The following is a 72,089-nucleotide window of genomic DNA, read 5'->3' on the forward strand; positions in this document are numbered from 1 at the left end:
GAGCAATGCTTAAAACATATGAATTCCTATGTTAATTCAAGTGCCCTAATCTGAAGAGACTTTGTAAGGGACGTAACATAGGCTTGGCTCTTGGGTTTGAGAAATGAAAGGATCGTTAGGCTCAAAGATGTGTGTAATGGGTAAGAGTTGGTGATCATCTTGACATTACCACCAGTTTTCTTCGCCACGGATTGTCTTCTTGACAAATTTCTTTATTGGCTCAAGAGTTTATCACTGATGCCAATGATTGTTCAACTGGAGATCTTTTCTCAAAATCATTTTCTTTGATGATAGGCATCGATCAGGCACACTGCTTTTTTATATGCCCCTCAATTCATCAGTCATTTCTTTTTTTTTTCTTTTCATGGGCATTGGCCTTGCTTTTACCAGGCACACTGCTATTTCATGCCCTTAGTTCTATTTTGATTTCAGTTTTTGCGCACAATGTGTGTGTCAAGTATACCTTAAATGACACTCGAACATTCAAGGGTCTTCATCTCTCTTGCCTTGCCCCGGTGTGGGGGATGATCACCAACCGGGTTTAAAAGAAACGAAATCACAGGCTCAAGTGGGCTATGCAAAGGATATAAGTGTGTAGGATAGTGAAAGAAACGCTCTTCGTCATCCTAAGGCACTTAAATTACCACATGAATTCAATGTAAAAGCATAACTTGAAGATTGATGCAAGTGAGAGCAAGAAAATTTCCATCCATTTCACTCTCCTTCAATGTCAACTTACCTCCATTTGCCCCGATGTGGGGTGGTTCTTGACAGGGGTAGTATGAAAGAAGTTCTTCAAGTGTTTAGGCTCAAAGAAGGATTAAACAAGGGTTCATTGTAGAGAAATGAACTGCCCCTCATCATTTTAGTTGTCGTACTTCATGCAAGAAAACTCTTCACCTTGAAATACAAAATGTTTCCATACTCACCTCACAATGTATAGACAAGGGACTGTGTATGAGATTAGGCTTGCCTTTCACACCTCATTTATCATCATTTAACATGTTCAAGTAACTCAACATCCTTCACTGAATTATCCATTTTGATAAATTTCAAGTGGAATTGGTGAATTGCTTAATATCATGTGAAAGCATTCTATAATGATAAAAAGGCCATGTATGCTCTATTCTAGCACATCAAATCATAAAGTCAAAGCTGTTAAATGTCTGTGTCTTGCCCCTCTTTGCAAGGGAGCTCATAGAGATTCCTTAAATATGCGCAGGGCTGCACCTGAAACATAAAGCAAATAATTAAATGAAACAAAGAGGGTAAATTAGATGCATGCTGGAAAATTATTTTATTTTGAAAAAATTTTCAAGGGAACATGAAGAAGCCCAATTTTGAGAATTAGCTCCTTGCCGTTTTCTTTTAGGTAGGATTTCATCACGGGGCTAGTTTGGTGTACTTCAACATGCCCTTAAAACATGAAAAATCTCCATGTATTTTATTGGATGAAAAGCAAATTACATTATTGAAATAAGGAAATCCTAGAATTGAAAATGCAAATATGCAAATATGGAAAGCAATAAAGACTCTGCGCAGAGAGGAGTGTGCAAATAATTAAAATTTTCCTACTCTCGAGCTTTGTCAATGGCAAACAATTCAGTCATTCCTTCGAATGCGTCATCGAGCTCTCAATCTTTGGAGGTGCGGGATCATCTATGCCACCCCATCCATCTAGGATGATATCCCGTGGGTTGAAATAGGAGCTGGGAGGAGCCGAATACTTTACATAGTAATCGAATTTGCCACTTGGTTGCCCCAGAGTGTCCATCACTTCTACTTCCTCATGCATCATCTGAAACATTGTGGGCTCAGCATCAAAACCGAAAATGGCATTCACAGCTTCTGGGTGGTCAGGGAGTGGGTTATTCTGGATGTTCGGCTGTGCATCGCGGAATGAGACCACGTTGGCATCCAAAAGATTTTGGATTTTATGTTGCAGCGTATAGCAATCGTCAACAGAATGCCCTACCTCTCCCATATGATAAGCACATGTCTTGGACGGATCATAGTTGGGGAATCGCTCGGGATTAGGTCGCTTAGGCTCTTTAGCGAGTAATCCTTTCTTCTGAAGGGTTGGCAAGATCTTGGACAATGGCTTAGGAAGAGGTGTAAATTGACGCTTGGAAGAGTTCTTCGCTGGCCAAAGAATGGTCGTGCTCCTCCCCGATGGGTGTTCCGGGTAGGGCGAGGTGGTTGCACATAAGCTGCATTAACCTCCGCTACAAGTTCCTTATCCTTCTTGATTGAGACTCTTCCATATGAGCTGGTTTGATCAGACGCCCATCCATCACGCAATGCTACTTCAATTCGCTCACCAACAGGGATTAGCTGATTGAATGACTCGGCAGTCGATCCCAGCATTCGATTTCGATACTCAGGCGGGAGTGTCTTCATGAACAAATCCATCAGCTCCTTTTCTGTTGGCTCTGGAGTTATCTGAGCGGCTACAGTCCTCCATCTCGTGACATATGCCTTGAAAGATTCCGTCCTCTTCTTCTCAGTGCGAAGTAAATCTTCTCGAGATGGAGTGACATCAATATTATACTTATATTGCTTGAAGAAGGCATCAGTCAAATCCTCCCAAGTCTCCAGCAGATTAATCTTTTTCATGATGTACCATTGTAGTGCCAGTCCTGTCAAGCTTGCTTGAAATTGTTGAATCATCAAGGGGATGTTATCAACATATTGGGTCATCCTGACCACATAAGTCTGTAGATGGATTTTTGGGCAAGAGGTGCCATCATACTTCTCAAAGTCTGGCATTTTGAACTTCTTTGGCATCTTGATCTTTGCATAATGGGACAGATCAGTTGGGTCTTGGCTAAATGAACCCTGCAGCTATTTGAGTTTCTCTTCGATTTTTGCCATGCGTTTTTCTTGTTCTGTCTTCGGTACAGCCGAGTGTATCACTTGTACCTCCTCATCAACAACAATTTGAGGCACGGCAGTAATTTTCTCCTTGGAAGCACCATCAGAGGTTGATGTCCCAATTGCGAACGTATTCTTGCCTTTATCTTTCGGATCGGTCCATGGGAGCATGTTGTGGTAACACCACTTCAACTTGCGGAGCTGGTGGGGCAGTGTTTGTCTGGAGAGAATCAATTTGCTTGGAGAGCTGCTCAAGAACATTCAAGACTTGCTTCATTTCTGTTTCGAGGGTGGCGATACGAGCTTGTTCGGCAACACGCACTTGTTCGGTGTTATCAGCCATTGTTGCTCTAGAACGAGTACGAATTGGCGATCTTGGGTGAGCCGTGTTGTCACCTATCAATGTAAAATAATACAGTAAGTATCATAACAAATGAGATTGGTCCATGACAACGGTCAATCGCTTATTTTATTAAGTGAAATCAAATTCCAAAGACATCAACTTAAAATGCTAACATAACTCCCTAGGAAATTAAATTCCTAAAACATCAATCTAAGAAATTGAAATAACATCATAAAGCTTGAATTAAACTCTTAAATCTAGCGACTCTTTTCTATATACAATTGGGAGATCACAGTCTTTCGAAGCTTCTTGTTCTGTCGAACCAACTCGAAATACGAGCTTCTTTCCTTTCCACCGTTTCTTCAAGATTTTCAATTTGTGCTTTACGAGTGGGCTTCATGGTCACTTCGGGTATCACGGGAAGTAGAGCTTGAGGGATCTCGTGATGATGGATATAATAATCCGAGGCATGAAAAATCTTCTCATTTCCTTTCAATCTTCTAGGCACCACTATCTTTTCCGGATGGCATTCCTTCCATGCATTTTCAAGATGCTCGATCTCATCGAGGTATTTGTGATCCTTGTGCACGAAACGGGCTTGAAACAGATCCACTCGGAGAGGAGGTGGGATATCTTGAAGCACTCGATACTGGCGGGCCACTCTATAAGGATAGTAAGATGTTGCACCAGTAATTCCCATCAGTGGAATTGGATTATCTGTCTTGTGAGAGAAACGAGCCACGCTAACATGGAACCATTTAGCATACCATAGGAAGCCCTTGAGATCTGGATTTTTAAGAAAAGTCACCCAATCGGAAAATGATTTTCCGGTATACTTTTTTTCTAAGATTGAAAATCTCTTTATTGGGTAACTAGAATCATCAATTTCACCTCGACGCATGAAATGACCAAACTCCTTCATGTGAGAAAGAAACCAAATCTGTAAAAGCTCAGAGAGGCATTCATGATTTTTTCTCCATTTTGTTTAAAACGGTTGAGGGACAAAAACGTCTCAGCCAAAATCATGTTTATAAAGTTCATGCCGGCGCATGCTTGTCGACCACCCATGCAATCGAAGGATTAATAGCATTTCTTCGATGAGGAAATATTATAAGTCCAAAGAATGCTAAGATGAATATCCTACCCTTTTGGTGCATTGAAGACTGATTTAAAAAATGATTAGCCAAAAAGGAGAAAGGGCATGCGTTACAATTAGCTTTCAAAACTTTCTTAACCTCATCGTTTTAATTCTTAAAAATTGAGATAAAATTGATGTGGGTTCCATACCAAGAGGTGGCCTAACAAGTTCAGTCTCAAGGGGCATTCCTATGATGACGCTATACTCTTCCAATGTTGGAGTTAGCTCATTCTTACCGAAAATAAATGTAGCCGTCTCGGGACACCAAAAGTGTGATATAGCTTGCAAAACACCACTATGGACTCCGATATCCAAAAGGGGATGAGCCGTCCCAAAGATCGACTCCACATATTCTTGACCTTCTTTATTTAAATTGTTCCACCACCCTCTCGAGCTCAATCTTGGGAGTTGGAACGAATTGAACATCGGATCTCCCCATTGCATATAAAATAAGACCGACGACGAAACCTAATGTCATGGACCAACGAAATTGCAAGTAAGTAAATTGCAATAGCGAGAATTTAAACAACTTACTTTTTCTTTGGGAAGAGATGACAATCACATAGACACACGCATGAAATGTGGGGCTCGATTTCTATCTAGATGGCTTAACAAAATGGAGCTAAAAGGATGATCGACCGTTGCAGTCTCGCATTTAACGTGTCGAGGTCCTCCTAACCCGGCTCGTCGAATGGAATGTCTAATATCACGCAATCTCGCGGATATGGACAAACACATTTGACACCATGAAGAACTTTCGGGAAGAGAAGGTCAACCTCTATATAGCAGTCTCGCTTTAGAGGAAGTATCCTTCCCAACACCATCCTAAAAATCCTATCGCAGCCAGTCCGGCAGCAGGTTGTGTGTGCAATAGTGTAGTGCTAAAAACAATAAAACATGCACAACAGTTTAATTGCAAACAACACTTCTATAGTTCAACCATTCATTCTTAACTCCAACCTGCAAAACAAGGGTTAGCAAAGACTACTCCCCTTATACTTCCCATCTGCAAAAACATTTAACACTTCATGTTAGGAGCGTACCTTGTTTCCATACTGCCAAACAAAATATTTTTTTAATAAAACAGGCCTATGTCCACTATGAGTTTTAACTCTGTCCCCAGCGGAGTCGCCAAGCTGTCGCGACCTAAATTTTCAGGGCAATCCTAAAAGTTTAGGTTAATGGATTACTAAGTCGAAAAAAACTTGGCGCGGACCCTCCCAAGTCCTACCAATCGCGACTTGATAGAAATTAATCTATTTAAACATGCAATTCTATTTGGAGCCACCACTAACCAATTAGGGCTGGTTAGAAACCCAAGTAAAGTAGGGGAGAATACTTTACTATTGCGAACCAAAGATTCAATAGGTCCGGGGACATGGTTACGCTAGATTAATCTAACGCCCTTTCGGTACCTTTTATTTTAAAAATATTTTGCAAGCAATGTTGATTAATTTAAACTTAAGCTACTAACATGCAAATGGTGGTCATGCGGGTGCACAATCAATAAAATAACATTCAATAAAAAAATGCTAATAAAAATGCATGCCCTAAACATGATTTCTAAATGTCATGACACCTAATTTTTCTTTTTTTTCTTTTTTAAAATGTTAATTATATGCAATCTTAATTTAAACTTAATATGCATGAATTTATTTTAATGACATGCGAGATGCAATTCATATGGTATGACTTAAACTTATCACTATATGTATGCAATCTAATTTTTATAATCCTAAATATGCATGTGCTACATGATATGGGATAAATAACATGGTATTTCTACATGCATGCTCTTTTTTTATTTTATTTTAATGATGATTCATTTTTAATGCATATATGCAACCTATGCTAAATAATGATGATATGAGATTAATTATGAATTAACCTATTAACTAACCAAGGAAATGATCTTTTATTTTTATTTTTTTTAATGACATAATGCTTTTTATTAAAAAGAAAACAACTTAATGGTGCAATGATTATCTTTTAGCATTTTCTTTTAAAACTATAACTCATATGGCATGCATAACATTTTTTTGTTCATCTTTTGTTCTATTAAATGAAAATTGACTTAATCTAAAAATATCTAAGTATGTTGCTTTAATATGAAATGTGCATGGACCTAAGTACCTAAGTTCTAGATATGACAATATTTTACTAATAAACAAATTCTAATTAAACCTATTATGCAAATTAACTAGCATGTACCTAATATTTTTTGGATTTGTTTTTTATATATATATATATTTTTTTTTTGTGTTTTGGTTTTATTAAAGGAAAATCATCCTAATTCTACATGAATCTTAAAAAAAACTAAAATGCGTTGCATTCAAATGTGATATGTGTATAGACCTAAATACCTAATATGATGCATAATATGTGATGAGCAAATAATAATAACATGCCAAAATAAACATCCATCCATATAAATCAATGGCATTTTAATATGAATTAATGGTGCAAAGTAATTCATGAATTTTGCCATAAAAAGTCGAAATAATCAAAAATCTAACCCGACGTCTCGCGGGTCAATATTTTTAATTATCATAACTTAATATGACAAATTTCCTAATGATAAAAATAAATCAAAACAAATCAAGTTAGAATATATAAAAAGTAAACAAATAAAAACTATGAAACCAAATACCTAAAAATTTACCTAGTCTAACTCACGGTGGACTTGAAGAAATGGCAAGGAAGCAAGAATGGCCGAACCGCGATGGTGGCTCGCCAAGGGTGATGGGTCCGGTGACCGGAGCTGGGGTGGTCGTCGGAGCTCCGGCGAGGTTCGAAAGTCACCAGACACGCAGCAAAACAGAGGAGGCAACAAATGGTCCCGGGTCGGGCGTGGAGCCGGCGTCGGTTGCTGCGAGAGGTGAGGATGTGAGCTGTGGTAGCGGCAGCGTCTTTGCCGCGAATGCACGAGCAAGCGAAGGTCGCGGTGAAGCAAGCCTCGGATACTAGTGCAGGCGGAGCGCGGGGCTTTGGTGCGGCGGTGGGACGGCGAGCTCGAGGCGGTGGCGTCGGGTGTCACCCGGGAGGGCAGCACGGCGAGAAGTCCGGCGGCGGGTCGGAGGGCGCACGGGCTGCCGGTGCGATCGTCGGGCGGGCGCGGGCGAGCTGCAGATCGCAAGTCACGGGAGAGGGTTCAGGTTCGGGCGGGGCAGTTTGGATTGCGGCGTCGCGGCTGGTCTTCGGCTCCGAAGGTGTGTCGCGCGGCGTCGATGACCGGCGAACAGCAGAGTCGCTGCCGGTGCGGAGGGTAGGCGGGGCCGGCGGTGCGAGTGACGCCGGTCGGCGGGACGTCGGGTTGCGCGGCGGTCACGGCTAGCTTCGGGCGGCGAGCGACGCGAGTCGGCAGGGGAGTCGGGCGGCAAGCGACGCAGTCGGCAGGAAGTCGGGCGGCGCGGCGGTCGCGGGACGCCGAGACGTGCGGCGGCGGAGGTCCCGATGACCGGTTGAGCGGATGCGAACATGGGGCTCCAGAGAAGATGAACAGTAATTTTTTGTTTTTTTCTCTTTTTTTTTCACCTTTTCTTTCTCTCCTGTCACTCTCACGTCTTCTCCTCCTGCTCTCTTTTCCCTCGGACCTCTTTTTTCCTTCGCCACAAATCAGCAAAAGGGAACAAGAAAACTTCCCTTTTTCTGACTTCCCATTTCCAAAGAAACGAACCCTTTCTCTCCTCTCTTTTCACTTTTTTTTGACTTTTTCTCTTCTTCTTCAGTTTTTCCTTTTTTCTTCGACCCCTAAACCGAAGCCTCGGCTTCTCTTTTATAGAAGAAAAACTTAAAATCATTGAAGATCCGGCGATATTCACTCAACCTCTTCAACAAAGAAATGGCTCCAAAATCCGGCCGTTGAATTATTTTGAATTCAAAATTTTTTTCAGAATTTCCCTCTACAACCAAATGCTATATTATTATTTTCTAAAAATAAATTAAATTTTAAAATAGGTGTCAATAGCTGCCCCTCTTTGAAGGGAAGCTCGTAGAGGTTTCCTTGAAAGATAAATGACACCTAAATTTTAACCATGCAAAATGGATATGCAATATGCAAATGTCAATGACCCATTTTTCAAATAAATTTAATTCTTTTGAAATGCAAGGTCATGCAATAATGCAATGTAAATGCAATGATTTGGTCAAGAGTGTAGATCTCAATGTGTCTATGCTCAATGAAATGCAAATGCAAAATGAATATGAAATGCATATGCAAATGTTAATGACCTCTTTTTCAAATAAATTTAATTCTTTTTGAAATGCAAGGTCATGCAATAATGCAATGTAAATGCAATGATTTGGTTAAGAACGTAGATCTCAATGTGTCTATGCTAAATGAAATGCAAATGCAAAGAAGAACACGTACTGTCATACTTATCCGGAGAAAAGTATTATTAGGTGTGAAATGATTCCTATGAGACCCGACCAACGTCTGAAAATCTCAAAGTCTTTAGAGATCGGAACTCTCATCAAATCCCAAACACCTGGAAATCACATCAGATGTTTGAAAGGACAAATACTTGGAAGTCACATCAAGCATTTAAAGATTCAAATATCTGGAATTCATGCTGGACATTTGAAAACATTTACTAAACATCTGGAAATCACATCAGACGTTTTAGAAGGACAAACACTTGGTATCACATCAAGCGTTTAAGGGTTCAAATATCTTGAGTTTTTACTAAACATCTGGAAGTCACATCAGACGTTTGGAAAGACAAACACTTGGTATCACATCAAGCGTTTAAGGGTTCAAATATCTGGGGTTTTTACTAAACATCTAGAAGTCACATCAGACGCTTGGAAAGACAAACACTTGGTATCACATCAAGCGTTTAAGGGTTCAAATATCTGGGGTTTTTACTAAACATCTGGAAGTCACATCAGACGTTTGGAAAGACAAACACTTGGTATCACATCAAGTATTTAAGGGTTCAAATATCTGGGGTTCACACTAGACATTTGAAAATACTAAACATCCGGAAGTCACATCGACGTTTGGAAAAACAAACACTTGGTATCACATCAAGCGTTTAAGGGTTCAAATATCCGGAGTTCACACTAGACATTTGAAAATATTTTACAAATTGGTATTTGGAATTCTCATCAAGCACCAAGATGACTGAACAAACTCAAGGTTTCAAAGACAATTTTTTTGGTCTTTGAGGAAAAATTCAATGATGGCTTTATCAAGCTTTCTACTGGAAAAATTATCACAAGGACAATTTTCAGTTATAGTGTGAATCTCTTGAACATGCTAAATGAGACGCTTTTGGTGTGAAAAGGCATTTTCACTCGCTCTCATTTAGGAGGGGTTATTTGTCCCGACCATTGATGTGGGAATATATCACTCAATCTTATCATCATCTTGTCGACAAGAGTTCGAATTTTCTTGCAATCGCACGACCTTACCAATCTGAGAAGTCTTTGACAAGGACGTAATGTGGGCTTGGTCAATGGCTTAGCAAAAGAGACTCTTTGAATCAAGGCTATTGAAAGAACAATTCTGTAATCATCTCCGGGTTTACAAGTCAAGAACCCTGCAAAATGAGAAAGAAATAATCTTGCTCGCACTTCTTCGAGCAATGCTTAAAACATATGAATTCCTATGTTAATTCAAGTGCCCTAATCTGAAGAGACTTTGTAAGGGACGTAACATAGGCTTGGCTCTTGGGTTTGAGAAATGAAAGGATCGTTAGGCTCAAAGATGTGTGTAATGGGTAAGAGTTGGTGATCATCTTGACATTACCACCAGTTTTCTTCGCCACGGATTGTCTTCTTGACAAATTTCTTTATTGGCTCAAGAGTTTATCACTGATGCCAATGATTGTTCAACTGGAGATCTTTTCTCAAAATCATTTTCTTTGATGATAGGCATCGATCGGCACACACCGCTTTTTTATATGCCCCTCAATTCATCAGTCATTTTTTTTTTTTCTTTTCATGGGCATTGGCCTTGCTTTTACCAGGCACACTTTGCTATTTCATGCCCTTAGTTCTATTTTGATTTCAGTTTTTGCGCACAATGTGTGTGTCAAGTATACCTTAAATGACACTCGAACATTCAAGGGTCTTCATCTGTCTCTTGCCTTGCCCTAGTGTGGGGGATGATCACCAACTGGGTTTAAAAGAAACGAAATCACAGGCTCAAGTGGGCTATGCAAAGGATATAAGTGTGTAGGATAGTGAAAGAAACGCTCTTCGTCATCCTAAGGCACTTAAATTACCACATGAATTCAATGTAAAAGCATAACTTGAAGATTGATGCAAGTGAGAGCAAGAAAATTTCCATCCATTTCACTCTCCTTCAATGTCAACTTACCTCCATTTGCCCCGATGTGGGGTGGTTCTTGACAGGGGTAGTATGAAAGAAGTTCTTCAAGTGTTTAGGCTCAAAGAAGGATTAAACAAGGGTTCATCGTAGAGAAATGAACTGCCCCTCATCATTTTAGTTGTCGTACTTCATGCAAGAAAACTCTTCACCTTGAAATACAAAATGTTTCCATACTCACCTCACAATGTATAGACAAGGGACTGTGTATGAAATTAGGCTTGCCTTTCACACCTCATTTATCATCATTTAACATGTTCAAGTAACTCAACATCCTTCACTGAATTATCCATTTTGATAAATTTCAAGTGGAATTGGTGAATTGCTTAATATCATGTGAAAGCATTCTATAATGATAAAAAGGCCATGTATGCTCTATTCTAGCACATCAAATCATAAAGTCAAAGCTGTTAAATGTCTCGTGTCTTGCCCCTCTTTGCAAGGGAGCTCATAGAGATTCCTTAAATATGCGCAGGGCTGCACCTGAAACATAAAGCAAATAATTAAATGAAACAAAGAGGGTAAATTAGATGCATGCTGGAAAATTATTTTATTTTGAAAAAATTTTCAAGGGAACATGAAGAAGCCCAGCCTTCAGAATTAGCTCCTTGCCGTTTTCTTTTAGGTAGGATTTCATCACAGGGCTAGTTTGGTGTACTTCAACATGCCCTTAAAACATGAAAATCTCCATGTATTTTATTGGATGAAAAGCAAATTACATTATTGAAATAAGGGAAATCCTAGAATTGAAAATGCAAATATGCAAATATGGAAAGCAATAAAGACTCCGCAGAGGAGTGTGCAAATAATTAAAATTTTCCTACTCTCGAGCTTTGTCAATGGCAAACAATTCAGTCATTCCTTCGAATGCGTCATCGAGCTCTCAATCTTTGGAGGTGCGGGATCATCTATGCCACCCCATCCATCTAGGATGATATCCCGTGGGTTGAAATAGGAGCGGGAGGAGCCGAATACTTTACATAGTAATCGAATTTGCCACTTGGTTGCCCCAGTGTCCATCACTTCTACTTCCTCATGCATCATCTGAAACATTGTGGGCTCGGCATCAAAACCGAAAATGGCATTCACGGCTTCCGGGGTGGTCGGGGAGTGGGTTATTCGGATGTTCGGCTGTGCATCGCGGAATGAGACCACGTTGGCATCCAAAAGATTTTGGATTTTATGTTGCAGCGTATAGCAATCGTCAACAGAATGCCCTACCTCTCCCATATGATAAGCACATGTCTTGGACGGATCATAGTTGGGGAATCGCTCGGGATTAGGTCGCTTAGGCTCTTTAGCGAGTAATCCTTTCTTCTGAAGGGTTGGCAAGATCTTGGACAATGGCTTAGGAAGAGGTGTAAATTGACGCTTGGAAGAGTTCTTCTGCTGGCCAAAGAATGGTCGTGCTCCTCCCTGATGGGTGTTCCGGGTAGGGCGAGGTGGTTGCACATAAGCTGCATTAACCTCCGCTACAAGTTCCTTATCCTTCTTGATTGAGACTCTTCCATATGAGCTGGTTTGATCAGACGCCCATCCATCACGCAATGCTACTTCAATTCGCTCACCAACGGGGATTAGGCGATTGAATGACTCGCGATCGATCCCAAAGCATTCGATTTCGATACTCGGGCGGGAGTGTCTTCATGAACAAATCCATCAGCTCCTTTTCGTTGGCTCTGAGTTATCCGAGCGGCTACGAGTCCTCCATCTCGTGACATATGCCTTGAAAGATTCCGTCCTCTTCTTCTCGGTGCGAAGTAAATCTTCTCGAGATGGAGTGACATCAATATTATACTTGTATTGCTTGAAGAAGGCATCCGTCAAATCCTCCCAAGTCTCCAGCAAATTAATCTTTTTCATGATGTACCATTGCAGCGACGGTCCTGTCAGGCTTGCTTGAAATTGTTGAATCATCAAGGGGATGTTATCAACATATTGGGTCATCCTGACCACATAAGTCTGTAGATGGATTTTTGGGCAAGAGGTGCCATCATACTTCTCAAAGTCGGCATTTTGAACTTCTTTGGCATCTTGATCTTTGCATAATGGGACAGATCGGTTGGGTCTTGGCTAAATGAACCCCTGCAGCTATTTGAGTTTCTCTTCGATTTTTGCCATGCGTTTTTCTTGTTCTGTCTTCGGTACAGCCGAGTGTATCACTTGTACCTCCTCATCAACAACAATTTGAGGCACGGCAGTAATTTTCTCCTTGGAAGCACCATCGAGGTTGATGTCCCAATTGCGAACGTATTCTTGCCTTTATCTTTCGGATCGGTCGCATGGGAGCATGTTGTGGTAACACCACTTCAACTTGCGGAGCTGGTGGGGCAAAAGTGTTTGTCCTGGAGAGAATCAATTTGCTTGGAGAGCTGCTCAAGGACATTTAGGACTCGCTTCATTTCTGTTTCGAGGGTGGCGATACGAGCTTGTTCAGCAACACGCACTTGTTCAGTGTTATCAGCCATTTTTGCCCTAGAACGAGTATGGATTGACGATCTTGGGTGAGCCGTGTTGTTACCTATCAATGTAAAATAATACAATAAGCATTATAACAAATGAGATTGGTCCATGACAACGATCAATCGTTTATTTTATTAAGTGAAATCAAATTCCAAAGACATCAACTTAAAATGCTAACATAACTCCCTAGGAAATTAAATTCCTAAAACATCAATCTAAGAAATTGAAATAACATCATAAAGCTTGAATTAAACTCTTAAATCTAGCGACTCTTTTCTATATACAATTGGGAGATCACGGTCTTTCGAAGCTTCTTGTTCTGTCGAACCAACTCGAAATACGAGCTTCTTTCCTTTCCACCGTTTCTTCAAGATTTTCAATTTGTGCTTTACGAGTGGGCTTCATGGTCACTTCAGGTATCACGGGAAGTAGAGCTTGAGGGATCTCATGATGGTGGATATAATAATCCGAGGCATGAAAAATCCTCTCATTTCCTTTCAATCTTCTAGGCACCACTATCTTTTCCAGATGGCATTCCATCCATGCATTTTTAAGACGCTCGATCTCATCGAGGTATTTGTGATCTTTGCGCACGAAGCGGGCTTGAAACAGATCCACTCAGAGAGGAGGTGGGATATCTTGGAGCACTCGATACTGGCAGACCACTCTATAAGGATAGTAAGATGTTGCACCAGTAATTCCCATCAATGGAATTGGATTATCTGTCTTATGAGAGAAATGAGCCACGCTAACATGGAACCATTTAGCATACCATAGGAAGCCCTTGAGATCTGGATCTTTAAGAAAGGTCACCCAATCGGAAAATGATTTTTCGGTATACTTTTTCTCTAAGATTGAAAATATCTTTATTGAGTAACTAGAATTATCAATTTCACCTCGACGCATGAAATGACCAAACTCCTTCATGTGAGAAAGAAACCAAATCTGTAAAAGCTCAGGAGAGGCATTCATGATTTTTCTCCATTTTGTTTAAAACGGTTGAGGGACAAAAACGTCTCAGCCAAAATCATGTTTATAAAGTTCATGCCAGCGCATGCTTGTCTGACCACCCATGCAATCGAAGGATTAATAGCATTTCTTCGATGAGGAAATATTATAAGTCCAAAGAATGCTAAGATGAATATCCTACCCTTTTGGTGCATTGAAGACTGATTTAAAAAATGATTAGCCAAAAAGGAGAAAGGGCATGCGTTACAATTAGCTTTCAAAACTTTCTTAACCTCATCAGTTTTAATTCTTAAAAATTGAGATAAAATTGATGTGGGTTCCATACCAAGAGGTGGCCTAACAAGTTCAGTCTCAAGGGGCATTCCTATGATGACGCTATACTCTTCCAATGTTGGAGTTAGCTCATTCTTACCGAAAATAAATGTAGCCGTCTCGGGACACCAAAAGTGTGATATAGCTTGCAAAACACCACTATGGACTCCGATATCCAAAAGGGGGATGAGCCGTCCCAAGATCGACTCCACATATTCTTGACCTTCTTTATTTAAATTGTTCCACCACCCTCGAGCTCAATCTTGGGAGTTGGAACGAATTGAACATCGGATCTCCCCATTGCATATAAAATAAGACCGACGACGAAACCTAATGTCATGGACCAACGAAATTGCAAGTAAGTAAATTGCAATAGCGAGAATTTAAACAACTTACTTTTACTGGGAAGAGATGACAATCACATAGACACACGCATGAAATGTGGGGCTCGATTTCTATCTAGATGGCTTAACAAAATGGAGCTAAAAGGATGATCTGACCGTTGCAGTCTCGCATTTAACGTGTCAGGTCCTCCTAACCCCGGCTCAGTCGAATGGAATGTCTAATATCACGCAATCTCGCGGATATGGACAAACACATTTGACACCATGAAGAACTTTCGGGGAAGAGAAGGTCAACCTCTATATAGCAGTCTCGCTTTAGAGGAAGTATCCTTCCCAACACCATCCTAAAAATCCTATCGCAGCCCAGTCCGGCAGGTTGTGTGTGCAATAGTGTAGTGCTAAAAACAATAAAACATGCACAACAGTTTAATTGCAAACAACACTTCTATAGTTCAACCATTCATTCTTAACTCCAACCCGCAAAACAAGGGTTAGCAAAGACTACTCCCCTTATACTTCCCATCTGCAAAAACATTTAACACTTCATGTTAGGAGCGTACCTTGTTTCCATACTGCCAAACAAAATATTTTTTTTTAATAAAACAGGCCTATGTCCACTATGAGTTTTAACTCTGTCCCCAGCGGAGTCGCCAAGCTGTCGCGACCTAAATTTTCAGGGCAATCCTAAAAGTTTAGGTTAATGGATTACTAAGTCGAAAAAAACTTGGCGCGGACCCTCCCAAGTCCTACCAATCGCGACTTGATAGAAATTAATCTATTTAAACATGCAATTCTATTTGGAGCCGCCACTAACCAATTAGGGCTGGTTAGAAACCCAAGTAAAGTAGGGGAGAATACTTTACTATTGCGAACCAGAGATTCAATAGGTCCGGGGACATGGTTACGCTAGATTAATCTAACGCCCTTTCGGTACCTTTTATTTTAAAAATATTTTGCAAGCAATGTTGATTAATTTAAACTTAAGCTACTAACATGCAAATGGTGGTCATGCGGGTGCACAATCAATAAAATAACATTCAATAAAAAATGCTAATAAAAATGCATGCCCTAAACATGATTTCTAAATGTCATGACACCTAATTTTTCTTTTTTTTCTTTTTTAAAATGTTAATTATATGCAATCTTAATTTAAACTTAATATGCATGAATTTATTTTAATGACATGCGAGATGCAATTCATATGGTATGACTTAAACTTATCACTATATGTATGCAATCTAATTTTTATAATCCTAAATATGCATGTGCTACATGATATGGGATAAATAACATGGTATTTCTACATGCATGCTCTTTTTTTGATTTTATTTTAATGATGATTCATTTTTAATGCATATATGCAACCTATGCTAAATAATGATGATATGAGATTAATTATGAATTAACCTATTAACTAACCAAGGAAATGATCTTTTATTTTTATTTTTTTTAATGACATAATGCTTTTTATTAAAAAGAAAACAACTTAATGGTGCAATGATTATCTTTTAGCATTTTCTTTTAAAACTATAACTCATATGGCATGCATAACATTTTTTTGTTCATCTTTTTGTTCTATTAAATGAAAATTGACTTAATCTAAAAATATCTAAGTATGTTGCTTTAATATGAAATGTGCATGGACCTAAGTACCTAAGTTCTAGATATGACAATATTTTACTAATAAACAAATTCTAATTAAACCTATTATGCAAATTAACTAGCATGTACCTAATATTTTTTGGATTTGTTTTTTTATATATATATATATTTTTTTTTGTGTTTTGGTTTTATTAAAGGAAAATCATCCTAATTCTACATGAATCTTAAAAAAAACTAAAATGCGTTGCATTCAAATGTGATATGTGTATAGACCTAAATACCTAATATGATGCATAATATGTGATGAGCAAATAATAATAACATGCCAAAATAAACATCCATCCATATAAATCAATGGCATTTTAATATGAATTAATGGTGCAAAGTAATTCATGAATTTTGCCATAAAAAGTCGAAATAATCAAAAATCTAACCCGACGTCTCGCGGGTCAATATTTTTAATTATCATAACTTAATATGACAAATTTCCTAATGATAAAAATAAATCAAAACAAATCAAGTTAGAATATATAAAAAGTAAACAAATAAAAACTATGAAACCAAATACCTAAAAATTTACCTAGTCTAACTCACGGTGGACTTGAAGAAATGGCAAGGAAGCGAATGGCTGAACCGCGATGGTGGCTCGCCAAGGGTGATGGGTCCTGGTGACCGGAGCCAGGGGGTGGTCGTCGGAGCTCCGGCGAGGTTCGAAAGTCAAAGACTGCAGCAAAACAGAGGAGGCAACAAATGGTCCCGGGTCGGGCATGGAGCCGGCGTCGGTTGTTGCAGAGGTGAGGATGTGAGCTGTGGTAGCGGCAGCGGGGTCGCGAATGCACGAGCAAGCGAAGGTCGCGGTGAAGCAAGCCTCGGATACTAGTGCGGGGCGGAGCGCGGGGCTTTGGTGCGGCGGTGGACGGCAGGAGCTCGAGGCGGTGGCGTCAGGTGTCGCCCGGGAGGGCAGCATGGCGAGAAGTCCGGCGGCTGGGTCGGAGGGCAGTACGGGCTACTGGTGCGATCGTCGGGCAGAGGCGCAGGCGAGCTGCAGATCGCAAGTCACGGGAGAGGGTTCAGGTTCGGGCGGAGCAGTTTGGATTGCAGCGTCGGCCGCTGGTCTTCGGCTCCAAACGGTGTCGGGCAAGGCGTCGATGACCGGCGAACAGCAGAGTCGCTGCCGGTGCGGAGGGCGGGCCGGCGGTGCGAGTGACGCTGGTCGGGCGGGACGTCGGGTTGCAGCGGCGGTCACGGCTAGCCGGGCGGCGAGCGACGCGAGTCGGCAGGAGTCGGGCGGCAAGCGACGCAGTCGGCGGGAAGTCGGGCGGCGCGGCGGTCGCGGGACGCCGAGACGTGCGGCGGAGGTCCGGATGACCGGTTGAGCGGATGCGAACATGGGGCTCCGAGAGAAGATGAACAGTAATTTTTGTTTTTTTTTCTTTTTTTTTTTCACCTTTTCTCTCTCTCCTGTCACTCTCACGTCTTCTCCTCCTGCTCTCTTTTCCCTCGACCTCTTTTCCTTCTCGCCACAAATCAGCAAAAGGGAACAAGAAAACTTCCCTTTTTTTCGACTTCCCATTTCCAAAGAAATGAACCCTTTCTCTCCTCTCTTTTCACTTTTTTTGACTTTTTCTCTTCTTCTTCAGTTTTTCCTTTTTTCTTCGACCCCTAAACCGAAGCCTCGGCTTCTCTTTTATAGAAGAAAAACTTAAAATCGTTGAAGATCCGGCGATATTCACTCAACCTCTTCAACAAAGAAATGGCTCCAAAATCCGGCCGTTGAATTATTTTGAATTCAAAATTTTTTTCAGAATTTCCCTCTACAACCAAATGCTATATTATTATTTTCTAAAAAATAAATTAAATTTTAAAATAGGTGTCAACATATGCATGATATGATGATGATGTGCACATATGATATGATATGACATGATGATGATGATGATATGCACGTATGACATTATGTGATGATGTCATGATGATGATGATACGAGTATGACATGATGGTATGCATGTATGTGTTATGATTGTGATGACGATGCATGATAGTATATGCATGGCTTCAAGGTAAGTAATGCCTGGAATGCATGTATGATTTGTATGATGCTTTGAGTGGCTATTAGATTCCTTTACCTGCTGAGTGGTTGTACTCACCCTTTTTGGGGACCAACATTTCAGATTAGCAGCATGCCGCTCCCTGCCGTCACACAGAGTGTGTTTTACGGTCTACCATCCGATGTCGAGGTCGAGTGCGAGGAGTTTGGCTGTCCTTCTGTTCCTGGATTGACGTATATTCGAGTGCGCTATTTAGTCATGTACGACGTAGGCCTGGCTGGGGCCCGGTTGTCCAGGAGTTCATCTCCGTCCACATTCGTTGCGATGGGGTGATGCGAGGATGTTGCCGCCGCCACCGCCCGATGCACCGGGTTGGGTGTGAGGGCCGTGCGTGACGAGTAGGAGCTGGATTTTTTTTGGGATAGTTAGCCGACACTGATGATGGGGATTGTTGCACGTGAGTTGTAGCAGGTCGAGGGTTCTTTTTGGGGTTTTAGGCCGGACGTGGCTGAGTCCTGGCTTTTCCTTTTGATGTATCGATCCAAAGAAATTACATCTTGAAAATATATGTAAATAAAGTGTTGTGGCTTGTCTATTAATCATGGTGATTAGTGGTGTGTATTTGTATCATGGTTGGTAGGGGAGAGATGGTGATGTTTTATTTTGCTTCCGCTAATGAGTCGCGTTGGGACTGTTTAAAAAAAAATGTCTATGAATTACGACGCTTCTTCTAGAGAGAGGTAGTAAGGTGTAACATTGGTGCCTGTGGTGACTTCCGAAGGGTTCGAGGTGTCACAATTACTCTTGTTGATCTTCCATGGAAAAAAATAAAAATATGTTAACTATTGGACAAATATGGTTTCAAATCAATAGAGCAATCAAGTTGGATTTTGATGCGTGATATTACTTTATTTAATAATTTATTTACCCCACAATACTGCTAATGGTCATGAGCAAATATCCACCAGGATACAACAAAATCTCAAATGAAAATACTATATAGTAATTTTAGTATTCAGAATTATAAAAATAAAAATAATAATAATAATTTTTTAATAAATAAAATTTTGAATTTTCATAATTTCCAAAAATACTTAATAAACAAAAAACAACCTTTGAACTAATAGAAGCTAATAAGATAATCGTACAAGATAAAATAAAAATAAAGGGGTTAGTGCTAATTAAATCGTGGGTGTGCAAGCATGCAAAGTGTTAAGTGCGCCTAATAATTACGTAATTATTTGTGCACCTACATAGGGTTATGGTGGGTCTAGCCTACACTCAACCTTTTTCTTTAAACACACTAAAAAAAATCTCATACTTATTAACTAGCCCACCTCCTCCCAACTTTCCTATGTAAAAACAAAGAAAAAACACACTTAGTTTATTTTACAAACTTCCAAGAATCCTCCACTTTGTTTGTAAAACAAAAATTTCAAAAAAATAAAAATTTTAAAACTATACAGCCAAAATTTTGGTAAGATTAATATATGTAAATAAAGGTCTCTTTCGAGTCAAACCTTTACTTAGTGCAAGTACGTCAAAACTCTATCAAAGTGACAAATAATTTGGCTTTAAACTTGTACTTTTAAATAATAGAATAAGACATATCGCATATATACTAATCTCTTATTTCAGCAAGAAGTTCTATATTACTTTGTACTATTATGGTTTTGTGCTTAATCCTGTTTTATAAGCTCTCTAGAAAGCAACCTTAATATTCATAAGAAGTGGCACCACTTCTAAGCTTATATACTTGAAGTATCTACTATATTACAAATTTGTATTATACTTCATTAAGAATTCAATTAAACCTACAAAACGTAATAAACAATATTGACTTCTCATATTAGGGCTAGGTCAATATCAAACAATCACATTCAGTAACTTGTTCTGATCAATTAAACCTTATAACTAGTGATGTTTTAGAGAAAGATCGAGTTATCATTACTGGTGATTCAATTAAAGGGTTTCGGCACCATTTCTTATCTCTTGGTAAAGCCTTTGTTAAAGGATCTGCTAGACTCTTAACCTTACGTAGACAATTGTTATGGCACAATTTTTAATCAATTATCTCACATATTCATGTCTTAAACTAATATATCTAGACTTATCATTATAGGTACTACTATAAGCTCTTGCCAAAGTGGCATGACTATCACAATGGATAGAAATAGGAGGCATAAGACTATGCCATAATTTGTTATCCAACAACAAATTCCTAATTCATTTGGCCTCTTTCCTAGTTGTAGTTAAAGCAACGAATTTGGATTCCATAAGGGAAGAACTTTTGTACAGTCAATATGAATTGAACTAGTCATTGATCTCAAAGAAAAAAAATACTTTACGATGAGGACTACTTCGTACACTAGTAGTATCATTACGCAAATAAACAAAAATCTCAAGCTCGTTATTGTTCTCGAAGAAAAAGAAGTGCTCCACGTTAATGTTATTTTCCTTCTTGCAATTGGTTGTAAAATTCTACCCTCCATAACAGGTGGATCTAAACTCTCCTGTTATACGAATTTCGCAACGACCTGGCCCATTTATGCCAACAAAAGCCTGAATTGCGCTCTTTCAAATGCTTGGACTAATCTTCATCAGCTAAAGAGAGTTTGGAGAAGCAGTAAGGTGTGTAGCTCTCTTCTCTGTAAGAGTTTCCTCTCTATCCATGGTGGTAATGTACCCATCAGAAACCCTAAGCCCTAAATTTCCTTGACCCAATGGATACAATCCACCTGCCGACCACTACCCTTCATCCATAACACCTCCAAAAACCCTAACAAAACATCCCACTTTACAACCATAGCACCTACCACCATACCCCACAAACCCACTCCTACTCAGATAGCCATAAACGGTCTATGATGAAATTTCTCCACTTGCAGCAAAGGTCCCACCCTCATCTACCACCACCCAACACGTAAAGCCTCCACGAGAATGGATTCTACCCCGGTTCCAAAAAAAGCAATGTTCGCAAGATGAAACCGGGATTATTTTAGAACTCCCTTCATCCATGATCTTCAATTTCAACAATAGGGACTCTTGGGTGTCCAACTGACTTCGCTCCTAGGTTAGTTTTGGAGGTTGTCTTGAGCTGAACCTGAAAAATAGTGTTAGAAATGGAGCGTGAATTAGAAAAAGAATGTAGGTTGGCTGCTTTATGAAGAAGAATGGGGCAAATGTGGTCAACAAATTTTGTAGCCAACTTGTTTGAGGAAATTCTAGAGGATAAATGGAAATCATGCAATCTTATACTACTTGGGAGACTATTTTCTAGGCCAAATGTAAACTTCTAAGCTTTCTTATCCAAAATGAAGAAGGAAGTCTTGGAAGAATGAAAACGTGGTGTGTGAATTAGTGCAATTAGGCCTATTCTCTTTCACTTTCAAAGGGGAAGCCGATTGGAAAAGAATCCCAAATGCTAGCCCTAGGTGTTTTTCAGGTAATTTGCTCATTCTACAAAAACTTCAACCTAAGGTACCTATCCACCATCATGTTTTTACTCATTGTGCATTTTGGGTGCAAGTGCTTGGAATTTCGGTAATTCAAATTACTGAAAACACGATGATGGAGGTGGTCGGAAAGATCGCAGAGGTGGTGGAGCTGAAAATAGATGCAAAAGATGGCAACCTGTGCAAGGTGGGAAGAGCGCGTGTGCTTTTAGATTTGTCACACCCTTTGTGGCCAAGAATATTGGCAAATTTCGATGATGATGGAATATGGGTTGATTTTAAGTATAAGAGGCTCCCTTATTTTTGCTATTCATGTGGGTGAATAGGCCACTATACCACAAATTGTGAGGAAATCCCTTACAAAGAACCAAGGCCTGGAGAGGAAGAAGTTGGAAACTTTGGATATTAGCTAAAAGTGGAAGCTAAGGAAAATAGTCTTTTTTTTTTTTTTTTTGGAAAATGTATTATGGGAAAGATATATTTTGTGAGGAGGAAGAAACGGTCCTGGAAACACTTATATCAGTTGGCACGATGGAGGTCTCGACCACCAATGAGAACTATGAGATGCAATTAGGGAATCCCATGGAATTTCAACCCTTAGAATTATCTAAGGTGAAAGGAAAAAGTATAGCCAATGTGTCTACAATAGTGAAAGGCAAAAGAGGCAAGGGCTCTCAACTTCTCTCAGACTCACCATTGGTAGAAACAATTCTTGATAGCACATCCACATTATATAAAAAGAGTAGGAAGGCCATATTCCCCTGGCGAGCAAGAAAATGAAGAAGGCCAAGAATTGTAGCTTACAGGAGATAGGTACAAATGTGATTGATGAGACTCTACTTCTTGACACTCCTATTTAGTTGGATGAAGGGGGCGCAAGAATAGGCTTTGGTGGCTAGCCTTAATAAGCCAATGGAGATAAATGAAAGTTTTGAGCTGGAACTGTTAGGATTGGGCTTTACCCTGACATTCTAACATCTCCAAGCCATAGTGGCTCTCGATAGATCCAATTTGGTGTTCCTCATGAAGATCAAGATTAAAAGAACCGTGGTGGAGAGGCTCAGACAACAACTTAATTTCAAGAAGTTGGTCATCATCGATCCAATTGGTGCATCAAGGGGTCTAAGGGTCCGTTTGGTTCAGTTTTAGGGAAATGCCCTTGGGAGAATGTAAATATCTTTGAGGTAAATAGGTTTTCCGAAATGTTAGACTGTTTGGTAAACTATAACTGAAAAGTGCTTTAGGGAAATGCAAGATTGTTTGGTAAACATATATTTGAAAAGCCCTTTAGTGTGACCAAATTAAGTTTTTTAGTTTTAGTATTTTTAAAATTACAAAAAGGAAACAATGACTATATAACTTTTTACATTTTCATGTTGAGAGTAATGTAAAAGATATATATTAGTAAATTTATTTAAAAATTAAATTAAAAGAATTTGATTATAGATTAGATGCAAAGCTTAACTTTTGGCTTAGGGTTCTTTTAGGTTTGTTTTCAACTTTGAATAATTTTTTTTAATTATTGTAGTATTAATCATCTTCGTTAATTAATGATCATTCTAGTGTATTGATAAAAAGTTGGGCTATTGATTGTTAAAAGATAAAAATGACAAAAAAAAAAAAAGAGATGTGAACCCAACATTTGCAAAGGGTTTTTATTATTTTTTTAAAAAAAAAAAAAAAAAATCCAATGAAACTCCGTCACCGATCAACGGCGGTTGGGGTGTGGGGAAGATGATCGGTTTAAAAAAAGAAGAAGAAGTCAACGGATGAATAGTAGAGGTGGACTTGCATTTCCGAAATGTTCAAAGCCCAAAGTAGGTCCCCACCTGCTTTGGGCTTTCAGCATTTCAAAGGCTAGCATTTAGCCAATGACATCTCCAAATGCTGAATCAAATACCTAAACTTTTTCCCAAGGGGCTTTGGGGCTGAAAGCCCCTTGGGAATACTGAACCAAATGGGGCCTAATAGCAATGTGGGATGAGGATATAATAGTGGAAGTATAGGAGCACTCATAGGAGTTGATTGATATCACTTGCATGGATGCCACTTGTGGCACCTTTATGAGAGTATCCTTTCCACATTCCTCTACTAAATTCCAAATGAGAATTTGTTTATGGCAAAAACTTTGGGCCATCCACCGTGTCAATACCCTACCATGGACTTGCATGGGCTTTATGCAACTTAGAGTGGAGAGTGGAATTTCCAAATGCAAAGGTCGTTGCTATGCCAACTATATGTTTTGATCATAGCCCTCTTATCCGCAAATTACATTCAAATATCACAAATAGAAAAAAAAAAAGAGTTTCAATTTGAGGCATAATTGGTTAGAAGACTCGGAGTGTGGGGAAATTCTCAAAGAAGCCTAGAAAGATCACCATTACACACTCAAAGACTTAGTAAAGAAGTCACAGAAGGTGGCCGCTGCATTGGGAATATGGAGCAAAAAGAGATTCTTTAACACGCACAGGAAAATTGAGCACCTAAAGAGAAGGCTAACCGTGTTGACTAACAGTCCTGAAGGCGTCAAGTACAGTAAGGAGGCCCAATAAATCAAAGAACATATTGAACAATTATGAAGGCATGAAGAAATAAACTAGAGTATGAGATCCCGCATAAAATGACTAAATTGGGGTGATAGAAATTCCAAATACTTCCATGCCACCACAGTCCAATGGAGGTTATAAAATAGAATTTCAATGTTGAAAATGGATGAAAATTACTGGTGTCAGAAACTTGAAGCACTAAAGCAACACATTGGCCAATTTTACCAATCACTTTACACCAATGTGGGACCCAGGAACTTCAACCAGTCCTAGATTGATGTCCACACCTTGTCAATGAGGAAATAAATGAGGTAATGATGAGAAGGGCATCAATGTAGGAAGTGAAGGAGGTGGTTTTTCAAATAGGAGCCACTAAGGGAGTTGGACCAGATAGGCTCAACATGCAATTATATCACCATTACTGGACTAATATTCAGCAAGACGTATTCAAAATGGTTGATAATTTCTTCACTACAGGTACCTTCGATCCCAAATTTAATATGACATTTATTGTACTCATTCCAAAAGTAGCAAACCTCGAAACATCACCTAATATAGGCCCATCAACTTATATAATTTCAGTTATAAGATTATTTCCAAAGTAATGGCTAACCGTCTTAAGCCATAGCTCCATGAAATTATTGCAATAAAACAAAGTGTTTTTGTAAGTGGCGGACAAATATAAGACAATGTCCTAACAGTCCATGAGATGTTACACCAGCTTCGCATTTGAAAGAAGGAAAAGAAAGTCCAAACAACTCTTTAACTAGACATGTAAAAGGCCTATCGCCGAGTTGAATGGGATATCTTGTGTGACTATATGATAAAAATGGGATTCTGTGAGGAATGGGTCCAGCATGTCAAACAATGTATTTCCATAGTATCTTTTAGTGTGAAAATCAATAGGAAGTCCATGGAACAATTCCATCTATCCCGAGGCATAAGACGGGGAGACCCACTTTTTCACCTTACTTAATTATCATTATGGCAAACGTGCTCTCCATGTGAATGAGCAAGGCAATTTTTGATGGAAGCTTGAGAGGTATCAAATTATATAGGTGGTGTTTGATAATATCTCGCCTAGTATTTGCCAATGATGCCATCTTCTTCTGGACATAATGGTTAAGGAATGTCAAAACTTGGCAAATATCCTAAACCAAGATTGTTATACATGAGGATTGGTCATCAACTTAAACAAGTCAAGTATTTTTTCAGCAAAAATTGTCCACAAACTTTGAAAATGAACTTGGCAAATCAACTAAGAGTCCCCATTATATATAAGATAGGAAAATACTTGGAAATTCCTTCAGGCTGGGGGCAATAAAAAAAGAAAATATTTGCATGGATCTTAGCAAGGGTTAACTCGAACCTAGGGCTGGAAAGAGAAATTGATGACTAAAGTAGGGAATGAGGTACTCATTAAAAATAACTGTACAAGCTCCACCACAGTAAGCAATTTTTAAGATGCTAATATCTATTTGCAAAGCAATAGGAAAAAGAAAAAGAAAAAGAAAAAGAGTTGCATGCTTTTGGTGGAAACAAAATGCCAAACGGGAAGGAATTTATTGGAAGAACTAGGAATCTTTGAGAACAAGGGAGGATACAAGAGGGCTGGGGTTTTGAGATCTAGTAGTTTTCAACAAGGCTATGCTTAGGAAATAGGCTTGACGACTCGTTCAGGCTTCAAACACCCTATGGAGCAAAATTGTAAAAGGTATTTACTACCCGCAAGGGGAGTTTTGGCATGCCAATAAGGGTCATTGCCCCTTGTGGGGATGGCAAAGCTTGATGATTAGAAGAGGAGTGATTGAACCTGAGATGAGATGGTTGGTGACATTAAATAGATTAGAATCAAGAAAGATGTATGGCTACCTAGAGGCCGTATTGGAGGCCCCACAAATCTAAATGAGCCTAAATATGTCAAGGAATTGATGGTACTTAAAGAAAAAGAATGGAATGTAGTGAAGCTAAAGGAAATTTTCAGCGAGAATGTGATCCACGAGATCCTATCCATATAGCTAAGTTCCAATCCATCAATGGACAAACTAGTGTGGATGGGAGACAGTAAGGGCTCCTACTCAGTCAAAAGTGGCTATAACAAAATTTGCTCTCAGGACAAAATGCTTAATGCCAACCAAATGTCATCATCATATTAACCTTCTTGATCTTTATGGACTACAATTTAGCAAACCCAACACTATCCAAAGTGTCGATTTTTCCTATAGAGTGTATGCATTAATGTGTTGCCAACAAGAGAAAACCTCTACTAGGAAAAATTGATGCCTGATCCACTTTGCCCAATATGTCACGAAGCCCTAGAAATCCTTGAGCTTCTCCACCTCTTATGTGCCTGGACAAAATGGATAGATCAGACCCCGGCATCAAGTTGAAAATAGCTGTCGAAAAAATTGCAAGAATGGATAAATAGATCACGGAGAACTTGCCTCCCCAGGATGAGTTGAACTCAAACGCACTTCTCGTTGGTATATTATGGCTAATTTGGAAAGAAAGAAATGCATGGGTCTTTCGGACCAACAAACTAAAGCCATACAAAATTGTGGACGAAGCAAGTAGTGATCAAGCACTCTATAGAAAGTGGAATCCTAGTAATGCCAAATAGCAAAGAAATGAAATCGGAGATTTGTGAAAGGAAGAGTGGACTCCACTGCTTACAAGCTCATTGAATTTACATGTGGATGGATCTTGGTGTAGCGACTCAAAATAGGGAGTTATTGCTAGATTATGCAAAGACCATTGTAGGCATCTCGTGGATGGTTTTGTGAAGAAAGTCCTTTCTCCGTCTGCCCTCATTGTAAAAACCCTAGCTTTGAGGGGAGGCATGCACTTTATGGAGAAGACACGAATGGGAGCCCTTCAATTTAGTGAACAGAGTCAAACAAATACAGTAGTTTGGTTTCAGCTTGTGACGGACAATTTAATATCAGGAAATGCGATCTTGAGCCAGGCCGAGGTCCCATAGGTTGTTCATTCGATAGTGGTGGATTGTCAACAATTACTGGGCTCTTTAGCTGGGGTGTTCGTAGCCGTCTATTAGTGAGAAATGAATCAAGTCATGGATTGGGTTGCAAAGGCCTACTAAAATGGCAAATTGGTTGTCTAAACCTCCCCATTGTCTCTTATCTTTATTATGTTTTGACTTGGGACAATGTTTGGTACTTTTCCTATGTAGTAATGAAAGGAATATTTCTTCCACCAAAAAAAAAATGCTTAGGACTTATAATGCAATTTTCTTTTTAGTATAAAATTATGATGTGACAAGAAAATTCATCAAATTCAAGTCACATCTAAATCACAAAAATCTACTATTACAAGAAAAAAAAAAAAAAAAAAAAACAAAGCGAAACATTGATCATGTGGTTTGCACCGTCGAAGCCTTGTCAGGGCCATCAAAATAGACTTATTTTTCCTACATCACCATTCATTTCTTTTCTTGTTTCTTTTTCTTCTTTTTCAACGGGAGAATTTCGAGGTGCAGACACCTAGAGTGCCAAAACTTGGCATGGGGGAATACTTGAGCACCAAAAGTGCAAAAAGATATACTTAAGTGTCAAAATCAGAACAAAATGGATTAGTTAAGTGCCAATAGCAAGAGATTCCAACCAAAATATTGATGTAGTGTTTTTCTAATGAGACAAGTGCAAAACGACGACATTATTTTGCATGCTAACGTGGCTAGATAAGCATAAAACGACATCATTTTGCACGCTAATGTGGCTAAAGACGTGTTTGGTAATGATTATGTTCCCAGGAATAGATTCTGATCAGAAATGATTTTTTTTATTCTGTTCCCGAGAATTGATTCTAAGCATTTTAAGCCGTTTGGTAACTGTCCAAAATTTCTGATTCTGGAATAGAATTGCGTTTGGTACCGTGCTCATTGATTCTGTTTCAAATTAATTTCTTTTAATTTTTAAATAAATAGTTTTCTTTTTTTCTTTTCTTTTTCCTTTTTTTCCTATTCTTCTTCTTCTTCTTGTGGCCGACGACCTCATCGAAGCGTCGCCGGCCCTTGTCGGCCGAGCCTCGCCGGTAGCTGGGTGAGGCTTGCCCAGCCCCGCCAAGGCTTGGCCTCGCCGGGGTTGGGTGAGCCTCACCGATGGCCAGGCGAGCCTCGCCGGTGGCCGGGCGGGCCTCACTAGGGCTAGGTGAGCCTCAGGCTAGGCGGGCCTCACCTAGCCCGGCAAGGCCCGCTTGGCCACCAGCAAGGCTCGGCCTCGCCAAATTTGGGGAGGCCGAGCCTTGCCAGTGGCTGGGCTTACCTCTGGCGAGCTCGCCGGACCTTGCCCTAGCTTGGCAAGCTTCGACGAGCTCGCCAGACCGGCGGACAGTGACTGGCAGCGGCGGCGGACGGCAGCAGCAAGCAGCGGTAGAGGATAGATGGTGGCGATGGACAACGGCCGGCGGTGGCGGGCGACGGCAGGCGGTGGTGGACGGCGGTCGCGAGATGGCCGAAGGGAAGAAGAAGAAAAGTTGGTTTTGATTCTCAAATTTATTCCCAGAACAATAATCAACTTTTTTTTTTTATTCTTGATTCTACTCCAAATCTATTCCCAGGAACAAAAAATCAGAATCTGGCACTATTTGGCAAGTTGCCAAACAGCCCTTAAGAAGCCGAAAACGATGTCATTTTGCCTCGAATTTGAATTTTAATATAAATATTGATTTAATTAAATTTAAAACTAAATTATTAAAAAAAATAAAGGAGGAGATTGTAGAACAGTGATGGAATATTTATATTAAAATTCAAATCCGAGGTAAAATGTTGTCGTTTTGGCTCTTTTTACTAACTCAGCTTTCCGGTGATCCACGTAGGTGACTTATATTATTAAAAATAATCTATGTCAGATTTCCAGTACTCTTCACTGAAGTCGATACTTAAATATCCTATTTTTCAAAGAAAGTGACACTTAAGTGTACTTTTTGGAACTTTTGGCATTTAAATATTCCCCCGTGCCAAGTTTTGGTATTTACGCTGTACTTCTATATGATCAAAACGCAAACAACTCGCCAATGAAGTGGATCCATTCATTAACACAAGCCATCGGTTTTCTTTCTCTTTCAGTCGTTCAATGCTATTTGTTGGAAGCTTCTCTCTTTATTACCTTTTGATTATTCATGCAAAATTAACTTAACCTCAAGCCACCTGTGAATCCATTTAAGGATCTATTGATTGAGATTAGTGGTTATTAGCCTAATTTGTATTTACAAAGCGATAGGCTAAGCCACTAATCACTAATTAGCACTAATTATCCCCACTAAACTACCCTCCAATCAACACATGACATGAGCCTAAACATTTGTCTAGCAATCACATGCAAAGCTCAATTAAACATGCATTTGGGCTGATTAGCCTTAGATAATCAACAATCCATTATTAAGCCAATAAGGTCAACAGGAGAAGCCAAAAAATCTTTTCCTCTCTCTTCTTTTTTCATTGTCTTCTTCAACCTTCAACCATAGGGAGGGTTTGAGCTAGTCTCACTCTCCTCTCCCTCTATTTTGATTTTCTTTGAGTCTCTTTGTACTTTTCCTCTTTTTTCTCTCCCGATCTATATTTGGGAGTTGGGTCTCCTAATCTAGTTCTAGATTTGAGAGTTTGAACACTCTAAATCTAGTTCTAAACCTAGGAGTTTTTCTCTCCCAATTTAGATTTGGGAGTTTAATAATGTTGGTAGGGATTCGATACCCCCGTTCTCTATCCGTGTATAGGTCCTCTACCTCCTGTTTTAGTGATGATTGTAAGAGCTCTAGAGCTTTGGCATCTCGCTGAGTTAGATTTGTGTTTGTTCAACTTATTTTGTTTGTCTCCATACGACAATGGAATAGAGGAAGCCAAATGATGGCAATGCTGTATTTATTGGAGAAGGAATTTATGGTGTATATTCATCACTGACTACGATACGAGAACTAGCGATTGGCTACCAATTATTCTTCTTAACAAATCCGTTCTTTTGAAACGAGTATGTACTTGACCCCGCCGATGCTTTATTGATCCTCATTGTTTTTTGGATTTAGCTTTGTTTTGTAGTATTCTGGCATTTGCTTTACTTCGTTTCGATTTGCTTTACCATAAAAGTCTATATATTTCTCATGTGTCCTTTTGAGCCATGAATACAATTTTTTTTCAACCAAAAAAAAATAAAAATTAGTAACCCAATGATTGGATCACTTATTCATTTTTACTGATTCTGGGGCAGTTCTGTTTGCACTCAATTAGAAGACTTAATAACCTAGACACTAAGCAATTCGGGTGTCATTAGAAAGCTTGAAATGTTTAGTTTAAAGTTCATGTAGACACTTGGCTGAATTTAGATCCTATTGACCCGAAATTGACCCAACACTGAAACTGCTCCTGATTTGACCCGGTTCCAACCCGAGATTTGAAAAATGTGGGGAAAATGTCTGGAAATTTAAAAAACCAGCCAAATTTTACTGATAGCTAGTTCATATTGTTACAAACAACTTCCATATTTTGAATTTTTACAAAAAATTCCTCAAAATATGTGAAAATTGCAGGTTTTCCCAGGACTTAATTGAAAACAATTTTGTAGATCAGAAATGAACTTCTCCCGAGCTGCTAGAAGGCTTTTATAATTTAAGCCCACATTTTATTGATCGTTTGAACTTGTGCACGTGAATAGTTACTGGATATGTATAATCACTTTCTCTTATAAGTGAGGATTGTAACAAAAAGGTGTGATATGCTAATTATATTATAATCATCTACGGGATGTAATCCTAATTTAAGGAGGAACTAGGATAAATCTTGTATCCCGAGTCTTTTTCTTCCTTTTACTCTCTATTTCGATTTTTATTTGGGCGCCTAATCCTAACAAAGATGTTGACCATGAGGGCCGAGGGGCGTGGCTTCAATGGTGTGATCTCCGCGAAGAGGATCGGCATGGCATGGCGCATCATGAGGACCAATTGCGAGACAATTGCCATTGAGTCCATGACTAGGTGAGAGACGTCTTCTAGCGGGAGGCAGACGACATTGAGGAGGTCTTGGTAGGAAGAGTCCCGGGGGAGCTGGGATTGGGCAGCAGGCAGCAGGAGTGTCAGTGGTCACGACGCACGACGAAGATGGTGACAAGGAAGCGGTGGTGGACGGGGAAGCACTGGCCGAGTTCGAGGACCGGGATGAGGTGTCCCATGCCAGGGCTGGCTAGGAGGGCCATAGGGGTTTTTGGTAGGGATCGTCCATGGGTACACAAATGCAATGGGTGAGAGAGTTCGTGCATTTGGAAGAGAGGCGGTAATCGATATTAATTGGTTTGAAACATAGAGTAATATTTTTTTATTTTCCTAGCACGTGGCAGAGCTCTCTTCTGTGAGCTTTAAAAAAACACTTTCTTTTCGCATTGAGCAGTTCGCTTTCTTGATATGAACGCCTCACATACCTTTGCTTGACCACTAATTTCGGGTTTGAAGTCATTTTGAAATAGCAAAATATATGCAACGGATTGATGCAAGGAAGGACATGCCCATAGATGCTACAATACGCATGAAGAGGTCGATAGGATAAAAAATAAATTAAATACCGAAATATAAATAATTACAAGTAGGAAAAATAGTATCATCTACTAAAAAATAATAGTTAATGTTATTATATAGATCTATGAAATTTAAAAGTTGAAAAAATACTTGAAATTGGCTTTACAACTAATAACCAAATTGTTGTGTAACGAAAGAGGTTCTCATTTCTTTTACTCAAATTAAATTACTCTAGAAGTACTCTCCGGTAACCTAAAAATAGACGATAGTCAATTACACGTCTAAAATATGATACAAACTAAATTCGACGACAATGAATAATTCTTACTTTCATACAATTAAAGAAACAAAGATTAACTAATCTTTCTCCATAGTTATGGCTTATTCGATTACAAAGTCCTACAATAATAGGGCATTCAAAGAATACAAGATGATTATATTCCTATTATTTGAGTTATAAATTTTTTTCTATTTGGCAATAATATCCCAAAATCTTTTTCTTTGGTCAGAGAATAATATCAACTATTCAAAAAGTCGCAACTCAGGTCTTCATATATTCTTACTTTTTTGTATTATCACTTTGATTTGTTTCTTTTAAGGTAAGAAAATCGTTTTGTTCCGACAGCTTTTATATGCAAAGGCATTTTTATATAATAAAAATAGAGACCTATCTCGACAGTAGAGCAGTAGAGTCTCCGTGAAGCATCATGGCCTCAGATTGACACACACATGATAGAACTCTCTCACGTCAAAAAGATTAAGTTCTTCATTCGCTGGACCTACCAGTCGATTATTTTGGGCTGACACTGAAAATTTGCAAACTGTCATTCCGCCGATTTTTTTTTTTTTTTTTTTTTTTGGGTCGAAGTCATTCCGAAGATTGATAAGGGAAGAAGTTTCGAACAATCAGTATGAACTGAACTCATCATTGATGTCGAAGAAAAAGAAACGCTCCATATTGACGTTCTTTCCCTTCTTGCACTCGGTTGCAAAATTCTAGCCCTCCATGGATGGATTGAGACCCGATATAACGACTCAGCTCATTTTATGCCTAATCAAAGTCTCAATGGCTTTCTTTTCAAATGCTTAGGACTTGTAATGTAATTTTCTTTGTAGTATAAAATTATGATGCGACGGGTAAATTCATTGAATTCGAGTCACATCTAAATTGCAAAAATCTATTAATACAAAAAGGATAAATGCAAAACGTTGATCATATGGGTCGCACCGTCGAAGCCTAGTCACGGCCAGCCAAATACTCTTTTTTTTTCCCCACATCGCTGTCCATTTCTTTTCTTCCTTATTTTTTCCTTTGTCAGCTGGGAGAATTTCTATGATCAAAATGCAAACTACCCGCCAATGAAGTGGATCCATTCATCAATCCAATCCGTCCGTTTTCTTTCGGTTTCAGTCGTTCAATGCTATCCGTTGGAATCTTCTTTCCTTCATTCTGACGGGATCCCACCTTCCAATTTAGTCAACGCAACGCCATCAATGTAAGATAACGTCAAGCGGGATCTTTTCCCTCTGCAATGCCTGACCCTCGTACTTTGTTCACGTTCTTGTTGTTTCGATATTGCGGAAAGCTACATTCTCAGATCCGCCATAGCCGAAACTACGTGACCTCTTCCTGATTCGCAGGAGCTTCCAATTCTTGAGGAATCGCCCCGTGCAGCGTCTGTATATCCAGGAGTTATGAGGTGTGCATCTCTTCGCTTCTGTTCTTTTCCTTTTTCTCTTTTTTTTTTTGGATTTGTGATTATGTTTTCGAATTGGGTATTGTGTCATGTTCGGCTTGGTCTGGTCCTTATTTATTATCTTTCAGTTTTCACCATTTAATTCGTGCACGATGGGAGTTTGATTGTTATGTATAACGCGAGATTTCAGTGCTGATTTGTGTGGTTCTCTGTTCTAATACGGAAGCACCGCATTGACTGGGTGATGAATCGATTTTGACTTCCGTTTGGTATTGTTCATAGTGATTGTACCGTTTAATTCGTATGAGATCTTTACCTCACTGCTGTTTAGTGACCCAAAGATGATCAGTACACAACTATTTATGAATACCCCTTCGGTCTTACCGATTCCTGGAACTTTGGTGTTTCACCCTTTATTTGCTGTCATCATTCCACTGCAATGTTCATTGCGGATGCTTGTCATTCTCATTGCGCATCTTGTTAAGTATGCATCTGCTTCATTGGATGACGGTACGTGCCAATGCATCGTGTTGGCACAATCTTCTCCCCTTGGATCTCCTGGACAGAGATTGATCCTGAGTCGGGCACGATTTTTCCAATGCAGAAGATTCGATTTTGACATCTTAAGAAATGTAGAGTGACAATGAAGCTTTACTTAACCATCTAGCCATGCCTGCCATTCTGCTGCGAGTTACTCATTTTTATGCACCCTCACATAATCTTTTGAACTTCGGAAGTCCTCCTTCTCCCGAGTAGAATTGCTCCGAGGCCTCAGTTGGAGGTTGGAAATATGCCCGGGATCACAATAAATCCTTGGCTGATTGACGAAATATGGCTCTATTTTATGCAGTGTTGGTATGAATATAAGATTGTTGAGTTTCATCTAAAAATGCCTACTCTCCTAGCAGAACTTTGTAACATTTCTTTTTCTCTGGCTAGTCGCTCAAGGGAAATAACACCTCCACAATTTTCAGAGGTTGCAAATTAGATAATGGGAATACTATCCCCTTGAGAGGTTCCTTGAGACATCAAAAAGGCAGAATTTGAGGCAATCTATGCAAAACTGAGTCAACAAGAGTAGGAAACCTCCATAAAAGTAACATGTTCATCAATATAAACCAGACACCGATACTTGTAAAAGTGACATAACAATTGGCCCAGGTCATCTCTATGGTTTTTCACTGAGCATTCAACTTTTTTTCCTTCAGTCCAATGTCTACAACGATGAACATTTGGTTCTTTGTACCTTTTACGTCTTCCAATCTATTTTAACTGCCACTTATAATGTAGAATCTATTCTAGTTAGAGAATCCTTTTTTGTATACACAGCATATGTCTTAATACTCTATTTTTTCCTGTAAACCTGGCCTAACACATGAAAGATGGATGTGGACATAACCACATTAAAATGGACAAGATAGAATTACATGAATAACGTGCAAACTAGAAGTAAGAGGGAGCAACATAAGAGTTTTTGAGTTGTCCTTTGATGTCATATCAGACAAACTAACCTCTAAATGCGAAAGGAAATTGGCCAACAACATAAATATGTAGCATGTTTTGAACAATACTAATGATTTTCCGTCCTTTGCCTTTCAATGTCTTGATCTCTTCATCGGAACTGTTCTGCGCATTAATTGTTATATGTCTACCTACTCTTTTCTTCCATCTCAAACAGGGGTAAAAAGTACTTCGGATATTCTCTGTCTCTGATCATCATCAACTTGGCTGCTATAATGGAGCGTGCAGATGAAAATCTCCTTCCAGCTGTTTGCAAAGAAGTCAGTGAGACTTTCAATGTAGGGCTATCTGATCTAGGTTATCTTACATTTATAAGGAACTTTGTCCAAGGATTGTCATCACCCCTGGCAGGGATTTTAGTCATAAACTATGACCGGCCCACAGTTCTTACGTTAGGGATATTTTGCTGGGCTTTCTCAACTGCTGCAGTCGGTGCAAGCCAGTATTTCATGCAAATTGCATTTTGGCGAGCGCTGAATGGTTTTGGATTGGCAATAGTAATACCAGCTCTACAATCGTTTATTGCAGATAGCTATAAGGATGATGTAAGGGGCACCGGGTTTGGATTTTTGTCTTTTATTGGAAGTTTTGGGGGTATCGGTGGAAGTGGTTTAGCGACGGTTATGGCTGGCACAGAGTTCTGGGGAATTCCTGGGTGGAGATGTGCCTTCTTTCTAATGTCAACAGTTAGTTCATTAATCGGCTTCCTCGTTTTCTTGTTTGTTGTTGACCCAAGGAAAACCACTAACTTTACTCATGATTCTAGTGAGAATCTAGAAAGGTACATATGATTGCTTAAACTTCCTAGAAGCTTTGATTTTCCTTTTTCTGGTCCGGCTTTATCTCAATCTCGTCTGTTATAACTAATGGCCTCTGTGATGATCATGTCAAATTTTGGTCCTTAATATTCTTCCGTTGCAGAGATGCTTTGGTAGAGAGCGAAAGTAACACGAAATCAACTTGGATGGAGTCCTGGAAAGCAACAAAAGCTGTATTAATTGTGCAAACTTTTCAAGTAATCGTATTGCAGGGAATCATTGGTTCACTACCATGGACGGCCATGGTGTTCTTCACTATGTGGTTTGAACTTATAGGTGAGGCTTTTGTGCAGTTCCATGGTCGGTGATAGTCATCAGAATCTAGAGTTTGAAATTAACAAAGCTAGCTAAGTACATATGAGGATTCCGCATGCATCACTGGTTAAATGTTTGCTTTCAACCGGGCTTTGGTACTGGGATTTGTCAGAGAGATTTCTGATGACTGACTTCCTGTCGCATTCCTCTCTTTTATTTTGCTACATAATGTGTAAAGTCTTTTCTTTATTGATTTCCAGGTTTTGATCACAATGGTGCGGCAGCTCTATGTACCATTTTCTTAGTTGGGTGTGCTGTAGGGTCTCTTCTTGGAGGTATCATAGCAGATAGATTATCTCGAGTCCACCCCAATTCTGGTCGTATCATGTGTGCACAATTCAGTGCTTTTATGGGTATTCCTTTCTGCTGGTTTCTTCTCAGAGTGATCCCACAGTCGGTCGACAGCTGGTTTGCCTACTCCGCCACCTTACTTCTGATGGGCATAACCATCAGTTGGAATGGCACTGCAGCGAATGCCCCAATGTTTGCTGAAGTGGTCCCAGCCAAGCACCGGACCATGATCTATGCTTTCGATCGTGCCTTCGAGTTATCCTTATCCTCTTTTGCAGCTCCACTGGCTGGGATTCTTTCTGAGAAGATGTTCGGCTATGATAAGAAGACTGTGGATCCCGCTAAAGGATCGGTAGATGGAGCCTCCGCTCTATCGAAGGGGCTTCTCTCGATGACGGCAGTGCCATTCGGTTTGTGTTGCTTGTGTTACACGCCACTGTACAGAATGTTCAAGCGGGACAGGGAAAATGCGAGAATGGCGAGTTTGAAGGAGGAGATGACGTGACCACATACTTGTTTTCTCAGTAAATCTATTTAATTCTTCTGCTTGCCATCTCTGAAGTATGAACTCAGTTTATCAGCCTAACTTCGATCGTCAAGGTAAGGAGGGTACTGCTCCCCTTGCAAAAGCAAACCCACTTGGGCCCTGTTTGATTTTGGAGAAATGTCCTAGGGAATATGTAAATAACTTTTAGGTTAAAGGGATTTTCCGAAATGTAAATAGCGTTTAGTGAATTGTAATTTTAAAATACATTGGGAAACAACTCTGGCTCAAATGCTATTTAGTAAAAATTACATTTACAAATGACTTTTACTAAATTTATTAAAAACAAAAGTTTTTATATTTCCTTTTGGGAGTTCAACCATCGATAGCCAAATCTACTCTAGCCACCAGACGGCTTTGCCTAAGGCTACCTCCCTCAGGCGTCGCTTGAGTTGTGCAACCCATGCGACCGCCCTGGGGTTATGCGACCTCAAGCAACTGTCGCTTGGGTTGTGTGATTCATGCCAACGGTCGCATGGGTCGCATGACCTAGGAATTGCCTAAGAGGTCAAGCAACAGTCACCAAGGTCAGGTGACCCCTAAGCAACAATCGTCTATGTGCTCGACCCCTTAGAAAGCGATCATGGGGCTCCGACCGATTTTTCCGTGCAATAGTCTTCAAAGAAGATGAATAGTAAACAAGGGGTTAAGACTTGCATTCCGAGAATGCAACTTCTCAGAAGATCTCAAACCTGCTTTGGGCTACCTTAGAGCTTTTCGGAGATGTAATTGTATTTTCTCAAAAAAAAAAAAAAAAAAAAACAAACCAAGCGCATTTCTAAAATCCTTGCAAATACTGAACCAAACAGGTCTTTGAACTAGTAAGAATTGGGATCAACGGGAGTATAAGCCCCAGTGTTTCAGTGCACAAACCAGCGAAAGAGGGATGGTACGGATTTTACTTTGGTTTTGCGCTCGATTTTGGGATAAGTACACTAATGGTGCCATAAGTTGTGTACGGCGCTCACTTTGGTGCCAAAAGTTTCCGTCGAATCACTTAAGTGCCAAATCGGAGGAAAAACGATCACTTTGGTGCCACCGGCGAGAAATTCCGGCCAAAATAAATATGTGGCCTTTATATTTAAAAAAAAAAAAGTCGATGTGGCTTAAGATTGTCCACGGTGGATAGCATAAAATGACACCGTTGTCCTTTCTTCGTAAGAAACGACGTCGTTTCTTCCCATCCATCGTGGATTCACATAAGAAATGATGCCGCCTTGCTCCATAGCAAAAAATGATGTCGCTGCAGAGGGAGTAAAATAGGGTTCGTATACGGTTCTCCTCGACGCCGGCCGTAGCTTGCTCACCCACCGTCGTTCACCCACCGCCGTTCGCTCGCCCGCCATCACTCGCCCGTTGTTGCTCGCCTGTCGTCGCTCGGCCATCACTGTGGTTGCACCGTCGTTGACGATCGTTCAGGTTTGTCATGTTCTCTACGTGGATCAATTTTGCGAAAAATTTAGGGTTCCGAATGGCAAGTTAGGGCATGGAGGGCAAATTGAGGGCTCGGCTCAGGGGGAAAGTAGTGGGAAAAGTGGTGGGAAAAGTGGTGGGGATGTCACTTTTATGGGGACAGAATAGAAAAATTGATTCTTCCAGCGTTCGTTCACTTTCTGTTGTGGGGACCGAATAGAAAAACAGGGTGCGGAGGGACTTGACTCGGATGGAAACAGTGATGGGACCGAATTTGTTTGTTTAATTAATTGGACTGCTTTTGTTGGGGGACCGAATGTGAATGTGATTAAATTGAAAAATGGGTGGTGGGGACCTCACTTTGTTTATTTAATTTGGTTTATTTTGTTTCTGTAAATGCACCGAATTGGGGAGATTTTAGTCGCATTTGTTCCTTGACAACAAAACGACAAGAACCTATATGTAAAGTTGTCGATTCTGTCATGTGTTTCCAACAAAACGACAATAACTCTTTTTCTTTTTTTCCATTGGGTGCAGCATCGACATGGACGCAAATCAGGTAGGCGTCATTGTTTGCTATGGTGGAGAGTTTGTTATTGGCACTGAAGATTGGGAATATAGTGGTGGAAATGAAGGTACTATTTATGTAAATGTTTGGAAGCCATCATATATTGATTTTATGAGGGATTTGGTATATTTTTTACGATGCAAAGTGCAAAAACTACATTACTTGTGTTCTGGGAAAGAATTGAAGGATGGGTTGAGATTTTTAAATGACGATAATGGTATTAAGGATATCATTTACCATTATCTTCACGGTGAAGAATCTAAGGTATATGTTGAGTATTATAGTGAGGATGAGGATGAGGATGAGGATGGGGATGAGCAGACCGCCACTGAATGAGGAGAAGTGAGGGATCCTGTTCAAGCGAGTAATCAGGTTAGGGATGAGTTTAGGTTAGATGGAGGGCAAAATGATAGGGAGATAAGTCATATTGATAGAGATGAACAAAGAGAGAGATGTCCTGAAATCTTGGATGAAGATTTGGGTGAAGATGTGGGCGATGAAGACTTCATTGGATTAGAATGGGAAATTGCTTTATCTAGTGAATCGGAAGATGAATGTTTGACTGTAGTAAATTTCCCAAGTGACGAAGATAATGATGAACTCGCACAGTCAAGACAAAAGTAAAGGGAATTTTTGAGAAAAAAACTTGCAGCTGCAGCAAGAAGGCCCGAGTCAATAAATAGGGATGGAGATCCAGCTGAGGGTAATAGAAGTGAAGATGAAGAAAGCTGTGGCGATGAAGTTGCTGGTTTGGAAAATGAGCTTGACAATGATGATGAAGAACCTGCTCCTCGAAGAAAAAGTAAGTACCCTTGTTATGATCCATTTGTTGATAAACTGTTTTGTCGGTGGGCATGAGATTTGATGATGCCAAACAGTTCAAGGAAGCTATTGTGAAGAACTCAATTGGTAAACAAAGGAGCGTTCAATTCATTAGAAACACGAAGGAGTTTGTGAGAGCTAAGTGCTCACAAGCTAATTGTTCGTGGAAACTCTATGCTGCGCTAAGTAAGAATGGGTCATTCCAGATTAGGTCCTTTCAAGAGGAGCATACTTGTCCAATTATCTTTAACAATAAGGGTAACAAGTGTGTGGTTATCAAAGCATTTTTTCAATACTATCAAAGCAATACCCGAGATCAAGAGTCCTCAATTTCAACAGTTAGTGAATGAGCAAGTGGGGGTTAATGTGTCGAGGAATCAATGTAAGAGAGCGAAGATGAGGGTGATGAAGATATTGATGGGTGGGTATAAGGAAGAATATGCGCAGGTATGGGATTATGCTGGTGAATGTATGTTTCAAAACTCATCTAGTAGGGTATATATAGAGGTTGTGGAGAGGCCACTCCTTGATCTTGGGCCTAGATTTGATAGATTTTATGTCTGTTTTGATGCATGCAAACGGGGCTTCTTGGCTGGTTGTAGAAGAGTTATAGGATTGGATGGATACTTTCTAAAGGGTTTATGCAAGGGGGAGTTGTTGGCTGCTGTGGGGAGAGATGCCAATAATCAAATGTTCCCGATAGCTTGGGCAGTGGTAAAGATAGAGAACAAGGATATTTGGTCCTGGTTCCTAAAAAATTTAATGGCTGACCTTGAGATAACCGATGGGGGAGGATGGGCATTCATGAGCGACCAACAGAAGGTAATTTCATTGTCAATTATAATATACTCCATTTTAATATTAGTCACTTGCATATTTTTCTTGACTTGTATTTATTGGTTTGAATTTTTGTAGGGACTTATTCCTGCATTGGCTGAATTGATGCCACATGCTGAGTATAGAATGTGTGCGAGGCACATATATGCAAACTGGTCAAGGAACTTCAAAGGAGATAGGCTGCAGAAGCAGTTCTGGCAGATAGCAAAGAGTACGAATATGGTTGATTTCAAATTAGCTGCAACAGGGATTGTTGCAGCTGACAAATGACGGTTTTGATGCACTCTTCCATACAGAAGCTAAGCACTGGTGTCGGGCCTTCTTCAGCGAAGAGTTCAAATGCGATATCATTGATAACAACCTTAGTGAAGCTTTCAATGGTAGAATTTTAGAGGCCATGTGCAAACCAATCATCAGCATGCTTGATGATATTCAAGTTATGGTTATGACTAGACTGCATAGGCAAAGAGATGAGGCTAGAAAATGGAGTAGAGACTGTGGCCCTAGGATTGTGAAGAGATTGGATGCAAATATTGCTGTTAGTAGGTTCTGCCATCCAGTTTGGAATAGAGATAATGGATATGAGATTATTCAAAATCAGGATAAGTATGTTGTCAACCTGGATAGAATAAAGTGTTCATGCTGAGCCTGGCAACTGAATGGAATTCCCTGTGTCCATGCCATTTGTGCTATTCAGATGAAGCAAGAAAACCCAGATGATTACCTACATGATTGGTACAAAAAAAGCTCATACCTTGCTTCATACCAATTCATGTTGCAGCCTATCAGAAGCAGCAAATTTTGGGAGCCAACAAATCATGAAAGTCCTCTACCTTTACCGCTGAAGAAGCAAATAGGAAGGCCAAAAAAGAGACGAAGAATGCAGCAGGAAGAGACATCAAGTCAAAGGATGAGTAGGACTGGATCAAAGATGAAATGCTCCTATTGCCGCAAGGAATGGCACAATAAGAAAGGTTGTGAGCTGAAAAAGCAGCATCAACAGCAAGATGTAATGGCTGATTCAGTGCCGAGAAGGACCCTTGAAGAGTTTCTTGTTGGGCCTATTGAAGGGATGACAGAAGGCCCTGCTGTAATTCCTACTGAAGGGCAAACAGAAAACCATGTTGTAAGGTAAGTATCCTCTTGGTCTTAGTAACTTTACAGTTATTATTCGATAGTGTTGTTGGTCATAATCCTAATATAGTACATTGTTGTAAGGCCTACTAAAGGGCCAGAAAAAGGCCATGTTGTAGGCTCAAGTGCAGGGATAGGGACTGGAATGGGCAGGACAACAACAACAACAACTGAGTCCACTGTTGAGCAAACAAGAAAAAAATATCCTGTAAGTTGTACATCGCTGTGTTTAGTCTTTTATGGGCTAAAATTTACATTTGTTATGTGTTTCTCAAGTGAGAAGACGAGCAACTGCACAAGTTGCAGAGGTTGCTACAAGGATTATTGCTGCTGAAAATGATGCACCACAACGAACAAGAGGGGCTCTTGGGAAAAGATTAAGGCAATATGGTTATGGGATTTACACAGATAAACATACTGGAATGACCATTTTGAATGTGAGATTTATAGGCCTCATGCATTTAATTTGTTGTATTTCAATTCATTTGGTTGATAATATCACTATGTTCTTATAGCCTGGGAGAACTTCGGAGGTACTTCTCTCTCAAGATGGGCCAACTCAAGAATCAATGGCGCAGCCAAAGAAAAGTGCTCCAAAGAAGAAGAAGACATCGGGTACAGCTGCGAAACAGCCATCCAAAAAAAACCCAGCACCAGTTCCATCTCAACCAACGATTGGGAGCAGTAATGATGATATGGACCAACACATGACACGTGGTCGAACAAAAATAGCCGTCGTCAAAAACAAGGAAAAGGAAAATGAGGTGATAGAAAGCCCAACTAAAGAACCTGCACATCCAGTTCGAAAAAGTGCTCGGATTATGAATCAATTCAAAGCTCCAAGAGGAAAAGGAGATCAAGGTGTTGTCAATATTGACTGATGGGAGGGAGGGTGCTGGACATGGTCTCTTTTTATGTGATGCTGGACATGGTTTTTTTCATGTGATGCTGGACATGGTCTTTTTCATGTTTTCTTCTTTTTTTAGGAGTGTGTTGGATTGATGGTAGTTGTTGCTTGCAATGCCATTGTTTTTTTTTTAAGAGAGTGTTGAACTCTCAATGCTTGGGGAGTGAAGTTAGACATGCTTTTCTTTTCTTTTGTAAACAATCAATCAATGTTAATGGCAAGTACTAGAATGCTAGCAAGTCAGTTATGCTGCTGCTGCTGTATATTTTATTTTTGTTGTTACTGCAATGTTGCTGTTGCTGCACTGTTGCTGTCAGCATTGTTGGTTAAAGTTGTAGATTATAATGAATTTGTTGCTGTCAACATTGCTGCACTGTTACTGTGCTGCACTGTTGCTGATTATATGTGTTACTACAAAAACACTTTGGGTGCTGGTACATCTTGTTGCATCTGGGCTAGTGTACGAAGATGCACTAGCAACTCAACTGGTGCAAGAACAAGGTGCATTTGGAATGTGACGTTTGGCACTAACATGTTCTTTTTTTAAAAAAAAACTTGTGCAACGTAAGTGATCACTTTGTAATCGTGACTGTCACTTAAATGATCACTTTCATAAAAACTTCGCACTTAAATAATCACTTTCATAAAAACTTGGCACTCAAGTGATCACTATTTACAACTTATGACACTGAAATGGTCAATCGTGAATTTGCCACCATCCTTTAATTTCGGCCATGGTTTGCAGTCGCAGCAAACTAGCAAACCAGCAAACCATCGAACTATTACTAAATAAAAAATGCAGCAAACCATCATCAAATAAAAAAATGTAGCAAACCATTACCAAAAGCTTTCAATGCAGCAAACCATTATCAAATAAAAAATGCAGCAAACATTACCAAAAGCTTTCAATGCAGCAAACCATTACCAAACAGAAAAATACAGCAAACCATTACTAAAAGCTTTCAATGCAGCAAAGCATTACCAAATAAAAAATGTAGCAAACCATTATATTTGAAGCAAAAACTAACCAAAACAAACATTGACAATACACGACTAAACAACAAAACTTTTAAGTGCTCACAACTAATGCATTCCAAGTCCAACTTTGCATTTCTACCCATAGATTACAACAACAAAACATTCTGCTCCATACAAAAATTGCAGCAAACCAAAAAACACATTTTACTTATAAATAATCAAATACAAGTGCATATTCCACGTCTTCGACTATGGTAGTAGACATACAAACTTCTTCTCATTACTCACTTTACATTTGAATAAACTACCCAAGAGAATAAGAACACAATCAACGCTCGATAAAAGTTTCTTTCGATTTTCAGCCTTGAAACGTCCATCTTCAAATGGTCCACCAAAGATGTTAAACCCTTCATTTGAGCTTACATTGAGTCGACATCCTCCAACTCGTCCATTAACATAGGTGGAGGTTGATTTCGGCCTTCAAGTAACTCCAATATCACATCTGTCGCTCGATCAGAGAATTTTTTATCAATCCATTTGAAATATTAGCACTTCGAGCCTTCTCTATATTTGCCGCACCCATGGAATCTTCTCCCGGGATTCAACCGAGTCCAAGATGTTCTTCTCGGACTCGGTAACCCACAATAATAGTAATATTCACCATCTAATTCACTTTTCTTATAGGAATGTGAGCCGCTGCTGAAACTTTTGTCCTCCATTTGCAAGAGCGAGCTGATAACTTTGGGAGAAAATTGAAGTATGTACTCGAAATGATCGAATTGGGGATTTAGGGTTTTCAACTTCCGGTTCTAATCGAAATTAGGGATTTAGGGTTTCTTATTTGGGAAAAAACGGTAAACGGCATCGTTTTGTTCTTTGTATGCTGATTGTATTTTGAATGATATAGTGCATGTTTCAGCTCCCTAAATTACATATGATCGCAATACGAAGGCTATTTGAATTTAGAAGCTGACAAAACATTCTTTATTCTCTCCAGACTTGTATGTATTGCAGATCAAGGGACGATAGAAGGATTTAACAGGTGAATCAACTTGTGATTTCAAGGAGGAACAATGAGAGTGTGCACGGATCATGTACAAGCTGTTTCCCAGAAAACCAGCAAGGCTATTTGCGGGAATTTCCAGTACTTTCAATACGTAAATTTTGGGGAATTTTAATGGCACAGCAATGCACAATACATGCGTTTTGTTTTTTTTTTTTTTGTTTACTACGCATTTGTGTTTGGTTACAATGTGTTAAAAGTCCAATTAATATGTTTAGATTAAAAACGAAGTGAGACAACATGTAGATAGAACTAAACCCATTAAAATCTAGTATTTAAGTAATATGAGATAACATTTGACACCTCTTTTGGTATGCAACCATGTCACAACCTACTTTTCTGTGGGACTATCCTCAGCGAATAGGTTTTAGAGGTATTTACTCAAAAAGATGATTTGAATGGTACATGCAAGTGATAATCTCAAACGGTCCATCAAATGGTAACACCACAAATAGTTCATTGATTTCGAGTGTGGAATCTCTCAAGTCCATGTCGTGTAGGACATGAGATTCCTTTTAAATTCTTTAACAACGTAAGTGTTTTCTAGAAACCAATTGAAATGCGGGGGTATTGTCTCAATTCTTACAAAACCAAAGATGATAAGGGTGCCTTTGGTAACGCTTTTATTCCTGGGAACAATTTCTGATAAAAAATGATTATTTTTATTATGTTCCCGAAAACAATTTCTAAGCATTTTAAGTCAAAACTTTCTAATTTCAATTTTTAAAATTATGTTTGGTCATTTGATAACTATCCAAAATTTCAATTTTCAAAATAAAATTATGTTTGGTACTATGCTCAAAATTTCTACTTCAAATCATTTTCTTTTAATTTTCAAATAATTTTATTACTTTTTCTTTCCTTTTTTTTCTTTTTTCTTCTTTTCTTTTTTTCCAATCTTTCTTTTCTTCTTCTTCTTCAAGTCGCCAGTCACGACCTTGGGATAACCAACAACCGGCCGACGAGGGCCGACGACCTCACTGTAGCGTCGCCTGCCCTTGGTGAGGCCGGCCCTCGTCGGCCGAGCCTCGCCAACAACTGGGCGAGGCTTAGCTGAGCCATGGCTGGGTGAGCAGCCTCGCCCAGATCTAGCAAGGCCGAGCTCACCAAGCCGTCGACGAGGCTCAATCTCACTAGATCTAGGCGAGGTCGAGCCTTGCTCAGCCATGGCTCGGCCGAGCCTCGACAAGGCTGGGTGAGCCTCACCGATGGCCAGGGGAGGCCCACCTCGCCGGTAGTTGGGCTTGCCTCCGGCGAGCTCGCCGGACCAGTTGCAAGCAACCAGCGACGGTGGCTGATGGACGGCAACCACGGTGATGCAACATATGAAGAAAAAGAGAAGAAGAACAAGAGAAAAGAAAAGAAATAGAGAAAATAGGCTCTTGATTCTAGAATTATTCCCGGGAATAAGAATCAACTTTTTTTTTATTCATAATTCTACTCCAAATCTATTCTCAGGAGCAAAAACTTTACCAAACGTAATTTTGTTCCAAAACTACTCCCATGAACAAAAGAATAAATATTGTTTGGCAAATTAACAACCAGGCCCTAAGCATGCTAATGTTAGTGCCCTTTCGGTATCTTTTCCAAAGTGGTCATGCATTCTTGATTATCAATTGCAATCCTTTAGGTATCAAAATCGCTAAGTAATCATGCAAATGTTTTTTTTATTTATTTATTGTGAATTTCACTATAATTCTAAACAAAACTCAACCTATTTTAGAAAAGGAAAATAGCAACCGATTTATTAAAAGATAGTGTCGTAAGTGATGATTTAAAGGTGATTATCTAAGTGCATAAATGTAAAACCTATAGTCTCGTTGGGTTAAAAAAAATAAATAGCTTTGTTCTAAACCATGGGATAGCAATCTCCATGAGCTAAATTCAAATTGAGTATAATTTCTATATCCAAGCTATATCCACGACAACCACTAAAACCCTTGACAATAAGCATACTGACTAAAAAAGCAAGCTAAATCTAATGCTAAAAATTAACAACCTAATCAAAGCCTCTTATTTCTAACCATTTTCTAATTTCTTTTAATTCTCCAATTTTTTTAATTTTTAATTTTCGGATTTAAAAAATATTTTTAAAAATTAAAATTTTATTCGAAAAAAAGAGACCCAAGCTGGACCCTTGGCCCGGTCCGGATATGGACTAACTCTGGTCTCACGAGTCTTGGATTTGGGCTTGACACCATCGGGTTCCCCCATCGAACCCATCAAAACTTTTCAAACCCATTTTCCAAATATAACACTATTTTGCCTAATTTATATTTAAGCCATATCGAGCCTCAAGCCCAACTCTTATCATGACCATATCTAACTGACTCGATAAATTGACCTCAATTCCATGTCATTTAACGATTGTATGATTAGGTTTATTTAATGCATGTCATATTAAAATAGTTTCATGTTGATTTTTTCCCGTCATTAGAATTAGCTCATGTCAGGTGTCATTATGCATATTTAACCTAATTTAGCATTTCATATCGTTAATTTTCATTGAATTAAAGAAAACCCGCCCAAAAAAAGAATTAATTAGTTAGAATTGAATAAACTTTTTGGAGATAATGTTTAGGATAGGCACTATGAATAATTTGCAATTTTTTTGGAAAATTAGTTAATATATCTAGCTTACATTGAGGTATTTAATTATTTCTCTATTCTTGCAATTTATTTATTGCTTTTCTTTATTGAATGTTATTTTTATTTATTAGGCACCTGCACGATCAATCACTTGCATGTTAGTGGCTATGTTAAAATTGATTCAAATGGCCTGCAATTTTTTTTTTTTTGAATAAAAGAGAAAAGGTACGCAAATGACATCAAAGTACTAGTGTAACCTAGTCTTCAAATCCATTTAATCTCTAGTTCGATGATGTATAATAATTCTCCTAATACTTTACTTGGATTTCTAATTAACTAACTCAGAATAAATTAGTGGCAACTATAAAATGAAAATGAATTGCATGTTTGAACTTAAGTTACGAATTGGTATAAGATTGAGAGAGTTCAAGCTAAGTACAAATTTAGTAATTCATTAGCCAGCCCCAAGGGTAGTTCACCATTCAGGTAGGTCACAAAATTCATATTCTCAAGATTGCATGTGTATTGCACATATATCTCCCTTTGATGGTACATATGTTAATTGAGATATTATCTTAATATAATTATCTAATAAAGCCTATGAATAGGCTAATATATTCTTCATTGAAATACACATAAAAATATTTACAAAATTTCATATTCCTATCTTGCACATCATTATTCTAGTTAAAGAATCTTTTTTTTTTTTTTTTGTATACACAGTGTATTTCTTAGTAATTTTTTTTTTTCTTGTAAACTTGGCCTTACACATGAAAGTTGGATGTGGACATAACCACATTAAAACAAACAAGATAGAATTACGGGAATAACATGCAAAATAAAAGAGGGAGGGACAGCATAAGAATTATTTAGTTGTCATATCAAATGAACCATTTCCCCCTAAACCCAACAAGAAACTGGCCAACAATGCATACGTAGCATGTTTTGGGACAATATTAATGATGTCCGGTCCTTTGCATTTCAATGTGTTCATCTCTTCATTGGAACTGTTCTTTGGCTCATCAATTGTTATTTGTCTACATACTCTTTTCTTCCATCTCCAATAGAGATAAAAAGGAAGAAGGATATTGGAAGTGTCAAAAGTTGTATATTGCACTTATTTTAGTGCTAATTTTTTTTTTGAATCGCTAAGTACCACTTCAAAAAAAAAACGATCACTTAAATATCAACTCTAATTTGAATCGTCGAATGTCCAATATGGCCATATTTTATTAATTCTCAATCCTATGTGGCTCGTTGGCATGCCCAATCAATATATAATCCCCAAACAATGTTGTATAGTAGGTTAAAAAGTGATTATTTAAGTACTAGTCGTTATTAAAAAATGATCACTTTAATACCAGTCATTATTAAAAAGTGATTACTTTAGTGACAATCTCAATGAAAAAGTGAGCACTTCAGTGTAAAAAAAAAAAATGCCACCTTAGATAAAAAATTTAATTAGAAAAGTCATATGATTTATTTAGTAGGAACTTCTTGCCGTAGGCACTTAAGTGATTGGTTTTTCTCTGATTTGGTACTTAAATGAACCAGTGAAATTTTTTGCACTAAAATGAGAGTCATGTATAACTTTTGGCACTTTTAATATCTTCTCTTGAGATAAAAGGTATTTCGGCTATTCTCTGTCTCTGATCATCATCGACTTGGTTGCGATAATGGAGCGTGCAGATGAAAATCTTGTTCCAGCCGTTTACAAAGAAGTCAATGAGACTTTCAATGCAGGGCTGTCTCATCTGGGTCATCTTACATTTATAAGGAACTTCGTCCCAGGATTGTCATCACCCTTGGCTGGGCTTATAGTCCCACAATTCTTACATTAGGGATATTTTGCCGGGCCTTCTCAACTGCTGCAGTTGGTGCAGGCTAGAATTTCATACAAATTGCATTTTGTAGAGCGCTAAATGATTTTGGATTGGCAATAGTAATACCAGCTCAACAATCATTTATTGCAGATAGACATGAGGATGATGTAAGGGACATTGGGGTTGATTTCTATCTCTCATTGGAAATTTGGGGTGTGGGTGGAAGTGCTTTGGTGACAGTTATGGCCGGCAGAGAGTTCCGGGGAATTCCCGGGAGGAGATGTGCCTCTGTTCTAAAGGCGACAGTTCATTGATCGGCTTCCTAGGAGCTTTGTTTTTATTTTTCCTTGTCCGCTTTTATCTCATTGTCGTATGTTATAACCTAAGTAGCATCGACATGCAACACGACACGTCAACATGTTGTTTCTTAAAAAACATATAATTCCAACATGTTAGGACACGTTGTATATCAAATATATATTTTTATATATACATAATAAATTATCATTTTGATTATTATTTCCATCAAATTAATTTGAATCAAATTCATAAATAAATAAATAAATAACAAAGCCTATAATGAATATACACTAAAAACATTAATCTATCATGTATTAATATCATTCATTGTTTCAATTTGACAAATTCAACTCTATTTCAATAATTCATAAAATTTGGAGAAAAAACAAGCGATCCATATTATGAACTCGCATATTAGATATGTTGGAATAGGAGAAAAAAAAAAAAACTTAAGGGGTGAATTATGTATTACAGGAAGTGGGAGTCAGAAGAAAATAGAAAATTAGGTTTTTCTTCTTTCTCCATTTATTATTTTTATTATTGTGTTTTATTTTTTCACATATATATATATATATATATATATATATATATTTTGACCTCGACAGAAGTACAACGCAAGTGCCATAACTTGGCACGGAGGGACACTTATGCCATAACTTTAAAATGGTACACTTGAGTGCCAGTTTTAAAGTTAAATGGAACACTTAAGTGCCACTCCGGCGAAAATCCGGCCAAACGGCTGACGTGGCGACTTTCCGACGAGTTTGGTCCAAAATAGTGTCGTTTTTGCATGCGACGTGGTGGAGAAAATGCAAAAACGACGCCGTTTCGTGTCTACGTATAAATAATAATATAAAAATTAATTAAATTAGATTTAAAATTAATTTTATTTAAAATATTAAAAATGAAAAAATTTAAAATTTTAAAAAATTACGAAATATTTAAAAATTTTAAAAATTAAGAAAATTTTAAAAATTTAAAAATTAAGAAAATTTAAAAATTTAAGAAAAAAGGGCGGGGGTGGGGGAGGTCGAAGGGGCGGCCGAGGGCCGAGCCCTCGCCATCGCCGCCTCCCCGCCCTCACCGGAAAGGACCATCGACGAAGGGGGAGGGTCGGCCGGGGTCGCCGGCCCCGGCCAACCGACGAGGGCTCGCAGCCCTCGCCGGATCGCGGCGAGGGCCGCGACCCTTGCCCCGGATCTGCGCGAGGGCTCGCGGGCTCGCCGCCGGTCGGTCGGCCGACCCTCCCCACTCCGTCGCCAGCCCTTCCCGACGGTGGCGGGGAGGCGTGAGGGCCCGCGAGCCCTCACCGGATCCGGGCGAGGGCCGTGACCTCGCCCTAGATCCTGGGTGCGGGCCGCGACCTCGCCCGATCCGGCGAGGGCTTGTGGGCCCTTGCCACCTCCCCCGCCGCCGGGAAGGGCCGGCGGACGGTGGGGAGGGTCGGCCGACCTCGCCGGCCGACCAGCGGCCCTCACCGCGATCCGACGAGGGCTCGCAACCCTCCCCGTCGATCGGCCGGGGGTCGGTGACCCCCGCCGACCCTCCCCCTTCGTCGCCGGCCCTTCCCGGCGATGGCGGGAGGCAACGGCAGCCGAGGGCTCAGCCCTCGCCCGCCCCTTCGACCTCCCCCTCCCCCATTTTTAAAAAAATTTCTTAATATTTTAAAATTTTAAAATTTTTCTTAATTTTTTAAAATTTTAAAATTTTTCTTAATTTTTTAAATTTTTTAAATTTTTAAATTTTTCTTAATTTTTAAAATTTTTGAATATTTTAAATAAAATTAATTTTAAATCTAATTTAATTAATTTTTATATTATTATTTATACGTAGATATTGAAACGGCGTTGTTTTTGCATTTTCTTTACCACGTCGGCGTGCAAAATGATGCCGTTTTGAACCAAACTCGTCGGAAAAATGGCCACATCAGCCATTTGGCTGGATTTTCGCCGGAGTGGCACTTAAGTGTCTCATTTTACTCCGATATTAGCACTTAAGTGTACCATTTAAAGTTATGGCACTTAAGTGTCCCTCCGTGCCAAGTTATGGCACTTAAGTGTCCCTCCGTGCCAAGTTATGGCACTCCAAGTGTCCCAACCTCTTTTGACCTCTCATTAATTGAATTTTTAAAATTGACCTCGATATCAGAATCACATGTCGGAAACTCATATGTCAGAATTTTGACTCGAGTGTCGGAAAGTGTTGAGAAAGTTGACCAGGTGTCGGATTTTCCGACACATATTGACCAAGTGTTAAAGAGTGTTCGAGAGCGTCCGTCGAATACGTGTCGAAGTGCCCGACACGACATGAAGGCTCTTAGAGAGTGTCGATACTTCATAAGTTATAACTAATGGCCTCTGTGATGGTTGTATCCAATTTTGGTCCTTAATATTCTTCCATTGTAGAGATGCTTTGATAGAGAACAGAAGCAACGCAAGATCAACTTGGATGGAGTCCTGGAAAGCGACAAAAGCTGTAATAATAGTGGAAACTTTTCAAGTAATTGAATTGCAGGGAATCATCGGTTCACTACAATGGACAGCCATGGTGATCTTCACCATGTGGCTTGAACTTATAGGTGAGGCTTTGTGCAATTCCGTGCTAGGATAATTTCTCTTTTTATGATATTTTTAATTTTTCAATTATCCACATCCTCAATATGGTACGTGTATTGTACGTATATGGCATGCAAATCTCCCTTTGATTATGCATATGTTGATCAAGATATTATCTTAATATAGTTATTTGATAAGGCCTATGAATAGGCTAATGTATTCTTCATCAAAACATGCATAAGAATATTGCACGTATAGCACACATATAAGCGCAATCTACCAATTGGGTATTTTCCATGAAACCAAAAATTCTTGAACCTCATTCCAAAGATTGATAAGGGAAGGTACATACACCCGTACTTTGGTTCATTTTCTTGTTGTTTCACTATCGTGCAAAGCTCCTCCACTCTCAAATTCCGTTGGAAATATGATCCGAAATTGTCGAAGATACCAATTGGAGGATAGGAAAATTGTAATTTTTGTATATTATTACCTTTTTTTTCTCTTTTTGTATTTACATTACAAATAGGCTGATGTATTTGTATACAAGTCAGACAATACATTATACAAAAATTCCTCCACTTCTCCTTCGTCTTGTCCATTCTTCCACTTCTCCTTCGCCTTGTTTCATGGTATCAAAGCAACCCTTTAAAATCTAGCTTCTGCAAACCCTCAAATTGCTTCCGTTTCTTTCCGATTTGCTATTGCAAACTAACCCTTGCAAAACAAATTCGCACTCGAGAAGACTCTTCAAGTTCAAACATATCATGGCAAAGGACACGAACATAGTTACTAGAGAAGACTCTTCAATGGAGGAAACCCAAAACTCACCTCATAACAAAGATGCGGATCAAATTGATCCGATCGGAGATGAGCATGAGCGACCCACCGTCGATCCAGTCACCAACCCAGCTCTTGCTCCAGTGCACGTTTCCAGCGCTGTTCAATGGCCAACAGTTCAGTGGTTCCCGGTTCAAGACCATGGACCATGGGCCATTGGGCCGAACCAATCATGGGCCACATACGACACATCTGGAGAAGATGCAAATTCTGGAACTTAAGCCCATTGGAGGAGGGCCAGCTCCTTCCAACATCTCAAGGATTGGCTGGACGAGCCTGAGCCCAACACCACGATCCATTCCGCAAGTTCGAGGGGCGAATCCCTACCTGACCATGGGATCGGGTTTCGTGCCTTAAGGGATCATGATCAATGGTGGCTGGCCGGAGTCAGGCGACCCTCTCTATACGTTGTCGGCCAATGACCTCGAGTTGCGCCTCATCTCCTTGCAACTGACAGGACTCGAAAATTACAGCAGCTGGGCTCGAGACTTTCGGCGAGCCTTAGTCTCGAATGACAAGCACGGGTTCCCTGACCTTGATGGAACCATCCCATTCCTGTCCGACAAGTGTCTTTGACGACACTGGCACAAATGCAATAAGCTCATGCGCACATGGATTGGAAATATCTTGGCTCCCAAAGTCACCACCACCTCCTGTCAACCGAAGACACCAAAAGGATATGGGATGATATTCGTACGAAAAACTTGACCAGGCCAAGATTTTCTTGCTCACCCAAGCCTTGTCGTAGCTAAAGCAAGGCAACCAGTTGATAACAACATGCTTCAACCGACTCTTGGCTTTATGGAACGAGCTCGAGGCAGCCAAGGAACAACTTGAAAGACCAGACAAAACACTATGACAGTACTGAGCAATACGAGAAAGAGAGAAAGCGACTCGCTTTTTGCTGATTTTAAATGGAAATTACTCACCCTTTAGGTTGCAAATACTTGTAATGGAGCCGGCACCACTGCTCGGGTGGATATACCAATTGGTGGTGCAAGAAGAGAGTCCACAAGAAGCAGCAGCTGAGCACGCACGAGCAGGTGAAAGGGTCACCCTTGCTACCTTTGGATTTGGTCCAACATTGGCTACTGCTGCCTTCTCATGTGGGTCTGGTCCAATGTCTACTATTGCCTTCTCGCAAGTTGTTGGTTCGAAGATGTCCATCGTGGGTTCTTCTGGTGGCACACGAGTTGGAGGAGGAAATAAAGGAAATGGATAAATGCTACAGAAGTCCTAAAACTTGTTACAGAAATGCAATCGAGTCCTAAAACTTGCAAAAAGTGCAATCAAGTCCTAAAACTTGTCAAATTGTTTCAATCGAGTTCTAAAGTTAACACCGTTAGCATTTTCCATTAAAAATGCGAACGTGGCATTTCAAATATTTTTTTATTTTCCACGTGGATTTTTAAAATTATTTTTTATTCATTTTAAAAAAATAGATTTAAAAACTAAAAAATTAGATTTATTCATTTTATCTTATTTTCACCAAAAACTAAAAAGAAAAGTTAAAAAAATTATTTTTAAAAATTGTTTTAAAAAAAATCAGCGGCACCTTTCCCCGCCGCCACCCATTACCAAAGGGCCTGGTGACGATTGTCGGCCCCAAGCGAGGGCCGACGAGGCCTCACCTGGGCGGGCATTGGTCGCCGACCCCCATGAGGTGCCATAATCTAGGCCCGCCAACCCTCGCGGGGGCCGGCGGTTGTTGCCGCCTTGGGCGAGTCTTTGCCAACCCCGGCGCCGTCCCCACTCGGGCGAGGCCTCGTCGGCCCTTGCTTGGGCGGCGAGGCTCGCCCTCACCGGCCCCAAGTGAGGGCCGATTAGGCCTCACCGGGGTGGGTGGCAGGTTGCCGCCCTCGCCCTGGGGCCAACGAGGGCCGGCCACCCCCGCCGAGGGCCAGTGACCGTCGCCTGGCCCCTCCAGCGATGGGCGGTGGCGGCGGCGGCAGGGGAGAGGAGCCGCTGATTTTTCTTTTTTTAACAATTTTTAAAAATATTTTTTTTAACTTTTCTTTTTAGTTTTTGGTGAAAATAAGATAAAATGAATAAATCTAATTTTTTAGTTTTTAAATCTAATTTTTTTAAATGAATGAAAAAATAATTTTAAAAATCCACATGGAAAATAAAAAAAATTAAAATGCCACATCAGTATTTTTAACGGAAAATGCTAACGGTATTAATTTTAAGACTCGATTCAAACAATTTGACAAGTTTTATGACTTGATTGCACTTTTGCAAGTTTGAGCACTCAATTGCATTTTCGTGATAAGTTTTAGGACTTCTGCAGCACTTATCTCTAAAGGAAAAGATGAAAACCCTAATCTCTCTTTTAGAATTGTCAAAAAAAAAAAAAAATCTATCTTTTAGAATGGACAGCTTGGATCAATAGCCAAGATTGGACAACTATCATTCTACCATCAGTTCAGCCAAATCCAGTGGACCTCATCAAGACACATTGGTACCGGTTTATAAGGGATCCAATGGTTCACATGGTGCTACATTATTAGGAAAGGTTAGCGGGCAGAATTTTAAATTCGAAAATAAATATTGTGAATAATATAAGCACCCGAATCACACTGTTGATATAGGATGAAAATTACATGGTAAGCCAAATAATAAAGAAAAAATGGAGAATGAATTATTTGCTTATCAGGTTTCCACACAAAGAAATGATGGGGCACGCCAAACAATCATTGAAGATCAGTATCAGAATATTCTTAAAATTCGGAGTTAATGGGGACCAGTGAAAAGAATGCAAGTTTCTCATGTACCTTTCTTTACAAGGAGAATTCAATTTTAGTTAATGCATGGATAATCAATTCAAGTACTATAACTACATAATTTGCAATGAGCATTTATTTTTCCTTATATAGACATAGGATCACATTCTTCTGTGGCTGTCTGTTTTCCTAATGGGAACATCTTCTATGTTACCAAAATCTGTACTTTTCACCTTGGTCCAAATTACATCCTAAAAAATGTTCTATACATTCCTGACTTTGAATTCAATCTTCTTTATAGAATGATTGTATTTCTGGATTGATTGCCGAGGAGATTTAATTTTCTTATATAAAAGAATTTATCGTAATGCAGCCCTACTAATAAAAATCTCCTTTTTTCATTAGCGTTTGGATCATAGTGCGAGATTTCCTCACCCAAATGTTTAATATGTCTCTTGGCTAAACAATCTCGAGCATCTTTTCCAATTAGCTCATCTCAAGCCCAAAATCCTTTTTCTTTGCTTCATATGGACATCTGGGGTCATTATTATACCTTGCATCATGACGAATCTCGATTCTTTCTTACAATTGTTGATGATACCCGTGCCACTTAGGTTTTCCTAACGCAATTCAAGAGTCAAACATTTTTCTATTTCTCAAGTTTTTCTTTCCCTGATTAGGAATCAATTCAATAAATCTATGAAACCAATTCGTACAGGTAATAGGCGGGAAATCTTTACTAATGATTGCGAATCATTTCTATCTTTTTATGTGATACTCCATGAAAGTTCTTGTACTTGTACTCCTAAACAAAATGGTATTGTTAAGCGCAAATACAGACATCTCTTAGAAGTGGCTAGAGCACTCGAATACCAAGCTTTCATTCCTGAAAATCTTTTAGGAGATTATGTAATCATGCCACCTCGAATTCTCGATGGTCAAACTCCTTCTAAAATGCTTTATGGAAAACAGCAAAACAGCTAGAGATTGATCATCTTAGGGTTTTTGGGTGCTTATGTTATGCAACAACTATGGGTCCTCAGGATCCTCTTGCCACTCGGTGTATTTTTATAGGATATCCTACTCTATAGAAAGGATACTGAGTTATGGACAATGTATTTCTTTATAAGCAAGGATGTTATATTTCATGAAGACACATTCCCATTTTAGGAAATGGTTTCCTCTTCCAAAATATCTTCATTATCAGAACAACATTAGTTTCTAGTAGAAGAAGAATTATACATGACTCCTCAATATGTCTTCATTGCATCGGAACCTTCCATGCCAATCTTGCAGGATTCCTTAAGCCAAGTAGCTAAATCTCCAGTATTATCTAAAGATACTTATTTGCTTGCATCGATCATATCTATTTCATCTCCACAGGAGCCTCCTCGAGAATCTTTGTCGGTACCTAAACAAGTACCACTAAAACAACCTCAATGTTCTAGACGCACCATTTGTTTTCCCACATTGACAAAGGACTACATATGCTCTACATTGAGCTCTCCAGGTACACAATATCCTATATCCTTCTATGTCTCCTTTAGCCAATTATCGCCAAAACATATATGTTGTATTAGTCATACTTCAGAGGAACATGAGCCATTTTCATGTGACCAAGTTGTAAGTGATGCTCGATGGAGACAAGCAATGGAGGTTGAACTTAATGCACTCATTGAGAATCACATCTAGGATGTTGTGCCATTACCCCAAAATCGAAAGCCAATTAGATGCAAATGCATGTATAAAAATAAATTCAAGGTAGATGGCTCTGTTGAGCAATACAAGGCTCGATTAGTTGCTAAGGGATTCACATAATGAGAAGATTTTGATTATCATGAAATTTTTTCTCTGGTTGCCAAGGAGGTCACTATTTGTTCCTTCTTATCCGTTGCAACTATTCGCAATTGGCTCCTACATCAAATGGATGTCCATAATGCCTTTCTTCTTGGTAATCTAGATGAAGAAATTTATATGGAACCTCCACAAGGTTTACACAGATAGGGGAAGTCTTGGTTATGTCGTCTACGCAAATCTTTATATGGATTGAAACAAGCATCCAGACAATTGTTTGCCAAGTTCACTACTACCCTAACTACTGCAAATTTCCAGAACTCTAAACACAATTATTCTCTATTTACATGGACTACAGGAAATTCATCAATTTATTTGCTAATATATGTTGATGATATACTTGTCATGGGCAATAATGACTATCATGTTGCAAAACTCAAAGAATATTTGCACTCCACCTTCCACATCAAGGATTTGGCATCACCCAAATATTTTCTTGGCATTGAAATTTCTCAGTCTAATAAAAAAATTAGCCCGAGTCAAAGGAAATTTGTCTTGGAAATTGTTTCCGAAGCAGGATTGTCAAGTTGCAAACCAACTATTATACCAATTGAATAGAATGCCAAGTTGATGACCCATGAGCATAATATGGATTCCTCTTCACTTGTTGAGGATCCATTACTTACGGATCTATCGAGATATTAACGACTTGTTGGGAAGTTGATATATTTTATCATGACAAGACATGACATTTGTTATGCAGTGCAAATACTCAACCAGCCAGTTTAGCTTGAAACAATCTCATATGAATGCAGCTCTAAAGGTTGTAAAATATTTGAAGGGATGTCTAGGACTTGGGATATTCTTATCTTAAGATTGTGACATAAAGATGATAGCTTATTGTGATAGAGATTATGCTACTTGCTTAATGACCAGGAGACCCAAAATTGGTTTTTGCATCAAATTGGGAAGATCTTTAATTTCATGAAAAACGAAGAAACAATCGATTGTATTACTATCATCAACTGAATCAAAGTATCGAGCCATGGCAAAAACTACATGCAAAATAGTTTGGATACAAGGACTACTCTCAGACCTTGGAATACAAGTCAACAAACCAAGTCAGTTGTTTTATGATAATGATGCCGCACTCAAACTAGCAGAAAACCCAGCTTTTCACAAAAGAACAAAACATATAAAAATTGATTGTCATTTCACTTGAGAAAAGATCATATAAGGAGTCCTTGTAACAAAAGGAATTGGAATTGCAAAGCAACCTACAAACATTTTTATTAAGCCACTACACCAGAGAAAATATATGTACCTACTAAGCAAGCTAGGTGTCCTAAACATATGTAGGCCACCAGCTTGAGGAAGATTGTTGGAAATATGATTGGATATTGTTGAAGATACCAATTGCAGCATTAATCTTGATTGTGATTATAATTGATTCAGTCAATCATATTTGTATACAAGTCAGACAATACAATATGCAAAAATTCCTCCACTTCTCCTTCGTCTCGTCCATTCTTCCACTTCTTCTTTGCCTTATTTCAAATTCGCCATAGCCAAAACTAAGGAATCGCCCGTGCAGCGTCTGAATACCCAGGGCCTATGAAGTGGGTTTCTCTTCACTTCCTTTGTTTTGGATTTATGATTGCGTTTTCAAATTGGGTAATGTGTTGTGTTTGGTTTATTCTTGTCCTTTTATTTTCTTATAGCTTTCACTGGTTAATTCACACAGATGGGAGTTGATTCTTAGATATAACGCGAGATTTTGGTGTTCATTTCTGTGGTCCTCTATTTTGATACGGAAGCATAACATTGACCATGACTCTACTTGTTTCACAGAAAATAAATTCAAGGAAAATATTTCTCAATGTTCGTTTCGCAGAAAATTAACTAGTCAATGAAAATATTTTTCACTTTTGGAAAAAAAAAAAACACCTTTAAAAGTGGGGAAAATATTTTCCACTTTTTAAAAATGGAAAACATTTCTCATGACTTATTTTACCTCATTTTCTTTTATGAAACACCTTTTTCTTTTACTTTTATATGTTCTTTTTTTTTTAATTTTAAATCGAGTTTTTAATTCTTTTCCTTCTTCCTTGGCCAGTTGGTGGCCACAATGGTAGCCGATGATCCACCACAAGTCAACTCAAGCCTTGCCAGCCTATGGCAAGGCTCTCCCTTGCCTGATCTAGCAACGTCGAGCTCGCCCAAGGGTAGCAAGCTTGGGCTTTAGCAGATTTGACGAGCTGGCTAGGGCTCGAGCCTTGCCCGATCCAGTGAGGTGGCCTAGGGTGAGGTCGGAGTTCGCCAATGCTGGCGACTAGCCAAGGCCAAGGAAGAAGAAGAAAAAGAAAGAAATTAAAAAAAAAAAATGAAAATGAAAAGGATTAAAAATTAAAAATTTGATTTTTCAAAATAAATAATATAAATAATTATTGAAAAAGGGTCCATGGAGGAAAATATTTTTCTTACCAAATGGTGAAAAATATTTTCTGGTTCATTTCTAAATTTCAATCGAACACTAGAAAATATTGTTATTTTCTTGGAAAATGGCTTCTTGAAAAAAAAATTAAAATGTCACATTTTTCATGAAATGAACGGAACCTAAGTGAAGAGTAGATTTTGATTTCTGTTTGGTATTGTTCATAGTCATTGCGTTAGTCCATATCTTTACCTCACTACTGTTTATTGACCCTAATGATGATCACTACACAACTATGTATGAATACCCACCACTCTTACCTATTCCCAAAAAACCAGATGTTTTACCTTCTATTTGTTGTCACCATTTCACTGTAATTTTCATCATAGATGCTTGTCATTTTTGTTGTGTTTCTCGTTAAGTATGCGCCTGCTTGTAGGACGATAGTACTAGTAGATGCCTTGTGTTGGTGCAATCTTTGTCTCCTTGGATCTCCTAGAGAGATTGATCAAAAGTTAGGCATGATTTTTCTAATGCAAAAAATTCGATTTTTCTAATGTAAATGCATATTAATATTGTAAGATATGCCACACAAATATTGCACATATATTGCATGTATATTACATGCACATCTCCTTTTGATTGTGAATATACTGATTGAGATATTATCTTAATGTAGTTATTTAATAAAGCTTATGAATAGGCTAATATGTAATGCTAATTCCCAGGTTTTGATCACAATGGAGCAGCAGCTCTATATACCATTTTTCAATGATTGTGAATATACTGATTGAGATATTATCTTAATGTAGTTATTTAATAAAGTTTATGAATAGGCTAATATGTAATGCTAATTCCCAGGTTTTGATCACAATGGAGCGGCAGCTCTATATACCATTTTTCAATGATGGATGTGTTTTGGGTTCCCTTCTTGGAGGGATAGGTTTTAGATGCTCATCATTTAAAATAGTCAAAAGTAGAGAATTGTTGTTACCCAAATTTCGCCATCCCTTTTGGTTCAAATTGCATAGAAAATTAAGATTAATTTTAACCCCCAACAAGATTATAAATTGCATCACATATAGACATTAGAAACATTTGCATTACTAGTATTAAAACAAAGAACAAAAATTATTAATTAATTTTAATTAAATTTAAAAAATGAAAAACTAAAAAAAGCAAGAGGGCCGAGCTAAAGAAAACCAAACCTGGGCCCCTTCTTCTCTTTTGGTTTCCTTCTCCCCACTTGGGCCAGCCCAACCTATTCCTTTTCTTTTCAGCCCAAGCCAACCCCTCCTTTCCTCTTCTAGGCCATTGCTAAATTTGGTGAGGGACGATGGCCTAGGTAAGGGTCGTTGGTGACCTTTGTTAGCCACAATTAGGAAAAAATTAGAAAAACTAAGAAATTTTTTTTAAAAATTATAAAAATTATCCATGCTGGCGGCATCAAGTAAGAAGGTCATCGTTCATGTTAGTGATTTTCAGTCAAAATTAACTGAATGGATTGAATTAGCAAATTATCAAAAGATTTAAAACTAAATTGATCAAATTAAAAATGTATATGCTTGAATTAGTATCAGTGTAATAGATTTATAACTTTTATTTGATAATTTTACTTGTATTAAAGGGCTAGGGACTCTCTTTGATATGCTTAAAAGGTTTGTCATGTATTTGATGATAGGCCAAAATTTGATTTTCTTTGGGATAATTCTTTGAAACTCCCATCACCTTCGGCAGAATTTCACAATAGCTCCCAGATTTTGAAAGGTTACAGACTATTCCCCAAAATTTTGATATTATTATGCAATAGCTCTTGAAATTTTACATGTTACCCCTGAGAACTTTGATTTTTGTTGCAACCATTAGTTTTGTCATCAACATAACCATTAGATGTTATAGTGAGAAATTGGTTAATTCACTTTTGTTATCAAAAGAATCCTTCATCACCCAATTAATAAAGTTATAGAACGACATGCTATGGTTATTCTGATAAGAAAGTCGAGTTCCCATATGAAATCGAAGAGTTACGTAAATAGAAAAGCGGGGACAATTACATCCTTTTTCTTTTTCCTTTTCCAACTGGTCCCCTCTTTACTTTCCACGCTTTTTTCTTCTTCTTTTTCCCTATATCCGTCCGCGGCTTTATCCGACCGCGATGATTTCCACTAATTAAGACAACCGCCAACTTCGTCAATACATCCTCGTTATCTTTGTTAAGAAAAAGATACCAAATTCGTTGACGACATTGCTTCCCCGTCAGCCCCGAATGTCTGACGGTCCATGCTACATTAGCGATCTCGTCGTCAAACTATGTCGTTCACATCCTTGTGGCATCGTCACCGAGTGATGCCATTTCCACTTCATCCGAGGATGTGCCTACATAACCAAGCCGCCGTGTCCTTTACATCAACATAAGAGTCTTGAACTTTTCCCCATTATTGCTCATAAAGATTTTTAAATTATCCTCCATCATTTGAAGATTCTTGGACCATCCGCTCACCTCCACATTTGCTACAAAGGGATAAGGATCCAGCTGGGTTGGATAATGCAGCTGAGTCAACAATTGCTGCTAGGATGGAGACTTTGGCGGTGGAAGGGGCAGAAAGCACAGAGAGAGAGAGAGAGAGAGCTGGTTTCTCTGGTTGGACCGCCCAAATAATTCCCTCATGCTCCACTACAATCACTCGACTGCACCACCGGCAGGAACTTGAGGCCAACGCCTCGTGGTTCCGACTCCAAACGCAGAAGACTGAAGAAATTGCAGCTGTCCTAACTAACCATTGGGCGCACCTTAGCTGAACTGTCGTCGCCGTTGGCCTTATCTTCGTTTCATCAAGCCACCACCGCGATATACTAGGACTCGAGGCAAGTGAATATCCTATGTTCTATCCTATAATGATAGTTTGTCATGTGACAAGAATAGTTTCGTAGTAATCCAAGAACGTTGTTGAGATTTTTGTTTAATCGAAGTTTCGACTATGTTACTCATTTAATCAAAAGTTTTGACTACGTTACTTAGCTACGTTGCCGAGTTTGAAATAGTGGAGCTCGTGGTTAGGTTGTAGAGGCATGGATAGTCGATATTTGGCACATGCGAAGGCCAAAATGGCAGAAACTTTAAAGGAAATTCGTGACTGGACTGAGGGCGGGTTCAACTCTAGCCCGACCCAGAAGTTTGCTAATTTTGTACCAACTTATGTGGTGCAAATCTCATGGAACGTTCTTCACAAGAGTTGTCCCTTATTGACTTTTCTATGACATAATTTAATTTCATAATTTTTTAATTTCATATGAAAAAAATATATTTGAAAAACTTCGGGATTCCAAATCTATTTTTGGGTTCGCTGGACCGACTTCTTTATGCTTTTCATTTTCTACAGATTTCTTGGTTCATAATTATAAAATATGTTCTTCACAAAAGTTGTAGAAAACATCTCAATATATCACATAATAAATTTTCATAATTTTTTGGTCTCATTTGATCAGTGAAATATTTATTTTTCTACTCAATTTTGTTCTGAAGATTTTGACTGTTTTGAGCCCGGCTTGGAAAATTTATTTAGAATTGTATGAATTAAACTGGATTTCGAGTTCTTAACAAAATATATTCCTTTAGGACTTATCAACCTCATACTAAAGTTTCATAATTTTTTAACACTGATTACCTAGACAATAGCCATCGACTCTAAAGGCATACCGGACGCCTTATGAGGCTAGTTTATGCCTAGAATGTGGGACCTTCCCCATGGTTCACTTAATATCTATATGGCGAGTTTGTATCAGTCTAAGGAATGAAAACGACTGATGATTCATTAGATGCATGCTTGAATCCCTAAATGATAGCGGTGTTTACGTACTTTTAATTGAATTATGAAATTGATGCATCATGGTGTGAACATGCGATTGAGAATGTTGTCATTCCTTAGGGCGACGATGCCCCAAGTTGTAGTAAAGATGCCTGGAGAGGTAATTGGGTTCCTTCATATGCCTAGGGGGTGCAACACGGTTCCCCAAAATGCTTTGCTATGCCGGATGAGTACGAGATGGCCGGGGGTAACAAGGTTCCCTAGAAGATGATGATAGCATGAAAATATATTGATTATGACTTTGGTATTTCTGAATCAAACTATTGGTCATTTCTTGGGAACAATTGACTTATATTGATCAATCGTGTATTTTGAAAAGGTTCTCAGATAAGCTGTTGTGCACATGATTTACAAGACTTTCTATTGAGACTTTCTTTGTCATTCAGTGATCGATTTGTGTGGTATAGACCGGTGGACCTTCTACTTGCTGGGTTATGACTCACTAGTTATAAACTTCATCTTTTCAAATCTTTAGAATGTCAATCCCACTTGCCTCCCCGATGATTTGCTACGGGGTGCCAATGGACTTCACTTGGGAGGAGGACAAGTTCACATACCCCAATTTTGTGAACTGTCTTCATTCGGATCAAGTCAAATATGGTCATTGACGTGGGGCCCCCGACAGGGCAAGTTACCCTTGAGTTCATCAGGATGTATGCTCGTGTCAATGAACGTACAATGGATCCACTCCCACTATCTTTTGAAGGGTCAAGAGGCAGAGACAGCCTAGTGACATAGGAAAGAGGTAGGAGGGAAACAAGATTTTTGGAGTTGGGAAGATTTTGATGACATCATGGGCCACTGTTAGGTGACGCTTGTACAGTTAGGTGGGGAAGGGTGACCAACCTAGAGTCTAGTATAGTCAGTTTAGTACTGGCCTTTTGTACTTCTCTATAGCACCCCACCTATTGTCTAATATACATGTATAAATAAATTAGAAATTAAGTTGCCATGTTTATAAAAAAATCATGTATACTCTAGAATTTTCTTTAGTCCCTTACGCTTCCGCATGTTTAAGAAAATTAAAACGAAAAATATAATGGTGATAGTAGTTTTACAGTAGTCATGATGTGTTGGGGTCGTCACATGACAAGGCCGAACATTTGTTATGCAGTGCAAATAATCAATCAGCCAGTTATGCATGACCTAAAATAATCTCATATGAATGCAACCCTAAATGTTGTAAAATATTTGAAATGATGTCTAGTACTTGGGATATTCTTATCTCGTGATTGTGACATAAAGATGACAGCTTATTGTGATACAGATTATGCTACTTGCCTAATGACCAGGAGACCCATAATTGGTTTTTGCATCAAATCGAGAAGATCTTTAATCTCATGGGAAATGAAGAAACAATCGACTGTATCACGAAATAGTTTGGATACGAGGACTACTCTCAGACTTTGGAATACAAGTCAACAAACCAAGTGAGTTGTTTTGTGATAATGATGTTACACTCAAACTAGCAGCAAACCTAGCTTTTCACAAAAGAACAAAACATATAGAAATTAATTGTCATTTCGCCTGAGATAAGATCAAAGAATGAGTCCTCATAACAAAAGGAATTGGAACTGCAAAGCAACCTGCGGACATTTTGATTAAGCCACTATGCCAGAGAAAATATATGTACCTACTAAGCAAGCTTGGTGTCCTAAACATATGTAAGCCACCAACTTGAGAGGGAGTGTTGGAAATATGATTGAATATTGTCGAAGATACCAATTGCAGCATTAATCTTGATTGTGATTATAATTGATTCAGTCATTCATATTTGTCTACAAGTCAGACAATACAATATACAAAAATTCCTCCACTTCTCCTTCGTCTTGTCCATTCTTCCACTTCTTCTTTGCCTTGTTTCAAATTCGCCATAGCCGAAACTGAGGAATCGCCAGTGCAGCGTCCGAATATCCAAGAGCTATGAAGTGGGTTTCTCTTCACTTCCTTTGTTTTGGATTTATGATTGCGTTTTCAAATTGGGTAATGTGTTGTGTTTGGTTTATTCTTATCCTTTTATTTTCTTATAGCTTTCACCGGTTAATTTGCACACGATGGGAGTTGATTCTTAGGTAGAACGCGAGATTTTGGTGTTGATTTGTGTGGTCCTCTATTTTGATATAGAAGCATCGCATTGACCAAGGCTATGCTTGTTTCACGAAAAATAAATTCAAGTAAAACATTTTTTAGTGTTCATTTCACAAAAAATAAACTAGCCAACAAAAACATTTCACTTTTGGAAAAAAAAAAAAAAACACCTTTAAAAGTGAGGAAAATATTTTCCACTTTCTAAAAATGGAAAACATTTTTCATGACTTCTTTTTTCTCGTTTTCTTTTACTTTTATATTTTCTTTTTTTTTTTAATCGTATTTTTAATTTTTCTTTCCTTTTTCTTTTTTCTTTTTCTTTTTCCTTGGCTGATTGGTGGCCATGATGGTAGCCGACGATTGGCCACAAGCTAACTCGAGCCTTGCCTAATCTAGCGAAGTCGAGCTTGCCCGAGGCTAGCAAGCTCGGGCCTTAGCAACTTCGATGAACTAGCCACGGCTCGAGCCTCACCCGATCCGGTGACGTGGCCTAGGTTGAGGCCAGAGTTCACCAATGCCGGCGGCCGGCCATGGCCAAGGAAGAAAAAAAAAAAAAAAAAACGGGAAAGAAAAAGAAAAAGGAAAGGAAAAGGATTAAAAATTAAAAAAATTGATTTTTCAAAAATAAATAATAAAAATAATTATTGAAAAGGAGTCCATGGAAGAAAAGATTTTTCTTACCAAATGGTGAAAAATATTTTCTAATTTATTTTCAAATTTCAGTCGAACACTAGAAAATATGGTTATTTTCTTGGAAAATGATTTCTTGAAAAATAATTTCCAAAAATGCCACATTTTTCATAAAACGAACGGAGCCTAAGTGAAGAGATTTTGATCTCTGTTTGGTATTGTTCATAGTGATTGCGTTGTTCCATATATTTACCTCACTATTGTTTATTGACCCTAATGATGATCAGTACACAACTATGTATGAATATCCACCACTCTTTGCCTATTCCCAAAAACAAGATGTTTTACCCTTTATTTGTTGTCACCGTTCCGCTGTAATTTTCATCGTAGATGCTCGTCATTTTTTGTTGTGTTTCTCGTTAAGTATGCGCCTGCTTGTTGGACGATAGTACTAGTAGATGCCTTGTGTTGGTGCAATCTTTGTCTCCTTGATCTCCTAGAGAGATTGATCAAAAGTCAGACATGATTTTTCTAATGCAAAAATTCAATTTTTCTAATGTAAACGCATATTAATATTGCAAGATATGCTGCACAAATATTGCACATATATTACATGTATATTACATGCACATCTCCTTTTGATTGTGCATATGTTGATTGAGATATTATCTTAAAGTAGTTATTTAATAAAGCTTATGAATAGGTTAATATGTAATGCGGATTCTCAAATTTTGATCACAATGGAGCGGCAGCTCTATATACCATTTTTCGATGTTGGATGTGTTTTGGGTTCCCTTCTTGGAGGGATAGGTTTTAGATGCTCATCATTTAAAATAGTTAGAAGTATAGAATTGTTGATACTCAAATTTTGCCATTTATTTTGGTTCAAATCACATAGAAAATTAAAGATTAATTTTAACCCCCCACAAGATTATAAATTGCATCACATATACATTAGAAACATCTGCATTACTAGTATTAAAACAAAAAAAAAATATTAATCAATTTTAATTAAATTAAAAAAATGAAAAACTAGAAAAGATAAAACTAAAAAAAGCAATAGGGCAGAGCTAAAGACAGCCAAACCTGGGCCACTTCTTCTTTTTCGGTTTCCTTCTCCCCACTTGGGCCAGCCCAACCTATTCCTTTTCTTTTCAGCCCAAGCCAGCCCCTCCTTTCCTCTTCTAGGCCATCGCTAAATTTGGTGAAGGACGATGGCTTAGGCAAGGGTCGCTGGTGACCTTTGTTAGCCACAATTAGGAAAAAAATTAAATAGAAAAACTTAGAAATTTTTTAAAAATTATAAAAATTATCCATGTTGACAGTATCAAGAAAAAAGGTCATCATTCATGTTAGTGATTTTCAATCAAAATCTATTTGAATGGAATGAATTGGCAAATTATCAAAAGATCTAAAACTAAATTAATCAAATTAAAAATATATATGATTAAATTAGTATTAGTGCAGATTTATAACTTTTATTTGATAATTTTACTTGTATTAAAGGTCTGGGGACTCTCTTTGATATGCTTAAAATGTTTGTCATGTATTTGATGATAGGCCAAAATTTGATTTTCTTTGGGATAATTCTTTGAAACTCCCGTCACCTTGGGCAGAATTTCACAGTAGCTCCAAAATTTTGAAAAGTTACATACTATTCCCCCAAAATTTTGATATTATTATGCAATAGCTCTCGAAATTTTACAAGTTACCCCCAAGAACTTTGATTTTTGTTGCAACCATTAGTTTTGTCATCAACATAACCATTAGAAGTTATTGTGAGAAATTGGTTAATTCACTTTTTTTATCAAAAGAATCCTTCATCACCCAATTAATAAAGTTATAGAACGACATGCTATGGTTATTATGATAAGAAAGTCGAGTTCCCATATGAAATCGAAGAGTTACGTAAATAGAAAAGCGGGGACAATTACATCCTTTTCTTTTTCCTTTTCCAACAGGTCCCTCTTTACTTTCCACGCGTTAATCTTTTTTTTCCCTATATCCGTCCGCGGCTTTATCCGACCGCGATGATTTCCACTAATTAAGACAACTGCCAACTTCGTCAATACATCCTCGTTATCTTTGTTAAGAAAAAAAATACCAAATTCGTTGACGACATTGCTTCCCCGTCTCTTCTCCTCCGCCTCTGCGCGTTCCGTCCTCCTTTCCCCGACATTTTCTGTCGCTTTTCACTTCACTTTCCTCTTCACGCGTACAAGCCGCCTCTCCCGATGGCTTGAACTACCGTATCTCCTCCCTCCTTATCCTTGCGTCTTCTCCATAAATATCCGTCGGTCTCTGCCCATTCTTGTCTTCTGCAACATCAATGCTCTCTTGCTCCGCAAGCGTCCCTCGAAAAGTTCGCACCTTTCTCCTTCGCCATCGCAACAACTTTCCACCGAGAGGAAAATCGCCTTCGTCTCCTGACATTTGAGCTGCGGTTGAGGGTGCTCGGTAGGCTTGTCTTGAAAGGGATTAGCGTGTAAGCAAAGGTTAGACCTTCTTTGATATGACTTTTCTGATCTTTCATTTTGTTTTCATTTGATGGGTTGTGCTGCGCAAGCATCGCTGTTTCGATTGTCGAGATTTTGCCCCAATTCATAGGCATTTCGGTTTTCTCATCTTCGAGTTGCTACGACTTGATTTTTGCTAAATTTCGAATTTTTCTCCTAGCAAATTCAGAATCGTTGCTGGGTTTCTCTTGCATTTCAAACTCTTGCGGCTTTTTGGTTTCCTTTTTTGCGTTATTTCTTTTTAAATTGAGATGAGGGATACGGATGAGTAGAAGAATCATTGACCTTGTCGAGCTGAATCTACAGTACCATATGAGTATGGAAGCGTGCATTCTAGCTTTTATTGATGAGTAGAAGAATCGTTGACATCGTCTTTGATTTGTCAAGATCCTGCCTTAAAAACTAATCCTTATTATTCTTCCTAATGTTGGGGATGCTTCGACTAGATTCTTTTGGAATTTGGAATCTGAATCTTCTATGATTTAGGATGCAAATTAATAACTTTCTTGCTGTATCTTGAAGTTCTTGTACTTTTTGGTGGTGCTGAAGTTGGGGAAGAAAATTGAGTATGTTTATTTAGCTGAGTTTGCAGTCTACCAATTGAAAGTTCTTTCTTTTTTCCAGTTTCTTGTGCTATTCCTTGGTAGTTTTTGTTGGGTCGAAGTTTAAAAATGACGGGAGGGCAGTCCAGCAAGAAGAGAAGTGATGATGCCCTGCCAATTCCCCTCCCATTGAACACGAATGCCCAATACATGGCCGATCTGACCTCTTACGAGGATGCTTGTAGGACTGACCCTGATTTGCAAGCCTTTGATCACACCCTTCATGAGCGTACAAACCGCGTCATCAATAGTCTTGCAGTCGGTGTAGAGGTTCGGTCTCTGTCTTTTGAGTCTCTGAGAGAAGTGACAGGTAGTCTGCTGGAAATGAACCAGGAAGTAGTCAAAGTCATTCTTGAATGCAAGAAAGATATTTGGAATAATCAAGAACTGTTTGCTCTGGTCGAAGATTACTTTGAGAACAGCCTGCAGACGCTAGACTTCTGCACTGCTCTGGAAAAATGCCTAAAGCGTGCTCGTGACAGCCAATTACTGATCCAGTTCGCGATCCAGCAATTTGAACAAGTGGAAGACGGGATTGAAGAGAACAAGTATGCAAAAACCTTGGAAGAACTGCAGAAGTTTAGGGCAGCTGGGGACCCTTTTACTGAGGAATTCTTCGTGATCTTCCAATCCGTTTATAAGCAGCAATTGGCAATGTTGGAGAAACTACAAGTTCGGAAGAAGAAGCTTGATAAGAAGCTAAAATCTACCAAAACATGGAAGAGGGTCTCTAACATGATTTTCGTCGCCGCTTTCGTGTCAGCATTGATATTCTCGGTTGTGGCAGCAGCTGTGGCAGCACCGCCTGTCATAACAGCTTTGGCTGGTGCGATAGCTGTCCCAATTGGCTCGGTGGGTAAGTGGTGCGACTCCCTGTGGAAGAACTACCAGAGTGCTCTCAAAGGGCAGAGGGAGCTGATCAGCTCAATGCAGGTTGGGACCTACATAACTATCAAGGACATGGATAGCATTAAGGTTCTTGTCAGTAAGTTGCAGGTTGAGATTGAGTCTTTTATGCAAAATGCTGATTTTGCTTCTAGTGAAGATGAGGCTGTCAAGCTCGCTATAGGTGAAATCAAGAAAAGGCTGGCAATATTTATGGAAAGGGTCGAAGATCTGGGTGCACATGCTGACAAGTGTAGCCGGGAGATAAGGAGGGCAAGAACGGTTGTGGTGCAAAGGATAATCAGACACTCAAATGGCTAGAGAGATCTCTACAGGCACGAACCTCTAATACTCTGAGAACTCTTAGTCTAAATTCTCATGAATTATTGACCTTACCAATTAACCTTCAATCCACTATGATAAAGATTGAGGGTGAGCAGTTTGTTGTATTAGCAGTCTTATAAATGATGTAATACCATTGCTGATTTCTGTTTCCACAGCAGGATATTAGCTTTATTAACCGCTTTTTCATGGTTTGATGCGAGTATTTTTCGTGGATTGTTCATGACTTATGGTCCACATGTGACCCCATGTGACCCATGTCCATCAAAAAATTGCAGGATGTATAAACATTTTTCAGTTCGTTGTGATGAATCCAGTCTCCTATATTTTTCTTTAAGGCGGTACTTCTCATATATCTCCTTTTGCTTTCTGCTGGAACTAGTTAGCAGCGGCCGTTGTGATTTTGCAAACTGACCAGTGAGATAACATTAGTCATTAGGTACTATGCATTCTCCAGTGTAGTGTTACCTGCGATTTTGATTGTGACTGTATTTTTCTGTCCAAAGTGTGCCAAGAATGTCAAACCAAAAGCTTTTGCCTTCGTGTTTAAGAAATGTTCTGACCAACAAGCAAAAGCTTCTTGATGCGGCATGCCGTGTGAGCAAAACCTGAAAAGAATTTCCTCAGGTGATCCGTCTTTCTGATCCTGCATATTTGCAATATCTAATCTCCTCCTTGTCTTTGTTACGGATGAAGGCGTAAGTCATATGTGACCGGCGAATTTGAGGCGAGTGAAGACTCGGAATGATAAGCCCTCTGATGTCTCGATGTCAATTTGTGTCAGCTTCAGTTAGCGAAAAGTAAATTGCTTCGACCTACCTCAAGATCGCGCGATAAGTTGTGAAAAATAAATTGAGATTCTTATCTCAACTCATCTCGAGATCGCGGCCTTGAGCTGTGATCGAGAGGATCCCGATCTTTTTCAATTTTGCATAGCAAGTGTTTGGGTGTGTTAGTAGCTTTCGAGATTGTTTCCACTTTGGCAGTTGTAATCTTGACATCTTCAATCCAAACACCATATGCTCTACAGCAGGTTCACTTTGACTTCATACCTCCGTTAAAGGCCACTTCGCATGTCAAGTAACTCTCGTGAATTAGTAGGACTACATTCTTTATTTTAATGTGTCGATGACTGCACACCTCAGCCCATTAATTAGGGAGAAGTTTTTCTTCCCTCTCCTTTGGGAATATCCCCGAAATTATATGTTTTAGACTTTAGACAAAGCAATTTAAGATCGACTCAGGACCAA

The 72,089-nt window shown here is 39.0% G+C and overlaps 5 protein-coding genes across 6 annotated transcripts; all 5 read left to right on the plus strand.

The window, feature by feature from the left end:
• The first annotated feature begins 7,275 nt into the window (after window positions 1-7,275).
• Window positions 7,276-7,689, plus strand: LOC120288531 (glycine-rich cell wall structural protein-like). Its single transcript, XM_039302587.1, has one exon. The coding sequence runs from the start codon at window positions 7,276-7,278 to the stop codon at window positions 7,687-7,689; it is 414 nt and encodes a 137-aa protein (XP_039158521.1).
• A 9,523-nt stretch (window positions 7,690-17,212) lies between these two features.
• On the plus strand, window positions 17,213-17,755 carry LOC120288532. Its single transcript, XM_039302588.1, has one exon. The coding sequence runs from the start codon at window positions 17,213-17,215 to the stop codon at window positions 17,753-17,755; it is 543 nt and encodes a 180-aa protein (XP_039158522.1).
• Window positions 17,756-33,281: 15,526 nt separating this feature from the next.
• LOC104419771 (multidrug resistance protein 2) lies at window positions 33,282-37,346 on the plus strand. The gene is made up of 4 exons (XM_039301682.1): window positions 33,282-33,644; window positions 35,320-35,943; window positions 36,084-36,256; window positions 36,496-37,346. The coding sequence occupies exons 1-4, from the start codon at window positions 33,640-33,642 to the stop codon at window positions 37,089-37,091; spliced, it is 1,398 nt and encodes a 465-aa protein (XP_039157616.1). The 5' UTR covers window positions 33,282-33,639; the 3' UTR covers window positions 37,092-37,346.
• A 2,945-nt stretch (window positions 37,347-40,291) lies between these two features.
• On the plus strand, window positions 40,292-41,040 carry LOC120288533. Its single transcript, XM_039302589.1, has 2 exons — window positions 40,292-40,755; window positions 40,849-41,040. Exons 1-2 carry the CDS (start codon window positions 40,330-40,332, stop codon window positions 41,038-41,040), a joined length of 618 nt encoding a protein of 205 aa, XP_039158523.1. The 5' UTR covers window positions 40,292-40,329.
• A 24,064-nt stretch (window positions 41,041-65,104) lies between these two features.
• On the plus strand, window positions 65,105-71,176 carry LOC104419772 (UPF0496 protein At2g18630). 2 transcript variants are annotated; one of them, XM_039302006.1, is made up of 2 exons: window positions 65,105-65,206; window positions 69,635-71,176. In XM_039302006.1, exon 2 carries the CDS (start codon window positions 69,682-69,684, stop codon window positions 70,816-70,818), a length of 1,137 nt encoding a protein of 378 aa, XP_039157940.1. In that variant the 5' UTR covers window positions 65,105-65,206; window positions 69,635-69,681; the 3' UTR covers window positions 70,819-71,176. The 2 variants fall into 2 exon arrangements, with proteins under 2 accessions (XP_039157940.1, XP_010029837.1); XM_010031535.3 differs by lacking the exon at window positions 65,105-65,206 and adding an exon at window positions 68,599-68,989.
• Window positions 71,177-72,089: the final 913 nt, after the last annotated feature.

The sequence above is a fragment of the Eucalyptus grandis genome, chromosome 9, assembly GCF_016545825.1.
Source record: "Eucalyptus grandis isolate ANBG69807.140 chromosome 9, ASM1654582v1, whole genome shotgun sequence".
Classification (NCBI taxonomy): Eukaryota; Viridiplantae; Streptophyta; class Magnoliopsida; order Myrtales; family Myrtaceae; genus Eucalyptus; species Eucalyptus grandis.

Coding starts and splice junctions, on each gene's coding strand:
- LOC120288532 (XM_039302588.1), top strand. CDS start 17,213: ATGCACGAGCAAGCGAAGGTCGCGGTGAAGCAAGCCTCGGATACTAGT.
- LOC104419771 (XM_039301682.1), top strand. Junction 35,944..36,083: donor TCTAGTGAGAATCTAGAAAG/GTACATATGATT, acceptor CTTCCGTTGCAG/AGATGCTTTGGTAGAGAGCG. Junction 36,257..36,495: donor TATGTGGTTTGAACTTATAG/GTGAGGCTTTTG, acceptor ATTGATTTCCAG/GTTTTGATCACAATGGTGCG.
- LOC104419772 (XM_039302006.1), top strand. CDS start 69,682: ATGACGGGAGGGCAGTCCAGCAAGAAGAGAAGTGATGATGCCCTGCCA.
- LOC120288531 (XM_039302587.1), top strand. CDS start 7,276: ATGCACGAGCAAGCGAAGGTCGCGGTGAAGCAAGCCTCGGATACTAGT.
- LOC120288533 (XM_039302589.1), top strand. CDS start 40,330: ATGAGGGTGATGAAGATATTGATGGGTGGGTATAAGGAAGAATATGCG. Junction 40,756..40,848: donor TCATGAGCGACCAACAGAAG/GTAATTTCATTG, acceptor GAATTTTTGTAG/GGACTTATTCCTGCATTGGC.